General features: G+C 36.9%; 1 protein-coding gene and 2 long non-coding RNA genes across 6 annotated transcripts; all 3 read right to left on the reverse strand.

Moving 5' to 3' along the window:
* Nucleotides 1-10,174: 10,174 nt before the first annotated feature.
* Nucleotides 10,175-11,373, reverse strand: LOC104244131 (uncharacterized). The gene is made up of 3 exons (XM_009799456.2): nt 11,306-11,373; nt 10,925-11,131; nt 10,175-10,631 (listed from the first exon to the last, which is right to left on the reverse strand). Exons 1-3 carry the CDS (start codon nt 11,361-11,363, stop codon nt 10,222-10,224), a joined length of 675 nt encoding a protein of 224 aa, XP_009797758.2. The 5' UTR covers nt 11,364-11,373; the 3' UTR covers nt 10,175-10,221.
* A 3,436-nt stretch (nt 11,374-14,809) lies between these two features.
* Nucleotides 14,810-15,395, reverse strand: LOC138874436 (uncharacterized). The gene is made up of 3 exons (XR_011401416.1): nt 15,310-15,395; nt 15,072-15,179; nt 14,810-14,870 (listed from the first exon to the last, which is right to left on the reverse strand). It is a non-coding gene; the product is annotated as an uncharacterized lncRNA (long non-coding RNA).
* A 16,874-nt stretch (nt 15,396-32,269) lies between these two features.
* Nucleotides 32,270-38,936, reverse strand: LOC104244130 (uncharacterized). Of its 4 annotated transcripts, none has more exons than XR_715406.2 (6): nt 38,859-38,936; nt 37,347-37,715; nt 37,067-37,240; nt 36,625-36,700; nt 36,451-36,543; nt 32,270-32,780 (listed from the first exon to the last, which is right to left on the reverse strand). It is a non-coding gene; the product is annotated as an uncharacterized lncRNA (long non-coding RNA). The 4 variants fall into 4 exon arrangements; XR_715404.2 differs by having other exon boundaries at nt 37,347-37,738; XR_715405.2 differs by having other exon boundaries at nt 37,347-37,727; nt 38,859-38,920.
* Nucleotides 38,937-72,089: the final 33,153 nt, after the last annotated feature.

The following is a 72,089-nucleotide window of genomic DNA, read 5'->3' on the forward strand; positions in this document are numbered from 1 at the left end:
GCTCTTCCTAAATTAACTACTAATTACATGTTGACCTATTCCCGTATCAATATTCCGTGTAATCTTTCTTGGGTTATTTCACTGTCTTAACTCACCACTCACACTAACTCTTTATGTCTCAATAACATCTTGGGTAGGAACCCTTACTTCCTCTCCTTGACGTCGTGTTTGTATAATGTTCTAGAATCGTAGCATATCAGTAGGATTTGAGTAAGTGAAATCTTATACCTTTCTCCTTTTTCTATCACATTCTTTCTTTACCACTTCATAGTTACTAAAACCACTTAATTTTTGACTTAATGCCAGATCACTCCATATTACCCCCTATAGGGAGTACTCAGATTTAGTACGACGCTCTATCTGTAGATGTTTTACCTCTTCATCTTTGGCATCTTTTCACATCATTGATGACCCTTATTCGCCTTGTGGTAATCCTTCTGTACCAAGGATAAAACAATTCCTTACTCACGAGGGTGACATTTAGTGTAACTAGCACATACAGTCCCTTATGCTTAACTTTGCTTACATTGCTTGCTTTGGGGAAGCTCCTTCCTGATTAACCATTCTCTAAATTTTTCATGAATCTTCTTCTGTTGTCTATTCTATTATCGCCGCAATAAAATCTGAAATTCTCATGATGTTGACCATTATCAAATCACGTAGTCCCCAATTCACATTTAATTTATCTTGTTCACCAGCCCATAATGATTTCTATTATTCTGGGGTCTAACTTTTCCTTTCGGTAATTTCATTGGAGTCACGAACTTATTTCTCGATGTGAGGATATGACTTCATGGCATATAGTCTTTTGTTGTCTCAAGGCTTATCACCTCTCGTCCTTTCCTTTACTTGACTATAGACTCTGTAATACTGTCATCTTTTAGACCTACCATTGTCATCCATGTATCACATCTTACTCTTAATGCTTCATTATCTCTCTTCTTATTTCTTGGTAGCATTTCTATCTATCACATTATTCTAAAAACTTCAACAAGATAATGTTTTGCTTTAAGCTCCCTTTTTCTACATTCACTGGCTCTTTGGGTTGCCTAGCATTATCTCTCTACTAGGGACGGGAGTCATACTAAGATAATATTTATCCTTTCTAGGTTTCCAGTGCCTATCTTTGTAGCACTCATATCTAGCTATACTATTTTAGAGTGCACCATCCAGGTGTCTCACAAGGGGATCCATTACCACGTTTGCACTATCCTTCGAAAATGCCAACTAACTCTACCAATCCATCCCTATTTTGGATTACTCTAACCCCAGTCGGATCTTGATAATCCGTCTTTCTCTTAAACTATATCTGTTAGCTCTCATATGGCATAATTGAGATCGGTGTGGCCGATTGTACGTACATCTTTAACTGTTGAAGGTAACTCAAAATACTTATATCTCCCATTCTGAATGGTAAATAATGATAATCTTTAATAACTGGGCACCTCGTACCCTTCTTCACCTTGCTTCTTTTACTTGCTAAAACTTGGGTCTTTCTTCCGATTCTGTTATTCCTTTTTACCATAAGAGTGGATAAGTATTCTTGCCTTAAAAATCTTTATCAAGAACCTTACATATTTTAGTACACGCATGGTTTGCTGAAGATCTCACATTTACTCATCATAAGCATAATGCAAAATCGAGTTTCTCTGACTCAATACTTCTACAGCTATATCTCTTACCGACCATCTTTCTGAATGTAGGCATCATTGTATTACGAATAAGATAGAGTTTAGGAAATTGAGTTCTTACAACTGAGCTCTACCACACGATCTAGAGTAACAAGAAATACTGACAGTCCTAAATGCCTTGTAGCGTCCTACTTATAAGTGTAGTGCATAACACACCCATAAACAAGACTCTACTAGACACGACTTGTAGACTCCCTACGATAGTACTGCTCTCATACCATTTTGTCATGACCCAAACCAATGGGCCGTAACGGGTACTCGGTACCTTACTAAATCTAGTACCTACGAACTGTATCTTTCATATCATGCTATAATAGGTAAATGAGCTCGAGAGGTTGTCGTGAGATAATTAGAATAAACATGAGATAATACTCGACATAGAACGACCCAACCTAATATAGAAACTTACATACGTGACATACTGGCCTATAAGACCAACATGATCATTTGTAAACTCAAAAGATAGGCCAACAATGCCATTCAAGTATCCATATAGATGAAATCTGTCTACAAGCCTCTAAGAGTACATACTTATCATAAAGGTCAAGACAGGGCCCCACCATACCAAACAATACGTGTCTGAATCATACTGACCAAACAAGTAAGTCCGGAGCAAATGGAGTGCAGCAACTCTCCCGCTGAGCTGATAGCCTACTCGGAGGACTCTCGACCTATCTATCGGGACTTGCGATCATGAAACGCAGCATCCCCAAGCAAAACCAACGTCAATATGTATAATGTACCGAGTATGTAAGGCACATATATAAGTACATAAAATACATGGAAGCAATATAGAGCAAATGACTCAACCTGTAAGTCTGGATAACTCTGTAAAATCATAAAATACTTATAGTGTCATGCATATGTGTATGAATGTTATGTCGTGCATAAGTACATGTGTTCATAACATCATCAAGCCTCTGAGGGGATCCCATCATATCATCTCAGCCACTGTGGGCAAAATTATTAACATATACCAGCTGATCAAATGGTGGTATGTATAAAATGTCGTAACCTTTCTCATACCATATACATATAATATACATATATATGTGTATATAGCTCCATCTAGTCATTGGTCAATGTACATGTATATGTGTATGCAATGCATGAGAAGTACGTCAATAAAATCTTTCGGAAAGTCATAAGACTATTGTGTCATTGAATAATATCATGAAGTAAACTTTTTCAACTCACGTATTTTCTGAGACCCATGAACAGACGATAGAATAATATGACATATGGTAAATCAAGAATATAAGTATCTCTAGCGTTTCTATGAATAGAGTCATTAATGGAAATTGTGCATTTGCTCGTTTCGTTTGTATCTTATGGATCATGCCAAAATGAAAGAAGGGATAGCCTTAACATACCTGAACCAATTCTTTTGACAATTCCTCTAACATACGTCAATTGTGACAACACGTAATGGTGGATCAAAGTAGGGAACATTATCAAATAAGAAACCAAAGGAATCTCAATTACATAAGGGCTGGTCCTATTATCAATAAGAGATCATACAAGCAATGTTACTAGTCCTATTCTCTAAACTATCCAAAGGACTCTTACGTGTAATCAAGGAAGCTTATGTCTTTTGACTCATCATCATATTAGTGCCACTTTGGCTTGACTTAATGCCATGTGGAAGCCCCAAAAAATATCCTTATCCATTTAATCCAACTTTATACCACAATTATTCCCATCATTAATCAATAATTACCTGATTATCCACATAATTAAGAATTAACCCAAATTACTTAGAATACTACTCACTTTTAACACACATCATATACCTCAATATCATGGTCATGTGGTACCTAATGTGGAATTAGTCCATAAATACTGGGTATTTATAGTACGGACCGTATTTTATCTCAGAATGCAAAACTTCGATGAAATTCATCTTCATCGATTTGATTACCCTCTCACCTTCACGAATTTACTTATCACTTGCTTGAAATAGAATATACTTATAATCTCAAAATAATCTCATTCCCGAGCTTTCATCAATTCACCTATGACATACTTTCATGTACGAAAACTTCGGGTGTAATAGCGTGGAAGTAATCCAAAGAGTTTAAATGTGATCCAAACACTCTTTTGAAAGAATGAAGATTTAACAACATAGGAGAAATTCTATTTGGTTTGGGTCTCAATTCTTTGTTGTGTTGTTCCCGTGGGTATTTTTAGGCGTTGGATAAATTCTATTAAATATGTTTGCTTGATTATTGATGATTAAACCATGATTGCACTTACAGTTGCCCCAGTGGCCATGAGTACTTATTAAAATCTGGGAATCACCAATTGGCAAAAATGGTTACTGTTATGTGCTTACCCTATAGTTTTCCTTCTAACCCTCATTTTGTGCATTATATTAGAAGAGTTTTTAATCCTACTTATAAAGGATGGCCTCGCGCAACCGTAAAGAGCGATATTTATAAATATAAACATGAATATGAACAATATTTGCGCTATTTATTTACTCATATAGATTGTCGCATTGCTATTACTACTGATATTGGTAGAAGTGGTAATGACTGTGATTATCTAACTGTTACAAGTCATTGGATAGATGAGGAGTGGATAATGCAAAAGCGCATTATTGCTTATAGAATAATTAATTCACGCCACACAGGTAAGTTTATTGCTAACACAGTTGCAGATATTTGTAGATATTTTTGCATTAAAGATAAAATTATGTCGGTTTCAATGGATAATGCTTCTAGTAACACTAATGCTATAGGCTTGCTTACAACTACACTAAATCCTGCATTTAGTAATATTTTTCATGTTAGATGTATTTGTCATATTTACCATTTAATCGTCGGTGCTGGTATGAAAGTTTTAAATGTAGAAATTGAAAAGGTTAAAATGGCTCTTAATTGGCTTTTTTATTCAAACCGTAGAAGTAGACTTAGAGACTATTTTAAAAAATGTGATGAATTTGGCCTTAGAGAAAGAAAGGTTCCTAAACCATGTCCGACTAGATGGAATTACATGTATGAAAGTTTAGTTGTTACATATGAATATAAGAACCCAATAAGTGCAACGTATAATGCTCGTGTAGGTGATGGTGATGATGATGATGATGAGCACCTTACAAATCAAGATTGGAGTAATGTTAAAATGCTTGTAGACTTTTTAGAACAATTTCATATTGCTACAAATGAATTATCTGGCCAATATTATCCTACTATTTCTAACTTAGTTTATATTGCGGCACTTGTAGATTTATTTACTCAATTTTCAGAGGGTGGAGTAATTTATGAAGAAGCTAATAATTTTATGAAAGTTAAGTTTAAAAAATATTTTTTCCCTATCCCCCCCACCCCCCATTTTTGGTGTTGCTGCATTGTTAAATCCTACAATAAAATTAGGAGGTCCTCACTTTTGGTATTCAAAAATTTATAACGCTTTATCACTTTCAGTTGAGGAATTTGCTACACTTGAAGATGCAAAAGCCTCAATTAAAATAAATGCTCAAACTATTTATAATGCTTATCAACTTGCCTTAGATCAAGCTAGACCAAATGTTCCAACTCCTACTTCGTCTAGTTCGCAAGCATCTAAAAGAACTGCGGGCCTAAAAGCCCTTAGTTCTTGGACGGAGTTCAGGGGTTCTCAAGGTGATAATTTTGGTGACAGTTCACAACTAAATGAGCTTCAAGTTTATTTGTCGCAGGGACTTGAATCAGAGAACCCTGATGGCTCCTTCGATGTTTTGGAATGGTGGAAGGACAAACAAAAACACTATTCGGTTCTTTCAAGGATGGCTCGAGATATTTTAGGTGTTCAAGCTTCAACAGTGGCATCAGAGAGCGCATTCAGTCAAGCGAGACTTCAAATCGGTGATCATAGAGCGTCTATGAGGGAGAGCTTGGAAAAATCAGTACTCTTCAGAGATTGGATCCGTTCGGAAAGAAGAAATTTTGGACTTGCAGAATCACAACCGGAGATAGATGAAGCTTATGAAGAAATGCTAGCGGAACTTGCGCAGTATGCTACTTCGCCCGGAAGCGGTGATGAACAAGCTTCTTTTCCACCACCACCAACGGAAATTCCTCTGGACCTTCAAGGATTTATGAGATTTGTGTTTAAATTTGATATAGTATATATATATATATATTATATATCTAATACATATATAGTTTATATGTATTAGATATATAATATACATAAGGCAATATATAATTATATATACACATAATACACCCTTATATATACACCCTCATGAAAAATATATTTGGTAATTTACACTCTATATCTAAAGCATGACCAGAAGCAGATTTACCAAATGAGTGGTCTTTTTAAAATATTTAGTAGGAAGAATACCCTCTTGGATACAACTTACATCTGCTCAACTATCAATCATTGTTACATCAGTTAGAGAGAAAGTATTATCAATCAAGATAGTACATTTAATGTACCACTTATGAGCTGTAACAACCTGCATCATTCCTAAAAACATATCAGAATTTTCATTAATCGAATAAATCTGATCAGAAATTTCTTTTCCCTTTTCATTTGAAGATTCGGAAATTCCGTTAGCCGAAAAATCAGTTAGAGAATTATTTTTCTCAATTTGAGTAATCTGGTGATCACAAATCATTTGATTTTGTTTAAGAGACTTAATATCTCTTTTCAAATTCTCAATTTCAATTTTCAAATCATCAAAAGAAGCATCTCTGCTAGGTGTACTGGACTTATGAAGTCGTTTATTAATTTCAGACAAAGAATAAGGCGCAAAATATTCAAATTCGTTCTTATATTTTTCAAAAGGTTTTGAACTACTAGAACTAGAACTTGCAGCTAAATTAATAATTTTTTCACGAAGTTTTTCATCGGTAACTTCTTTTAAAAGTTCTATTACATTATTAGATGTAATAGTTTTCATATTCAAATCATGAAATTGTGATTGCAATTTATAAAATTCGTTATCATCACAAGTACAAATATCACCTTTGCAAGTTTTGCAAGAAGTATCAAATACCTTTGAAATTGTTAGGGCTAATATGCTGGGCGGTAGTCTGCACGGCCATCCAGATCTAGCTGTTTCAGTACCTTTGAAGGTTGGCGGTAGTCCGCACGACCAGTAAAGATTCAAAATATACGGGAATTTTATTATAGTTTTAATGACTGTATGGAAGGATCTATCCTTTTACCCAAGCAAGGGGCCTGTCTAGGTCCGATACATATTCTTATTGAGCCCATGTGTCTAGCAGTTCTAACTGTGAAAGGGATAGACATTTTGACAACTTCAGCAGGCTTTAATGTCACAGCTGGCTAGACGTATCCACTAAGGAAAAGCCAATAAGAGTAGTACCAGAGTCGACTGTACCACAATCTTGGAACCAAGCCAAGAAAATATATTAAAATTTCTTTATATTTTGAAAGAGTCTGGATTCGTCATGGTTAATATGCAAGAGAAATTAGTTCTTCAACATAGATATGAATCCGTTTAGCCGGACATAGTCACAGCTGGGGAGAGAAACAAAGTAATTAAATACTTATAAAAATTAAAATAAACAAATACCTTTAAGGCCGGGATGCAAGGCCCTGAAGATGGTGAACTGAACTTCGAAACTTTATTTACTTCAACTGATTTACAAAATGAAGAAGCTAAGAAGCTAAAAGTCTTTACAAGAGAGAGAGAGAGAGAGAGAGAGAGTTCTTAGAGAGAGAGGGGGTTTTCCAATCTGCCTCTTCAAATGAAGAGCTCCTCTATTTAAAGAAAGAAAAAAAGAAACATAACGAATCTTTAAATAGTAAATTGGGTCCCACATATGGGTCCCTATACAGTGTTTCTACTGTTGAGAACAGTGTATTTACTGTTGTGTGGGGTCTTTGGCAGTTTTTAGTCAAAGTCCTCTTCTGTCTAAATCATTCAATTGTTGGAGGAAATTTTCCACCTTGTCCATGTTTTTGTCGGATAATATTACTTACAGTTGTATTGGCTGGGAATCTTCTTCTGCGATATCATCGCCACTTATTTCACTGTGCATTGATGTGTCTGACCTTTCAGTCTATGTGCTAAGGTTAACCGCACTATCTACACTTGTCCCCTCTTGCGCAGCTTTCATTTGTAAAAAAATCTAGCTTTATCTCTAGGGTGTTTCAATATGTGTCTAGTCAAACTACCCGTACCGCTACGGTCTCCAGTAAATTTATGAACTAGTTGAGACCCACAAGTGTTACACTTAGCCTTATTTCTTTCTCTTAGTTGAGTAAAAAAATGCCAAACAAAAGATGTTTCGGGCCGTTTAGAAGGTTGTCTATTAAAAGTAGGGGTTACTACAGGAGGGTCAGGCGGGGCATCAGTTGGGTTATTAACAGGACAAGTAGGTGTATCATCTAAATCCGATTGCGTTTCATCTAAATCATCATTTTCCTCATCATTTTAAAGATAGTTTCATTAGGATAAAGAACATTCATAACTTCTTCATTTAATTGTTGACCCGGTGCAACATCATGGCAAAATTGACTATCAAAAAATTGAAAACAAGGGTTATCACTATCAAGAATAATAGGTGGAGGAGGACGGGTAACAGGTCTAGGTCGGGGAGCCGGGGAAAGAGTAGTAGCTTGGCTACTAGATTCACCAATTTTAGATTTTCCCTTACCCTTACCACCAAAAATATTTTTCAAAGAAAATGTCATATTAATTATAATTATACTAAATAAAACTAACAAAACTATAATATTAAAACTTAAGAGTTGGAACGAGTTTACCGAATTGACGAACAACTTCTTGAAAATTGAATATCGTTGAAGACTTGAATACTTCAATTCACCAACTTCACATTTTTTCACAAAATTGCAATAATAAAGTAAGCAATTATAGAAGAAAATTAGAGAGAGATTGATGAATTTGTGAGTAAAAATGAAAGAATGAGGGGGTATTTATAGTTGAGAATTGGGAAAAAGTGTAATTATAAAAAGTTTGGGGTTAAAGCAAAGTTTGGGGGCCAAATGGCTATTTTTTAAAGTGCCCAACGGATAAATTTTGAAGGCCAACGGCTAGATTTTAAAAATCTGACCGTTGGTCTTTTTTAAAAAAAAAAAATTTTTAAAATTAGTCGTTGGAGCCTGTTAGGCCCGTTGGGCCCGATTGAACCGGCCCAGGCCTGCCTGCCGGTCCCGGGCTTAACGGTCCCGGACTCACGGGCTAATTGTGTTGAACCGGCCCACCACGGGCTTTTGCACCACTAGAGCCCAGGCCCGGTTGAACCGGCCCGTTTGGCCCGTTTGGCTCGCTGTCCTGGGCCGGTCTCGAGCCAGGCCAGAATACCGCCTTAATTGGGGATCATCTACTATACACTTGAATGCACTTGAAAAATACTTGATGAAATAAGAAAGTTTTCTTTCCTCTCTATATTTCTTGTCTATTTTATTATTTTATATTATCACTTTGATCTTAATTTTGTAACAAAAACCTCTTTTTTTTTCCCCAAAAAAAATTTATTGTTCTTCCTTTTTTAGATACAAAGTTGTTAAGTAATTTTTTTTATTATCGATACCTTCTAATATTGTTTTCTCGAATAATAATATAGCAACTCATTTAATCTTCTTGAGAATTGTTGATCTTAGGTAAGATTTTGTTACTTTAATTTTTTTTCTTAAAAAGGTAACTGATATAAAAATTATTAACATTACTTATAAGAAATATAAGCATTCTAAAAAGAATCAAGTCTTTTATTTGATTGAATATCTCTATTAGAGTGTTATTTTTTAATTGTACTATTTTCTTTAACACTATTAGTTTCGAAAATAAGTTTAAACCATCAATATTAGATCGACTATTATATTTTAAAGTACATTCAAGATTAAGATAGTATTTTTTTTCAAATTCTCATAATCTATTGATCTCAAATTTTTACCACTAAAACTTTTGAACTGTTAAACTATTAAACTCTTGAAGAAAACAAGTAAGAAAGAAATAAAAGAGTAAGCATACAATCTTATAAGAGAAGGGAATTCTTTTTATATGAAAAAAAAATATTTTTTACTAAAAATACTCAATATTTTTTTATAACCTACAAAATTATTATTGCTAAAAATGAGATCCCCAAATTTTGGAGGCCTAAACCAAGTGCCTTACTTGCTTCACCATGGAGTAGGCACCGATAGTCTCCATGCACTTCATAATAAAAAAGTTTACCCGGGCCGCTAAAGCGCTGGCAGCAATTGAAGTAGTTGTATGTGAGATCAAAGTAACACAAAACATGAACAGTTGCATCATACATGCATTAAACCAAATTTCCATGTCAAAACGGAACTAATAACAATTGTTCAACAAATATAATGTGGATTGGACTTAAAAAGAAAAACAACATTTATGTTCTCATAGCAATGAACACTTAAAACAAAGACATAATGGTGTTCCAAACTCATGATCAAATTTCCATGTCAAAATGGAATTAAACAATTGTTCAACAAATATAATGTACACTGGACTTATAAAGGAAAACAACATAAATATTATCATAGCAACGAACACTTAAAACCAAGACATAACGGTGTTCCAAAATGATCAAAGATGCTTGAAACCGTGATTAAAAAGCAACTCATGATTCTCAATCCCAAAGTCATTATGCTCAATCTGACTGAGTATATAGGCGTTTGGATCGTAAAATCCCTCGACGTGTTGGTCATCAAGAAAGCTAACTTCATGGTGTGAGAATATGTCGAACTTATCAATGTTGACCAAGGTTTGAGCAACATCTTCTTCAACTTTTCTTTCTTCTTTAGAAGCATTGTCTTCTCCAGGAATTTGACTCTTGTTTCCATCTGTAGCTTCATTCACAGTTTTGGCCCCTTCTTTTGCTTTGTCCATTTCCTTTTGAGGAACAACTTCATGCATATCAAAGTTTTCAATGCTTCCACTATTTCCTCCAAGTTCAAATAATGTGTGTGGGCCCCACATAACCTGGTTGTCATTCCCTGCATATTTCATGACCCCATATCAAAAATAAAATATGACCATCAGATGGATTTAAGTTATATACGTGACCGTGTTAAAAAAGGTTACACTAGCGCAATGTCTTTTAAAATTGTGATAACAAATTAGTTACGATACCATTTTTACCATGTTATTAGTTAATGCGTATAATAAAGATTTACCTATAATTATCTTGTAATCACATGATTATCTACTATTTTTTTACAACGAAGGTGCACATTCTTGTGATTTATCTAATGCATTTGTTAAGATCAGTTTTTCTAGGTAAAATTACCTCCATATAGAGAAAACTCAGCGGCAATCTCATCAGCTTTGGCCAGGTTAACGATCATTTCTACTTCACCTTTTTCTTCTACTACATAATTGTTTTGGTCTCCAGCATTCTCATGAATAGCTTTGCTTCCCTCTTCTTCTTCTTTGTCTACTTTCTTGTCATGAGCAGCTTCAATGGGATCAAAATTTGCAGATATTCCAAAATTCCCTTCGATTTGTAAGGAAAACAAAAGAAATGGTCATCAGTTAATGGTTATCATAAAGATTTACCTATAATTATCTTGCTAGCACATGATTGTGTGCTGTTTTGTACGCCGAAGGTTCACATTCTTGTGGTTTATCTAATGCATTTGTTAAGGTCCGTTTTTCTTGGCGAAATTACCTTCATATAGAGAAAACGCAGTGGCCACCGCATCAGTTTTTGCCAGGCTAACGAACATTTCTTCTTCACCTTTTTCTTCATCAGCATTCTCATGAATAGCTTTGCTCACCTCTTCTTCTTTGTCTACTTTCTTGTCATGAGCAGCTTCAATGGGATCACAATTCGCAGAAATTCCAAAATTCCCTAATTATGTTAGGAAAAAAAAAGAAAGGTCATCCCTTGTAGCTAAAGATTTTGATTATGTAAAAAATATATAACAAATACTATAATAGATGCATTCACTAATTAAATAGTTCTTGTGGCTTATAGAATGCAAATAATAGTACTTGATGCATATTAATATATAACATAGTTTCTTTTTCTGGGCAAAATTACCTTCAAATAGAGAAAACTCAGCAGCCACCGCATCAGTTTTAGCCAGGCTAACGATCATTTCTTCTTCACCTTTTTCTTCATCAGCATTCTCATGAATAGCTTTGCTCCCCTCTTCTTCTTTGTCTGCATTCTTGTCATGAGCAGCTTCAATGGGATCAAAATTTGCAGACATTCCAAAATTCCCTTCGATTTGAAAGGAAAAAAAAAGGTTATCCCTTGTAGCTAATGATTTTGATTGTGCAAAAATAACAAAATGCAAATAATAGTACTTGATGCATATTACTATATAACATATTTTCTTTTGCGCTAAAAAATGAAGAATGTGTTTGTGAAGAGCATGCATGGTGAAACTACCTTCAGTATATGGGAATTGAGTGGGCAACTCTTCATTTTTTGCCAAGCCAACAACCACTTCTTCCTCACGTTTCTCTTCAAATGCAGAAACCTCTTTACCTTTTGCATTCCTTTGCACGATCTTAGACCCCTCATTTTCTTTTTCTGCTTTCTTCTGGGGAAAAACTTCATAGCAATCCAAGTTTGCAGCAAAGCTTTCACTCTTCTCTTCTTGACATAATGATGGCATGTTGAGAGCATCAATGGAAACATTAGAGCAAGAAGCCTTGTCGAATTTCTCAAGTTTCGAAAGACTTGAACCTTTACTCACTACAAAAGTAGATGACTCATTAATTAATACAACTATCAAAAGAAAATGATCATTTAATATAGTTAATAATTTTGGTGATGAAAATATAACACAAACTAATGTTCTTGTGTACGTGTTTTATTTAGGGTCTTCTATGCTATTTTTTACTGATCTCCTATGAAAAGTGGGAAGGGGAGCGTTGGAGCAAAGATAAAGTTGTTTTCGTGTGACCTATAGGTTACAGGTTCGAGCCGTGGAATGATCAGCCGCTGATGCTTGCATCAGGGTAGACTGCCTACATCACACCCCTTGGAGTGTGGCCCTTCCCTGAACCCTAAGAGAATGTCGGATACTTCGTGTACCGGGCTGCCCTACGAGAATTGGTGATATAACTAAAATCATATTTGTAAATATGACTATAAAAAACCAAATCTCCCGTGAAGTTTCACGTACTAGACTGAAATAATTTTTGTGGCTTATCAAATGCATCTTTAAAAGTAGCATTCACAAAGAAATTACCTTCAATGTGCAACTCCTTATTTTTTACCAAGCGCAAATCCACTATGTGGATATCTTCTTTCCACCCATCTGCATTCCCTTGCACAATCTTGGCACCATCATTTTCTTTGTCTGCTTCTTTCTGGGGAAAAATTTCATAGCAATCCAAGTTTGCAGCAAAGCTTTCACTCTTCTCTTCTTGAAGTAATGGTGGCATGTTGAGAGCATCAATGGAAACATTAGAGGAAGAAGCCTTGTCGAACTTCTCAAGTTTTGAAGGACTCGGGCATTTACTCACTACAAAAATTGATGACTCGTTAATTAATACAACTAGCAAAAGGTAATGATCAATTAATATAGCTAATAATTTTGGTGATGAAAATATAACACAAACTAGAATTCCTGTGTGCGTGGTTTATTTAAGGTCTTCTGTGCTATTTTTTACTGATCTCTTACGAAAAATGGTGATATAACTAAAATAACATTTGTAAATGACTACAAAACCAAATCTCCCGTTTCACATACTTGACTGAAATATAATTTTTGTGGCTTATCAAATGCATTAGTTTTTAAGAGTAGTATTCACAAAGAAATTACGTTGAGTCTGCAACTCTTTTTCTAATTTGTCCACTTCCTTCTGGGGAACAACTTCAACGCTATCCAACTTCTTAGATCTTCCAATTTCTCCTATTTGAAACAACGATGGCACGGGGATAGGATCCGCGGGGAGGTTGGAGGACGATGGCTTATAAAATCTCTTACGATTCGAAGGATTTTTACTCCTCGACCCTACCAACCAAGCTCATTTAGATAGATTAAGTAGACTAAACAAAGTACGTGTACAAGAAAGACTAAGGAAGCAAAACCGCTTACCCTTTGAATGAACCTTCTTGGATTTATCCGCATTCTTGTGGCGATTACCCGGGTTAGTAAGATTGTTGTATGCTATAACTAAAAAATTGCTACGATTATATGGTTCCTCTGGTGTGGTTTTGCTTTCTATTATAGGTTCTTCAGCACTGCTCTTTTGAATTTTCGCTGCAGATTCGCTGCTATCCGAGTTTGAAGATTCTAACTTTCTTTTGTTGGAGGGTGTTTCCGAAGCCTCTCCGACCTATAGTTTAATTAACATAGTGTTAATTATAAGCATAAAGTAAAGTAAAAATCCAACAATATTTGTAAGAGTTTAATTTATTCACGACGCCGGTGTAAGTATTTCTTGCACCATTAAGCCACCTTAATTACCTGTTATTGCAGTCTTATTTTCAAGGTTCAGAAGGCTTACCTATATATAACCTTAAAGTGACCTTATGAGGTAAAACTTCTTTACAATTAAGGGTCGTTTGGTTAAGAGATAAGTTATCTCATGATTAATTATCCTAGAATTAGTCATTCCGGAATTGTTATTCAACCCTCCTATAGGGATAAAAATAATACTACAATCTTGGGATAACTATTTTCGGGATTAATTATACTGCCATTTGTTTCAACCAAATGTGAGATAAACTCATCTCAAATTTAATCCAGGAATAAATTATTCCTTGTCTCTCGTACCAAACGAGCCTTTACGGATAACTTAAACTCTACTTGTAATAACTCATAATTTAATGTAACAACTTACGACAAACTCGCTTGCTACATTCTCTTCTTTGTGTTGATTATCTGAGTTCATGAGGTTGTTGTATGCAATCGCACCAGGCTTTTCGGTCGCCATCACTTCACTTCCAACAGGCAGTACACTACTACTGCCCTTTTGTTTCTTTGCTGCAGGTTCTTTCCCTGAGCTTGAAGATTGTACTTTTCTTTTCTTGGTGTGTTTCTCAACCTTAGTTTAATCAAAATGCTGTTGTAAGAATTGTGTAACAATATAATAAAGAAATTTCTTTAAAGTTTATGTTTGTCAAAAAATTAATAGCTTACCCTATACTCTTTTACTTCATTGGTTTCTGGATCTACTTCTACCTTCAGTTTCTCGAAACCCTTGAATATGAACCTTCTTACATCCGCCACAGACCGGCATTCAGCATTTCTTTTCTCATGGTAGTAAAACTGCAACACAACAAGGTTTTTCTTAAGATTGCAATTATTAAGTACAATATTATTAGTATAAAATTAGAAGTTTGATTCTTCATTCTTCATTTTCTTGACTTATCTCTGTTTATAATGTCTAGTTTTTAGGATCAAGATTTAACCAGCAAATTAAAATAAAAGTTTAATTAAGTTCTATGCACTAACAATACACGTAGTTACCATATCGCAATGTCCATTTGGACGTTGTCTTGTTTCAGCAGTCCATCCATGCAGTATGTCATTGTATTTGCTATTGAGTCCAAATGGATCGTTTGGTTGTTCTCCCGTCTATAATTCAGAGTACATAACAAAGTATTTAACAACATTAGTTGTCTTATAAATATGACAAAGTTGTAAGAAAAAACCTTGAACTATTGAAATTTACACAGGAAAAATCTTAAAAACCAAATGGACTAACCTTATTCAATTTTACTGTATAAGTGGTAGCTTCGCTTTCTGAAGGTAGAATTACGAAGCTAACAGGAGTGTAGCCTAGGACTTGAGCATTAACCAACCTTCTCTTCCTCGTAGTGAGTTGCTGAGGAGTTACAGGCTCATTCTGCAATAGAAAAATTGTAATTTAAGATATTTGATTGCTACAGACACTAATTATCTGGAAAATGATAGCCCTAATTCTCAGTCCTTTAGTGTAATAGACAAACTAATTAAGAAACTAAGAAAAAGAACTGTGAAAATACATCCGGTAAATGTCTAAGCATACCAAAAATTTGGCTCTCTACTGATTTGTGACAATATGTATGAGAATGCGAAAAATAATATACTAAAATGATAGTAATAAATAAATATATCATCGCACAAAATGTCAATGGAAAAATAAATCTGAGATCATAAAGTAACATCACTAAACAACAAGCAAAGAAAAAAAAATTATTAATAATAATAATAATAATAATAATAATCATCATACCCGAGTCACCATTGTTTGGTCAATCGCTTGAGATATCAGATGGAGAGAATTCTGCTCTTGTGGTTCCTGTGGTGTAGAAGTTGATGCGAGCTGTAAAAACACATCTTTATTACATATTGGAATAAACATAAATTGAAATTATCATGATGTGAACTAAAAATGTTCGATTCATTAAATTTCATAATCAAATTATTATGGGCACAATACATTTTTGACAGCACTTTCAACTCAAGTTTATACTACAATAAAGAATTTATTTATATGTTGTACGCTAAGTACAATTAAAATCTTGGATCTACCTCTAACTTTACCTCGAAGAGAAAAAAAGTTTGAAGAATAAATTTCTACAAAATTTAACAAAGATAAAAAGACCAAAAAAAAAATTTGCACAAAGTGTCCTTAAGTTTTTTATATGAGGGGTAATACATACAAAAGCGAATACGTAAGATGTATCTTAAGAATTAATGAAAGACAAATTTACCTTTAAATGTGGTTAAACTAGATGTGCTTGCACTTATGACCTTTAGGTGGTCAATTAACTTTATTTATAACGGAAACAGTGTAATTATTGTTTTTACTTAAGACCATTTTAAATCAAATAACAAATGTGTAGATTGCATCATTAAGGCATACTAGTCATTTTGATAATCTGTTAGATTCTTGTAATATTGCATTAGTATTTGATAAAACTCCACAAACAAATCTAGCCGTTAATGTTAGGACCACGCTTTAACAAAGACAATGTAAAAGAAGAAAAGAACCCTAACTACAAATAAATCTATTCTTATCTTTCTTTTTAATAACATAGAAAATTGAAATTACTATTGTTTTAGATCTGATATATCATGTGCTTGTTTATCTGATCAAAATAAACACTAATCGGGGAAATTATAATAATGTGATTGCTCGCCATCTTTTTGACAGACAAAAAATATATGCAAAAAAACAAAAGAGAAAATATTTTGGCCAATTCCTTTGCTATTTTTGTTTTTTCTTTTCCAAAAAATCAATTCCTGTTTGGCTTGGGAAAAAACATTCAAAAATACTTCCGAAAAAATAAAAATAAAGACCTTTGGATTTATACAAAATTTTGTTCTCTAAAATCAAACCCAAAATGAGGCATAAAGATTGTGACAGAATTTGTCAAAATTAAATCTATATATGCACCTCTAAAATTGTTTTCTATAAGCTAATATCGCAACATATATAGGTATAAGATAATAAAAGGTAAAGCACAAAGCAAGAGAACGAAAAGGAATAAGTTGTAGTAGTATTACTGTTGTTATCGCAACATCCTCCAGTGGATGACTTGATTCTCCAGATGGTACTAACACCCATTTTGTGATATCATGAGGTTTTTGTTTCTCTTCATCCTGTAAAGGATGCATAAAAAGTTACAAAATAATTATTAAAATTTATATCAAGTTCTTTAGAATTTGGTCTTATTTAAATCTTATAACAGTAATTAATTTACATAATTCATAACAACTCCTGCTATGTTTTTCTCTAAAATGCCAATCGACGTTTGATTTTGCAACCATTTCTTGAAAAGAAAAACCAAGAAAACCGTTTTCATTGTGTAAGAAAACTTTTTCTAAGAAAAATAATTCCCAAAAAAATTGTCCAAACGATCTAAGTAATTTATAGGAAACACTTAAAAAAATCACTTTTGAAAGAATAGTCTTGGTTGAAAGACAACGTACCCCGATTTTAGAAAAATTGATTGGGACATAAGGAATTAAATCACGACAGTTGTTAATTCCTGAAGAAGCCATTTTCTCTATAAGCAAGAAAAAAGGAGAGAATTTACTCAAGGGACTCAAAAATATTGAAAAACAGTGTGGTTTGAGGACTGGTTTATAGGGAGATATATATAGCTAAAATTGAGAAAAGGTGCCTTTTGAAGATTTGGATGCAATTAGTTGACAGATTACTCTTTTAGTAGGAAAATAGATTTTCATTCACCACATTAGGACAATTCTTTATAAAAATTTGGCCAATTTTTGAATAGTTGTTTGTAGTGATATGGTTATCTGTTAGATTCTTTTAATACTTCTGTAGATGTGATCATAATTAATCCATGTAACTATTACCATTATCAACAATGTCAATTTGGTCTAAGAATTAATTATTAAACAAATATGACTTATTTTACCGTTGCAATTAGAATCATGCCTAAATTGCATCGATTCTGATATTTTAGACATTTACATGTTAACAAGTTACTAGTACAAGCACATGTAGAAGAACTTACAATGTGAAGCTTGCGAAAGTAAATCCATAATGATTTTGGTAAGCTTCTTAATAATATAAATTTATTTTTAATCAACCCTGTTATATTTGAATTTAAAAAGTTATATGTACTAATGCTTGAAAATAGAAGAATTCACATACGTAATCTAAATACAGGGGTATAAATGCATTTTAAAACCGACTTGTGAAGGAATTAACTAACTGCCTAACTGTGCACTAACGATCTAATCTGTCTTAGTTATGTTAGTTAGTGCAGTGTAATTAGTTATTAGTTAATTATGTTGGTAGTGGAAGTAGTGGAGGTTAGTTAGACAGCTGGCACTAGCTAGCATTATATATATGTGTGTGTGTGTGTGTGTGTAATTAGCTCATTTGTACTACTGTTCCATTGATAATGAACAGAAAATTCTCTCCAAAACTCTGCATGCGTTCTTTTTCCCTCATTTGTGTTTGCTCTGCTTCAATATCGATCAGAATCTCTGTGAGTTTCTTCATGGTATTAGAGCGAGGTTTCGTCAGCTACATCTAAGGATTTTTCTTCGCGGATTGAAGACGATCGAGAGATTTATTGACAATTCTGTAAGAAAACGATTTCTGATCTGAGTTGTAGCAAGCCCTAGATTTAATTGATAAATTTTGTTTCTGATTTCTGTTTTGATTGGATATTCTTCTCTTCATCTGTAATTGACTGAATTTGTTACTGAATAATCATGACGATTGAGGATGGATCCGATTCAGGAACCTCTGTTCCAGCTCCGGTGGTGATTGATCACAATCATCCCCTGTATCTTCATCCTTCTGATGCCCCTGGGTCCTTATCAGTTGGTATTCAGCTTATAGGAATGGAAAACTACACTTTGTGGGATCGAGCAATGAGAGTTGCGCTTCTAGGAAGAAATAAGCTAGGTTTTATTGATGGCACAATCACTAGGGATACTTTTGGACCATCTTTAGGACATCAGTGGGATAGGTGTAATGCGATAGTAGTCTCATGGCTTACTGGAAACGTGAGCAAAGAATTGCTAAGTAGAATTCTGTTTCGTTCTAATGCACTCCTAGTTTGGAAGGAATTGCAAGAGAGGTTCAATAAAGTGAATGGATCACGTTTGTATTCTCTTCACAAGGAGATCTTTACTTTAACGCAAGGAACATCGTCTGTGTCAGTGTACTATTCAAGGTTGAAGGATTTATGTGATGAATATGACTCAGTGATGCCACCTCCTTCATGTGACTATGAGAAATCAAAAGATTTTGCAGTGCATTTACAGTATCAGCGCCTATTACAGTTTTTAATGGGACTGAATGAAGGTTATAGTCAGGCAAGGAGTCAAATCTTAATGAAATCCAAAGTGATTAATGTGAATCAAGTGTATGCCTTGATTGTTCAAGATGAGAGCCAAAAGCTTGTGGCAAGAAGTAACTATGTCACAACTGAAACACTGGAATCAGCTGCATTATTCACAGCCAGAAATAATGTATCTAAACAGAAGAGAAGTTGGGGTATGGAATGTGACTATTGTAATGGAAAGGGTCACACAAGAGATGGATGTTTCAAGCTGATGCATTGTGGCTACTGCAACAAGAAGGGTCATCTTAAGGAAAACTGCTACAAGCTGATTGGATATCATGCAGGCTTTAAGTCCAAGGCCAGAGCTAATGTGGTGGATGGACATTCTATGCAACCTGAGACTAATGCAACCAATCAAGGAAACATCAATTCTACTAACACTGCTGCTCCAATGATCACACAGGAACAATACAATATGTTGCTCAACATGCTTAGCAAGGCTTCCACATCTAAAACAAGTGCAAACTTAGCGGGTAAGTGTTTTCTTGTTAAAGATAATGCAATATATTGGATAGTGGACACAGGAGCTATGAATCATATGACAGGATATAAAAGTTTGTTGTTGGATGATGGTAAAGTAGGAAGTGCTGGAAATGTGCAAATGCCCACAGGAGAGTCTGCTAAAGTGACCAAGATAGGAAACAGTCCTTTGGAAGGAGGTGATACCCTTAAGGATGTAATTTGTATACTAAGTTTTAAGTTCAATATATTGTCAATGTCTAAATTGACCAAGGAACTGAATTGTTGTGCAATGTTTTTTCCTGAACACTTCATATTTCAGGATCTTTGCCCTGGGAAAGTGAAGGCGACTGGTAGTAGGGAAGATGATTTGTACATTCTAAGGACACACCATAAGAAAGCTAGAATAAATGGAGCAAAGGCTATGACAGTGGAACAGATGGAAGAACCTGAGATTTGGCACAGGAGATTAGGCCATGTGCCCATGGTAGTTATTAGAAAGATTTCTAGTTTTAGAAATAAAGATGTTTTTCATCTACAGCATTGTGATGTGTATCCATTGTCTAGACAAACAAGATTGCTATTCTCTGTTAACCTTTTGATTTGATACACATGGATGTATGGGGCTCTTATAAGGTCCCAACCTATAATGGAATGAATTACTTTTTGACATTGGTAGATGATCATACGAGGTGGACATGGATTTTCTTAATGAGAGTAAAATCTGATGTATCTGAGTTGCTCAAAACATTTATTGTAATGATCCTTAACCAATTTGGAAAGATGATTAAAATCTTCAGGTCAGACAATGGATCTGAGTTTTTTAACATAACTTGTAAGGAATTGTTTACATGCCATTGAATTTTGCATCGGAGTTCCTATCCTTACACTGCTCGGCAGAATGGAGTGGTGGAAAGGAAACATAGGCATATCTTAGAAACAACAAGAGCAATCAGATTCCAGTCTAATTTGCCAATTCGATTCTGGGGCACATGTGTTGAGGCAGCAGCATATATAATAAACAGGGTATCATCTACTATTTTGAAAGGTAGATCACATTTTGAACCATTGTACAGTATGACACCTTCTTTGGCTCACATGAGGGTGATAGACTGGCTTTATTATGCAATTGTTTTGCCTAAACAGGACAAGTTTGGTCCACGAGCAGTGAAATCAGTGTTACTAGGATATGGAGTTCATCATAAAGGATACAAACTATTTGATTTGTCTAATAAAGTGTGTTTTATTAGTAGAGATGTTGTATTTCGTGAGAGCATATTCCCTTTCCAGGATACTCATGAAAAGCAAAACTTTCAAAGTCCTGACATTACAAGCTTGAAAAGGTTTTGTGTGGTGGATGAGTTAGATATTGCAAGTAGAAACATTCTACATAATCATAATGCTGCAGATTCTACTTCACAGCAAATTCAAGGTGCATCAGCAAATATTGATCAAGAGAACCATGATTTTCATTCCCCATATGAAGATGTGACAGACTCAGTTAGACACACAGGAGCAGTAGAAGAACATCAAACAACAGCATTGCCTGAAAGAAGATCAGGGAGAACAACTACGCCACCTATTTGGCTTAAAGACTATGTGAGGACTGATAAACAGTCAGGAGTACATGCTTGTTTATACCCAATCTCAGATGTCATTAGTTATGACTCCTTGTCCTCCAAGTATCAAAGCTTCATCACCAAATTCTCTGCAGAAATTGAGCCCAAGAATTATGCAGAAGCAATCAAGGATGACAGATGGATAGAAGCAATGCAAAATGAGATCAAGGCATTGCAAGACAACAATACATGGACAGTGATGTCTTTGCCACCAGGAAAGAGGGCCATTAGTTGTCTATGGGTATACAAGATTAAATACAAAGCTACAGGTGAAGTGGAAAGGTTTAAGGCAATGTTAGTCGCAAAAAGGGTATAGCCAAAGAGAGGTATTGGATTATCAAGAAACATTCTCACCTGTTGTCAAGATGGTAACAGTGAGGACTGTTGTTTCGCTAGCAGCAATGAATAACTGGGAGATTCATCAAATGGATGTCTACAATGCTTTTTTGCAAGGTGATTTAACTGAAGAAGTTTATATGGAGTTGCCTCAAGGATTTGTTTGTGAAGGACAACATCATGTTTGTCGACTACTCAAATCACTGTATGGGTTCAAGCAAGCTTCTCGACAGTGGAACATCAAGTTAACATCTGCATTGATAGCTTCTGGGTTTTGTCAGAGTCATTTAGACTATTCCTTATTCACCAGAAAGGTTCAAGGGAAAATAGTGGTGGTCTTAGTTGATGTTGATGACCTGTTAATCATAGGAGATGATGCCATCTTAATACAAGAGACTAAAGAGTACTTACAATAAGTCTTTAAAATCAAAGACTTGGGGGAGTTGAAGTTTTTCTTAGGAATTGAATTTGCTAGAAGCAAAGAGGGAATTCTGATGCATCAAAGAAAATATGCATTAGAACTCATATCAGACATGGGACTCTCAGGTGCAAAGCCACTCAAGGCACCTTTGGAGGTGAACAAGAAGCTTACAACATTGGAGTTTGACACTCAGTTTGGGATTGAAGATGACAAAGTTCTTCATGATCCTAGTGCTTATCAAAGGTTGGCTGGGAGACTTCTCTATCTAACCATGACTAGACCAGATATTGTATTTGCAGTGCAGTACTTAAGTCAGTTCATGCATTGTCCTAAAACATCCCATATGGAGGCTACCATCAAGGTGATTAAGTATGTCAAGCAGTCTCCAGGCTTGGGGATATTAATGTATGCAGATGCTTCATCTCAGGTTACAGCCTATTGTGATGCAGATTGGGCATCTTGCTCAAACACTAGGAGATCCATTACTGGGTATTTGATTAAGTTTGGGAGCTCTTTGATCTCATGGAAGTCGAAGAAATAAATTACTATATCCAGAAGCTCAGCTGAGGCAGAGTATCGAAGCTTGGCATCAACATTTACAGAAATAGTATGGGTGACTAGTTTGTTTGAGGAATTAGGAGTGCACGTTCAACAACCAGTTTCTTTGCTATGTGACAGTAAGTCAGCAATTCAAATTGCTGCTAATCCTATGTTTCATGAGCACACAAAACATATTGATATCGACTGTCATTTCATTTGCGAGAAGGTGCAACTTGGGCTCGTTCATCTAATATATCTCCCCTCTTTAGAGCAACATGCAGATATTCTTACTAAGGGCTTGGGTGTCACTCAACATCATTATTTGCTATCCAAGCTAGGCATGAAGAACATCTTCATAGCTCCTAGCTTGAGGGGGTGTGTGTGTGAAGGAATTAACTAACTGCCTAATTGTGCACTAACGATCTAATCTGTCTTAGCTATGTTAGTTATAAATCGATCAACCGAACCAATTATTAGATTTCTCTTGATAAAATCGTATAGATTTATATAAATATATAATCGCAGTGAATAATTAGTAGATTTTAAATTAAATTTATGAAAAAGTATCGAATCGTAGCAAATCAATTTGCATATAGAAAATATATTTTATATATTAAGTTTCAAAAAATTATAAACCATTAAATATTTTCCTTGGGCCTTGGATTATGAAATCAGTAATTACAAGCCAACAAATAATTAAAATTCAAAATTCCAACTTTCAAACCTATTCTGATACTCCTATTGAAACGGAATTAGTTCGGACATATTGAGTAGCAGGACACAAGATATTCTTGCGATTGTGAGTAGAAAACTACAATGAGTTGAATATGTTTCCTCTCATATGATTTAGATTTCTCTTTTTGAATATTTAATCTTCTATAAACTCTATTCTTGAATCACAATTTGATTAATATCTTTTTACTCGTGAGATTTATATTTCTCTTATCTTTGCTTAATTTCTTTTACTCTGTTGTATAATAGTAAAATGGATCTCTATTCTGACCATTTTTCATGTTTTCTTGATTCATCACCTTATAAATAGTAAAATATTTATAGATTTTGCCAAGTCCTATACAAGTATACAGATATGTTATCGCATTCTAACTTTTATTAGCAACATTTACATGATATTTAAAAGAATACAAAAAATTAGTCGAGCCGACCAATACCGAAGAGAAACTGAGTTGAGTGGGACGATTTCGAAAAGTCTAATTTTGATTATACGAAATAAGTAATTGAAAAACTGATATGTTATAAATTTTATAAAACAGCCTGCCGAATCGAATCATTAACACTCCTAGTAATTTATTTATAAGCCAAATAAAATATCATAATTATCGTGTATACTTTCGATTGATTAAACTACGTAATTTTTGCTTACTGAATCAAGTATCCATCACTTGCTGGCTTTTCTGAACAAATCTATCTGCTGAAATCAAATATCTTAGTTGTCCGATATATTTTTAATGAAGTCGCTTTTGCTACTTCTTGACCATGTTACAAGCTAGAAAGTTAAGTCAAGAGAATTTTTAGGATAATATAAAAAGTTCTTTACACTAACAATATATATAATTTAAACTCTATTGAATATAATGTAGTCCAAACTCACGCTAAATTTGTGTATGATGTATATTAGTAATTAATAAATCTTTGATCCTTCATTCGCACCAAAAAAAAATATTAAGTCAATGGAGACGAAATATACTCCCTTTAGGAGGCAAAATAATTTTGATAAAGATCGTTCATGGTCAGGTTGGCCTACTGAAAATTTCAGGTTCTTAATTGGAGTATAAAATTATGTAGCTAATAACGAGGCATATAAAATATAGTACGGAAAATCACAAATTGATATAAATAGAAGATGCATCTAGTTTTCTTGGTAAAATTAAGTACAAAGTCACTCGACTAGTGCTGGTTTATTTATTGTTTGCATATGCAGTCCTCCAAAGGCTGTTTTTCTGTTGATTAAAAGGTTTTTTCCATACAATTCCTTCCTTTAGGGCAAAGATGTGTATTATGTATGGGAGTTTTCATTTCCAAAAGTCCAAGACTATGGTGATCTAAGGACTGTAGTCTGTACACCAGACTTTAATGTAATGGTAAACTTTTGTGAAGCGTGGATATTTTTTTAAAAACAAAAAACAGAATTTCCTCTATTTCATTCTATTTAGAGTGAATGTTTATCTTGTAGAAAGTTTTACTTTGTGGCTAAGTCATTTTTCCCCTATAAATAGAGGGGTCTTACCCCATTATAAATCATCCCAAAATTCAATAAGAATTTCCTCTCTCTTTCTCTGCAATATTGTTCTTCTACTTTTATTGTTTTATCACACGTTATCAGCACGAGACTCTACCGTCTCAAGAAGATTAAGGTACAACTTTTCTCCTCTTTTAGTTATGACTGATATTATGAAAAGAAAGTTTGTTGCCCTTGAAATTTCGGGAAAGAACTATATGACATGGGTGTTGGATGCTGAAATCCATTTAGATGCAATGGGTCTTGGAGACGCCATTAAAGACAAACTAAAGCATCCACCCAAGACTGTGCTAAGGCCTTGATTTTCTTGTGTCATCACCTTGATGAAGGGTTGAAAATAGAATATCTCACAGTCAAAGGTCCACTTGTTTTGTGGAATGACTTAAAGGAAAGATATGACAACTTAAAGTTGGTCACTCTTCCACAAGCACGATATGATTGGGCTCATCTTAGACTCCAAAACTTTAAGTCTGTTTCTGAATATAATTCTGCGATGTTCAGAATTACTTCTAAATTGAAACTCTGTGGAAATACTATCACTGATTATGATATGCTTGAAAAAACGTTTACAACGTTTCATGCTTCCAATATGGTTCTATAACAGCAGTACAGAGAGAAAGGTTTCAAGAAGTACTCTGAGCTGATTTCTCTTCTCCTTGTGGCTGAGCGAAACAATGACTTGCTCATGTGAAATCACAAAAATCGATCCACTGGGTCTACACCATTGCCCTGGAGTGGATGAGGTGTATTCCCATTATGCTAAGCGTGGAAAAGGCCGTGGCACTATTCGTAGTCATGGTCATGGCCGTGGCCGTGGACAAGGAAGAAATTTTCCTGGTGTTAATCACCCCCCAAAGGAAAATAACCACCAAAAGTGGAAAGGGAAAGATGAGAAACCAAAGGCAAATGGTTCAGAAACCGAATGTTATTGTTACGGTGGAAAAGGCCATTAGGCAAATATTTGTCGTGTACCAAGACATTTGGTTGAGCTTTATCAAGCATCTCTAAAGAATAAAGGCCCTGAAGCTAACTTTGTCTATGACAATGAATTTGATATCACCCACTTAGATGTGGCAGACTTTTTTGAGCACCCTGATGGAAAAATAGACCACTTGATCAGTGATAGATCCGTGGTTAAAGAAGATTAAGTAGTTTAATTTTTATTTTTCCTATTCGTAGTAGCTAGTGAATAAATATCATGTAATCATAATTTTTTTTACATGAGTAGTAGTCATTAGTATTATTTATTTTATGAAATAATGTTAGTTTGTTTTGATTAAATATAGTTCTTGACAAGAATGGTGTCCATTTGTTTGAGGATATGGAAAACTACCTTAAAATTTTCACTTGCTAATAGCTTACACATCTGAATCACTTTGTTTGAGTTGTTATTAACCACTATTCACCGAGTATCAAAGTGACTGAAAATACTTTTTGTCTCAGTGTAACTTGCGTAAACCACCAAACAATTTTTAAGTTACAACTTTAGCATAGTTCTCATCGTTTTTCCCAAAATCTAATGCTTTTGTCAAATATATGATAAAGAAGTCCTACCAAAGAAATGGAGCAAAACCAATGTTAGTACGTGCATGATATAGAGTCCAATATAATACTACTAATAGATTTAAGTATTTTTAGTTGTTTGTCCCTATCTATATTTTTATATTATATTTATTATATTAGTTATTGATATACATTCAAATGGAAATACAGAAGAAACGTAGCTTGATGCATATACTTATAATTGTTTCTTTTCTTTTATCTCTGAAAATACTAATATTTATTCATATATCTCTTTTGTATGTCAAACAATGAGAAGAAAATATGGATATCTCACAAAACAAACTTGTATCAAAGTTTAATTGTAAAAATATTTGTTTAATTGATTCATGTACGACATATACAATATTCAAAGAGAAGAAATATTTCTCTCATTTAAATATGTGAAAGGTAGATGTTACTACAATTTTTGGTAGTAGTAAATTAATTGAAGGCTCTGGAAGAGCTACTATAACTCTGCCTAAGGGAACAATACTTATCATAGAGAATGCAATGTTCTCCTCCAAGTCCAAGAGGAACTTGTTGAGTTTTAAAGATATCCGTCGAAATGGATATCATATTGAGACAATAGATGAGAATAATCTTGAATATCTCATCATTACCAAGAATGTCTCTGGCCAAAAGAAGGTTATTGAGAAGTTCCCTTCTTTATCTTATGGCATGTATTGGACAAGAATTAGTGCAATTGAGGCATATTCTACCGTAAACCAAAAAGTTACTGATTCCAATACTTTTGTACTTTGGCATGATCGATTGGGACACCCTGGATCAATTATGATGAGACGAATTATAGAAAACTCAAATGGGCATTCATTAAAGAATTTAAAGATTCTTTTAAATAATGAATTTTCTTGCACTTCTTGTTATCAAGACAAGTTAATTATTAGACTATCACCAACAAAGGTTGGAATTGAGTCCCTTGCGTTTTCGGAACGTATATAAGGGGACATTTGTGGACCTATTCACCCACCTAGTGGGTCGTTTAGATATTTTATGGTCTTAATAGATGCATCTTCTAGATGGTCCTATGTGTGCCTATTGTCATCTCGCAATCTCACGTTTGTAAAATTAATGGCACAAATAATTCGATTACGGGCACAATTTTACGATAATCCAATTAAGTCTATTAGACTTGATAATGCTGCTAAGTTTTCATCCCAAGCATTTAACGATTATTGCTTATCAATTAGGATAAAATTGGAACATCTTGTAGCTCATGTTCACACTCAAAATGGTCTTGCAGAGTCTTTAATTAAACGTCTACAATTGATAGCAAGACCGTTACTCATGAAAACGAGGCTACCCACTTCTGTTTGGGGTCACGCCATTTTGCATGCAGCAATGCTAGTTCGTCTCAAATTGACAAACTATCATAAATATTCCCCGTTGCAACTAGTTTTGGGTCATGAACCTAATATATCCCATTTAAGAATTTTTGGATGCGTAGTATATGTGCCTGTAGCACTGCCATATCGCACCAAAATGGGTCCCCAAAGAAGGTTATGAATATATGTTAGGTTTGAATTGCCCTCCATTATTCGCTATCTTGAAACATTAACGGGGGATTTATTCACTGTTCGATTTGCAGATTGTCGATTCGATGAGACACTTTTCCCAAAATTAAGGGGAGAAGTTGGTGAAATCAAACGGAAATTTTTGTGGAAAAATTCATCATTATCTCATCTTGATCTACGTGCCTCTATTTGTAAAAAAGAGGTGCAAAAGATTATCCATTTGCAAAGAATAGCAAATCAAATGCCAGGCGCATTTACGGATTTGAAAAGGATAACAAAATCACATATCCCTGCAGAGAATGTTCCAATCTGTATTGATGTCCCTATTGGACAATCTTCTAGTGTCATAGCTAATGAGTCAAAAGCACGCCTAAAACGTGGCAGACCATTAGGTTCCAAGGATCGAAATCCTAGAAAAAGGAAAACAAATGATCAAAATGACACTACGAAAGAACCTCATGAAGAAATCCACGATTTAATAAATTCTGAGATTCATGTGGAATCCACTGAGCCCGAGACTCAAGAAAATAAGGAACAATCAATAAATCCAATCGGTATTGAGACAAATTTGAATCAAGTGGATATAGTGGTGGATTATGTCTTTGCATATAATGTTGCATCTAGCATTATGCAAGAAAGTGAGGATCTTGAACTCAATCTGTTGGATAATATCGACAAAGACTTGATTGGCCAAAATGGCAAGAAGCAATCCAATCAGAGTTGAATTCACTTGCAAAACATGAAGTTTTTGGGCCTGTAGTCCAAACACCTAATGGTGTTAAGCCTATTGGCTATAAATGGGTCTTTGTACGCAAGAGAAATGAGAAAAATGAGGTACAAAGATATAAGGCACGCCTTGTTGCACAAGGATTTTCACAAAGGCCTGATGTCGATTATGAAGAGACATATTCACCCATTATGGATGCTATAACTTTCTGTTATCTCATTAGTTTTGTTGTCCATGAAAAGCTTGACATGCATTTAATGGATGTGGTTACCGCCTACCTTTATGGCTCACTTGATAATGAGATATACATAAAAATTCCCGATGGATTTAAAATGCCAAACGCACATAATTCAAAGTCCCGGAAATGTTTTCAATCAAATTGCAAAGATCTTTGTATGGTCTAAAGCAATCAGGACGAATATGGTATAATCGTCTTAGTGAGTATTTATTAAAGGAAGGCTATATAAATGATGTCATTTGCCCATGTGTTTTTATAAAGAAAACAACATCGGAATTTGTTGTACTTGCCGTATATGTTGATGACATAAACCTTATAGGAACTCCTATAGAACTCCGAAAGGCAATTGATTATTTAAAGAAGGAATTCGAGATGAAAGATCTCGGAAAGACAAAATTATGTCTTGGTTTGCAAATTGAACATTTGGCAAACAGAATTTTTGTTCATCAATCTGCCTACATAGAAAAGGTATTGAAACGGTTTTACATGGATGGAGCACATCCATTAAGTACTCCGATGGTTGTTCGATCACTTGATGTGAATAAGGATCCATTCCGGCCTCAAGAAGAGAATGAAGAGCTACTTGGTCATGAAGTACCATATCTTAGTGCAATTGGTGCACTAATGTATCTTGCTAATACTACAAGGCCTGACATAACTTTTTCAGTTAATGTCTTACCAAGATATAGCTCTGCTCCTACAAGGAGACATTGGAATGGAATCAAACACATATTGCGGTATCTAAAAGGGACTACCGATATGGGCTTATTTTATAGCAACAATTCCAGTCCCGATCTGGTTGGTTATGCTGATGTTGGGTATTTATCTGACCCACACAAGGCTCGGTCTCAAACAGGTTATGTATTTACTTGTGGAGGTACTGCCATATCTTGACGATCGACTAAGCAATCAATTGTAGCTACTTCATCTAATCATGCTGAGATAATTGCTATTCATGAAGCAAGTCGAGAGTGTGTGTGGTTGAGGTCTATAATACATCTTATTCGAGACAAATGTGGTTTGAAATGTGACAAACTATCCATGATTTTGTATGAAGACAATGCAGCATGCATAGCTCAATTGAAGGGAGGATTCATAAAAGGAGATAGAACAAAGCACATTTCACCAAAGTTATTTTTCACACATGATCTTCAAAAGAATGGTGATATCAATGTGCAACAGATTCGTTCAAGTGATAATATGGCTGATTTGTTCACAAAATCTCTACCAACGTCAACCTTCAAGAAGCTAGTGTACAAGATCGGGATGCGAAGGCTCAAGGATGTGAATTGATGCTTTCATCAGGGGGAGTTAATGCGCGTTGCACTCTTTTTCCCTTACAAGGTTTTGTCCCACTGGGTTTTCCTTAAAAGGTTTTTAACGAGGCAACCAAAAGGCATATTATTAAACATGTGTACTCTTTTTCCTTTTCTAGAATTTTTTCCCCATTGGGTTTTATTTTAGTTAAGGTTTTAATGAGGCATATTACTTATCGAGTAGACATTCAAGGGGGAGTGTTATGAATAGAATTCTATTTAGAGTGAATGTCTATCTTGTAGAGAGTTTTACTTTGTGGCTAAGTCATTTTTCTTCTATAAATAGAGGGGTCTTACCCCATTGTAAATCATCCCAAAATTTAATAGAAATTTCCTCTCTCTCTTTCTCTACAATATTGTTCTTCTACTTTTATTGTTTTATTACAGTTATTTCATTCATAAACTTCCGTTGGTTTCTGGCTTGAGGCGATTCTTTCATTAGTCTATAGGTCACTAATTCCACCTTTCAGGATGGTTACCTGCATTAATTTTTCAAGTGAATGTTATCTTACATAGAGGCGTATGTAGTGTTTAGGGGTGGTAATTTGAGCCCAAACTCATTTAACTCGCCCAACTCGCTCAGAGATTAATGGGTTGGGTTACAAACATTTTAGCTCATGGGTCAATTTGAGCTGAGCCCAAGTTAACCCATTATATTGTAAAAAATAGCACGGTATAGCCAGTTTTCGGACTGGTCATTCAAAAATAGCCAGCGTTTAAGAAGTCAATGAAAAATAGCCACTATTTTGCTGCAACAGAGACCGGTCCAGCATAATATACTGGAGTTCGATCACCTATATATGAACTCCAGCATATTATGCTGGGCCGGTATACTTTGATGACTCCAGTATAATATACTGGAGACTGGAGCACCGGTGCTCCAAACTCCAGTATATTATACTGGACAATTATACTTGCTGGAACTCCAGTATATTATGTTGGAGTTCTAGTGTACTTATGCTGGAACTCCATCATATTATGCTGGAGTTCCAGCATACTTATCCTGGAACTCCAGTATAATATGATGGAGTTTATGTATACTTATGCTGGAACTCCAGTATAATATACTGGCGTATTTTCCTGGTTTTGAACAGTATTTTCGCTCATATTTATCTTTACATGAAAAATGGCTAAATTTCGATTACTTTTGAAACTGGACTATTTTTGAACGACCAGTTGTAAATCTGGCTATTTTTGAATTTCTCCCATTATATTTTATAGCTCATTCTGACCCATTAAGTGGCCCAAATACAACTCATGAAACTCATCCAAAACAAAAGGTATTTCAACCTAACTTATATAGAAATTTATTTAGTTGCCCCAATTTTTTTTATTTTTTTTTCAATTTTATGTTCTTTTGTTTTTCTGCACCATCCACTCACCCTCTTCCCCCAAAAACCCCCTCCCCTCAATTTTTTTTTAACTTTTTTTTTGTCTTTTCAATTTTCTGTTTTTTTTTTCTGCACCACCCCCTCCCCCCCCCCCCTCTCAAATTACTTTTTTTGAATTTTTGATTTTCTGTTATTTTTTCTGTACCACCCATCCACCCTCCCTCCCCCCAAAAAAAATTTCAACTTACACATTTTAAGGTAAAAGATTTTTTTATGCAAGATGAGCATGGTTCTAAAAAATGAGTCAAGTTGGACGGGTTGGGTTATGACCCATTGTTTAACCCATCTTAGCCCAAGTACACTTTGGGCTGGGTTGGGCAATAACCCATTTATTGACTGAACCCATCTTGACCCGCCCAAATTCAGCCCAACCCGCCCATTTGCCACCCCTAGTAGTGTTATAGTACCGAGTTCATCTGAACCTGGTATTTTCGATACGGAGTATATATTTAGTATAAAAATTCAGTAAAATTGAAACATATAATGGGTATGAACCCATAACTTTAAAAATATAATAAGTTCAATACTAAGAATTCGTAAAGGCTGAACCCATAGAATTAAAATCCTGGATCCGCCACTGATCTTACAATGTCAGTGGATAAAAGCTAAACATTTTGCTAAATTGCCTTATTACTCTCTCAGTCGATAGTGAACTATAACTACTGATATAATATCATGACAAGAAGAAATTCCTAAATGGGGGACTGGCGTCGAGAACAACACATTTCCTTCCCAGAAAGGTAACACTAACTGCTATTGATTCTCTCCTGCAATAAGACATGGCTCAAGCTGTTGAAATGTCGTGGAGAACATTCTGCATCTAAGCAAATGATCAGCATGGACATTTACTCTATGTTGATTGTGACAATCTTCTTTGGTCTTCCACGTGAAGGCTCCGGCTGGTTATTGCTATTTGGTCTCAGACCTCCAAATGGATTTCCAAACCCAGGATTCCAGTTCGTTAACGAATGATTACTTGTTCCTGCAAAATGCACAATGCAAAGTATGCATGAGTATTGGATATAGATTAGGATGAAAGTGGCAACAACCCTGGGGCCGAAAAACCATGTTTTAAAAGGGCACGGATCTTTTTGTAGATTATTTCCTGAGCCAGCTCTTTCCTCAAAACAAAGATCATTATTACATGCTAGTAAGTTTTACTACACAGGCATGTTACGTGTTCGATATTGTCCCCATTTATAGAACTATATGTCCAATATGGTGAGATGAGAAAACAACAAAAGGAGCAAGCAAGTCAAGAGCATCTCAAACCCTTGCATATGTTAGGTCACCTTAGTACGACCATATACGTGTTAAGTGTCTCGCACTAGATGTAAAGAACATCTAAAAGGCTTATAAAGTTATTGTGTCATTCGTTCATACTAGATTAATATTTTGGGTTCGATACTTAAGTTCTTCTGCATTAGTATCAGAGTCAACTTTTGATAAGCCTGTGTCATATTCCTAAATTTGCATTCAAGTCTATGTATGAATCACAAAGATCGAATTACACATGCAGAAGCATGTTGGGATATACAAGTGGCCTATGGTGCAGAAGGTTGTTGAGATATATAAGATCTCACATTCGGTGTAAAAGAGCACCCAAAGACAATTTATATACATCTTGAGTCAATCCACCCATTGTTTTAACCTATTGCTTTACAATTTTATATACAATATTTAAAGTGCATAGTAGATTTTAGATATATACAATCTACGTGTCCTATAAAGCTTGGAATTCCATTTGGACATTGTCAATCCAAGACGATGTAGATCATACAAGATACCATTATCACTTGGCCATGTTTCATAATGTCCATCCTTTTTTCTACAAGTATTTATCTTTATCTTTCAATTAGAAATAGTCATACATGTTAACTAGAAATAACATTATCTCTTAGCAAGAAATATGTTTAATCTAACACTCTTGTCAAAAGTTCTGATTGTTCATTGGAACTATTAACCCGTCTCCCTTATCCCCTCCTTTCTCCAATCTCCCCCCCCCCCCCCTTCTTTCTTCTCCCCTCTCTCATTTCTTACCCTCTTTTGCTTTTCCACTTCTGATACTACATAAACCTAAGCAATTTTGTATAGATGATTTGACTTGTCATAACTAAGAATGAATATGGGCAACAAATGTTTGCTTAATGCTTTCCACTCCATTATGTTGTCAAATCATGAGCAAAGTGTCGAACCTAAGTACTTGGAATCAACAAGAGATTACCAGCAGATATTCCTACAGTATTTTCTGCCAGTTCTAGCACTGAAGGAAGCAACCATGACTGGCTTCTAGAATCTTAGCGAGACACAAATATTCAAAACAAGTCAATTTCCAAAATGGATCTTACTATTGAACTAATTTCTAGTTTAGGACCACAATAAAACCTGCAAAACTTTTTACTAAAAATAAACTGCCACTAAACAAAAGTCGTGCTAAATATAACTTATAAATTATAATCATACCTTGCCAAGGATCTTTTACTCTTAAAAGGGGTTTCGTTTTTTTTTTTTTTTGGTAATTAAATTTTTAATTGATCACCAAGTACGGAATTTACAAAACCAAGCTGAACTAACACAACCAGCCATCCAAAACGACAAGAACTAGTAAAACTAAAGCACTCTGCCTGTACTTGATGGATTGAGAGCTCACCTCCTAGGGAGGATATCTCCCAATCAATAAATTAGTTACACAGAAAGGAAACGCATCTATCAATCAGCACTACAGTAAAACTCCACGATTGCACCAGACTTCTAATCCCTGGGGAAGCTCTAACAGTACATAGATAAGCAATGTTTCTAGTAATACTGACTACTTCTCTACTGATTCCTTCAAATATCCTTTGGTTTCTTTCCATCCAAACAGCATGACTGACTTCTACATAAATCATTCTAAAGACTTGAGCTGATTGCGATCTGCCCTTGGCACTCTTGACAGCCCATTGTATTTGCTGCTAACATGTAGCTGCTGAAAAGGGTTGACTCTTCGTCCAAACCTAAAGCTTTAGTAAATCTATAATTTCCATATAAGTGATCTCTACATTCATGTTGAGTTTGACAGAGAGCACAAGAGATCTACCCGTACATCCCAGCTAGCAAGCCTACCTGCAGTAACTTGCCGTGGAACATTAACCACATTATTTAAAGTGTGTTCCTTTTAAATAACCTAAAGTAACTTAATTTGAGGGATAACATCTTTTGTTCTCACACGAATATCCTTATAACTACTGAAAATTGAGAGAATAAATGAAGTAAAATGTTAGAAGATATTTAGCTTAATATAGCATATAGTATTCTTCCAAATTCTGTCGGATTTAGAAATATTTATGTTTGGTTATTCTTCTTATTTAGTGACTCTCCTTATATCATGTAATCCAAACTTGTCTTACTTCTAGTAGCCTAAACTCCTTTATATGGAACTGCTTAAATATCATCTACAATCAATTCAATACAAGATCTCTCTTCTTTCCACCTATTTCACATAGTATTAGAGCCTTTTGGATCTTGGTAGTGACATAAATAACTTCACCCTACGGTGGATGGTCTTACACCTGTATCGACAAAGTTTTTCATTCTTTTCATAATTTCACTACTCTTATCTCCTATCTGTAACCAGTTCGGGTGCATCATTCTTTCCTACTATCACTTTCAACATTGTTTTGGTACCATGTGTCACGTTTCGATGTTCACATTAGTCCAGGAGTGATATTATTAGTCCACATCTATAATCTTGTCAAGTCGACAGCCATCCCAGTTAACTGACATATCATCATCACAACAAGTCAACATCTCTAGTCAGCATCATATATCAGTGTTACATCTCTACCAAGTCAACGTCATGAATAGCCAGGACTTGGCCAAGGCGCCAAGCTGGCAGTACTTGTTTTTGTTCATAGCTCTAGTTAGGCCGGCAGCAGCATGTCCTCAAATACAGCCATGTTTCACAGCTTCACTTTGGTGTCACAAACTAGTTGTTTTTGTGTCAGGGCATTGCCAAGTTATCATTTCTTGCATATTCAACTTGACTTTTAAGTTATAATTTGCAAACTGAAGTTGCTTCATTACCTTGACTTTGGAAAAGTTGGTTTGAAGTTGAGAATATTTATGTCATAACATATTAGGATACATCCAGATTAATAGTATAGAACATTCTTAATTCTGTCACAATTAATAATCTCCGTACTTAGGTAATTTCCCCTAATAACAATACTTATTTCATGTAGCTTAAACTTATCTAATTCCGAGTAGCATAAAACTCCAAAAGAGGAGCCGTTATTGTCTACAATTAGTTCAATACAAGTTATTTCTACAATGTCGAAATGATTCTTAAAGTATTATTTATTTGCGGAGAAATTGAGCATATATGCAGGAAGAATGACCTATCTTAATCTGTGTCTTTCCTTAAAATGTGTTTGGTCAATTTGAAATAAGTCTGTACTATCACTACCTAATGAATAAAACTTATTTGGCCTATCTGCATGGAGAACATCCTCGTCAAATAAGGTCATTTAGTGTCTAACAGCTATAAGATACACATAGGTAGGGGAAAATCCAACTCTGACAAAAACGTAGGGTACAAACAAATGGAGCCCATCAACATACATACCAATAAACTCTTTAACAAGAATAGAGGAAGGCATATATTTCAGTCTAACCTGCATTTGCATGAAGATCAAACCCATTGTTCCAACCGGGCAGATGCTTATCAGCATTCCCTTTCCAAGTCTGTTCAAATCTAGCTAATTCATCTGGACGATAATAAGTAAAATTACATGACATTTAATCCACTGTTCAGTTAGACCTAAAAACCGAACATCTAGGTATACTACCTTCTTCTATATTATGCAAAGTCTGCACTGAGTTCACCTTGCCCTCAGAATCAAGCTTCCTTGTGAGTGAGTGTCCCTGCAAGTGGCAAGAATGAATAAGACACTTATGGCTTGTATTTTACCAATTATGTTGCTATTGCCAAAAGTTGGAAATCAAATGTTAACAGAGAAAAATAGATTCGGTCAAAACTCAGTGAACATCATTCGACTATGCTATTAAGAGCAAAACAATGTGGTTGCAGTTATCAAGCTCTGAATCTCTTTTCCCACCACAGGGACAAAGTGGTGGGAAGTCCTGTAAATTCCGGAAGTTTAGATGAGACAGAATGACCTTTTAGCGTGTGCACATGAATACTAAACATACAGATAGTTAGATACTGAAGGACAACATACTAAACGAGGAAGAACTATGCCTTTAAGTTAAAACTAAAGGACAACATACTCCATCGCTTCCCGTCCTACGTGTGGTAGTGGCAGTGTAATATGACCCATTTATCCCACCATATGTTACTCTTCAATAGCTAACACTCTTGAGTCTGGGCTTTTGCTCCTTCATTTTTCTTCGCTTTCAACCTATGAGCCACGTCTTTGCTTATGCTTTTGCTCTTGTTATGATCTGCTACATAAGCACAGTGCATTCGCACCAATTAGAATGCTATAAAAATTATCGACAAAAACATACAACTCAGGGACAAAGGAAACAAACTAGAACTAACACTTACCATCAGGTTGGTCATCAGGGTGCTCAACGAGTAGATTTGCGTTACTATAAGCATTAGTTTGAGCTTTTTTTTACTCATTCTGGAACCATTAACACCACAATTTTCCTCTTCTGCTTCTCTCCCTACATCTCCCTCATCATCCGTATCTAGCTCTATAATGACCGGCCCCTTTGATTTATCAGCTGGCTTTGAATCAGCTGGTGGAGTTCTATGAGATAACATGGACGACTCTGACGAGTTGTCAGGGGGAAAAGTCACGGAGGAGTCATCAGATGGATCTTTTCTTCCAAAAATCCGGGACATCATGCCTCGAAGTCTATCAAACGGACTACTGGAGTTGTTAGAATTGTCTCTACCATCTCCTTCTCCCTGCATATTTTTCTAATTTACCTCTGAATTCCAGATTAGAACTTCAGAACATCATCTATAAAATAGAGATACAGTTTTTACAAAGAATAAAACACCAATTTAGTATATTAAAGCATAATGATCATAGATCCTTGTATGTGACAATTTGAGTAAGCAGTAGATAAGAAACAACAGAAGTTAATAATCGATTATGTAACCTGCATAAAAACCTTGTCAATGTTTGAAAAAAATAAGCATACATTTTCTTTACAATCTAAAGTTTAAGGTTGCCATATTGCTAATTGATGATAGATTTTGCAAAAGCAGAAAGTAATAAATGTTTAAGATACTTCATGCATTCGCATGTATCCCCTAGAATTTGATTCTCGGCAAATCTATAGGGATCATCCTCCTCCCCTACATAGACATGTAATTACTTATACAAAATACACACACTAAAAAAATTCAGTTCCTTTCATTCAATAATCACTGCGTAGCTGATGCAGAACGTGCCATTTCGATTATCAGAAAATAACTGAATGAAATAAGAAACGATGAAACGCTACACAAGATTACCGGTTTCTTTTACAACAACAACTACTATGCATCAGGCTCAAACAAGTTGGGGTCGACTCTATGAATCTCCGCTATCCATGTCACTCCACTCATGGTATCTCAATCCAATATTACACAAAGGCAACAACAACAAAAACAACAACACCTCAGTCACAGACAAACTAGAGTCAGCTATATGAATCCTACTGACCATCTTTCTCCATTTAAATTCATCTTGGGCCAACATCATACAAAATAAAAATAAATTAAAAAGTACTAGAGATTCTCTATATTTTCTAACGAATATGGTCATTCGTAGTTTTATCTATATCTTAAAGTCTCTTAATGTCCGCATCTCTGCTATGCTTCTTTCAACAGTCAAGATTTGCTATTCATTCCATTCATTTAATTATCGAATTTGGAAAGAAAATAAACATGACCAACCGCCCGTATCATTATTTCTAACAATTCTACTAGCATTTTTCTAGAATTGGATCATCATTAATGCCAGAGAAGTTGAAGAAATGCATGAAATTCTCGATCACATTCGGAGTATTTACGTATTAATAAACACAAATGAATAAAGATGATGATGACAGATAAATTTACCTTGGATAGAGAGTTGAATTCGGGACGGATTTGAAGAAGTCAGAGGAGATAACAAACTGTTCAGTGAGAAAAAATAATGGCTGGGAAGAGCACTGATTTTTATGTATATATACGGAAGTGGGGAGAGAGTGACGCATGTCAAGAGCCTAGATCCTTCCCTTTTGACTCTATACGTATTGAACTAAGGTCGTACGATAGGAAAGAAGTGAGGATAAAAAATAAAAAATAAAAAATAAAAAAAATAATAAAAGAAAGTTACCGTCAACCCATGTAAGCTAGTAGTATAAAAGTTAGCCAATTCATAAAATATTAGCCAATTAGTTATTTATAATAAAAAATATCAATTTTTTATTTTTATTTGAATGAATATTATTGGAACAGATTTGATACACCTTAAAAAGTTTAAACCTCAATTTTGAGATGAATAGGTAGAGTTTTGAGTGGGTGGTTTGAATTGAAAATTTCAAGTAGAAAATGAATATGGAAAAAGATAATATGTGTATCATACTGTGTATCACATATGTAGGGGTGGCAAACGGGCGGGTCTGATCGGATATGGGACGGGTCAAAAACAGGTAATGAAAAATGAATAAATTATCCCGATCTATATTTAATACGGCTAAAAAATGAGTTAACCGCCGGATAATATAAATATCCATATTATCTATGGTTTCTTGAATATGATAACTTTTGGGAGAATTCCAAGTGTCCCAAACTTGAGGAACCTCCAATTTGAAGCTTTACAAATATAAAAGTTAAACTCATTAGTTATCCATTTTCTAAATGAATAATTTATCCATATTTGATCCGTTTTTAAAAAGTTCATTATTCAACTCATTTTTTAGTGGCTAATATGGGTGGTTAACAGTTTTCTTTTAACCATTTTGCCACCACCATACATATGTATCACATTTGTATCAAATATGTATCACATGTATAACTATGTATGAGATACATGCGTGATACATGTTTGATAGATGTGTCGCAAAAGAATTTTTTGCACTCGATTTTAACTACGGATTTTGATACCAAATCAGTCCAAATCACCCCCAATCCTCCTCAACTTTTGTATATTGACTCATCTATATATTTTGAATGACCTTCAATAATACCCATTGAAAAAGATCCCTTTTTGCTTAGATTTTTTGAAACTTCTATATATATATTTTTTGGAATTTCATCACCTTATTTGCTACCTCATCCATAAAATCTTCTTTCTGTCTTGCATCTAATGTTGCGGATCACACTTAAAAATATAGAAGGAGATCTTTGCGTGTGATTCTTGGAAAGAAAAAATCCTTATTTATTTGGATTTTCTATTTTTGTATGTGCTTGGCTAGTTTTAGTAAGTTTATAATTAATTACTAGAGTTGGTAAGTTAGGACTTATTTGGGACATTTTCGTAAGATTCTAAAAAAAAGGAATGCTCGCAAGGGTTGGCTTAATTAGAGCCTGTTTGGCCAAGCTTCTAGGAGGCCAAAAGTACCTTTTTTATCAGATTTTTTTTTTTAATATTTGACGTGCTTGGCCAAAATAAAAAAGTCCTTTTGAGCAGCAATAGAAGCGTTTTTTTCTACTTTTGAGAAGAATCTACAAATTTTAGCTTCAGTCCCAAGAAGCAGAAGCATAAAATTCATTAATTTAACTTTTTTTGTTTCTACCATTCTTTTTATTTATTTATTTATTTATTTTATTCTCCTTCTCCTATTATTCTTTGAAATAGTCTCTCCAATGTAAATGGATATCTTCCTTTTATACAGGAGTAATGAAGCAGATTTTTAATTTATATTAAATTATTATATTTTAATATATTTAAATTATCATATAAACTATAAGTAATATCTAATACCTAATATTGTTGCTTTGGATAACTACATCTTATATTGATTAAACTTTTAATATATACTTTTACTTTGTATTTTATATTCTAATTAAATAAAAAGAAAAATAATTAATTTTTATAATAAATATTTAAATTTATTTTTGGCATAATGACTTTCTGGCCACTTAAACTTGTGCTGGATTTTAAAGCCGATATACAAACTTACAGTATTCCCATTTGAACACTCAAACTCACATATCCAATAACTAATAAACCTATTTGACCGTTGACCATGCAGATATGGCAGTGACAGAGATGATGTGGACAAAGTGTGTGCAAGTCACGAAAATTACGCACGTGACTACAATAATTTTGTTTTAAAAAAATCTAGAACTAAAAAAAAATACAAATTAAAAAGAAAGAAAATAAATCAGGCCCACTTCCCCATCCCCCAGCAAAATTCCCTTCACCCCCTGTGTTCTTTTCCCCAATTGTCGTCCTCCCCTACTCTCCCTTCTTTTCTTTCTCCCCCCTAATTTACCCCCTTCCTCCTCTTGTCTTGGGAGAAATTTCCTACCAGATGCACATCAAAAATTTTGGGGATAAAATCAAATTCTTTGATTTTACCATTTGCGTATAAAGATTTCAACGTTGTCCATAGTATAAAATTACTCATAGTGATTGTTTTCTGTGAATTTTGTGATTCAGGTGTATTCTAAATCCTAATCTAAGTAATCTAATTCATTTGATCTAAATGAGGCCATTAATTAGTCTTTTACATATATAGGAAATTCTTCAAAATAGATATGTCTTTCAGTTGACCACCAAAAAAAGAAGGAAAAAGAAATTACTTGTATCCTTGGCAAACAACATATCTCGCAGTCACATCACAGTATCATACTCATCACGTAAATATCCATTCATCACTCCCACCAATCGGGACACTATCGGACATACAAATCCAAAAGTACGTGCTCACACAATCAACGCCTCAGTGCTCAAGCTATAGGCAAAACCCGGCCTCAAGTCTTCCAGAATGACCCAACATCAACACACAGAGATCACATCTCGCCCCTTGATCAGGGAATCACAAGCCATCGACGCATATCTGATACCGAGCGCTCATGCACACATATGAACGCGTGGAAGGAATTCAAAGAGTTACATTTCAAGTTGAATCAAGGACGCACGATAAGAGTTCAAGAATGTAAAGTTCTTCCTAAAGGTTCTGCAGCATTTCGAGGATAAGCACAGACGTCTCCATACCGATCCGCGAGACTCTGCTAAACCTGTTCATGACTCGTGAGACCTATGTAACCTAGGCTCTGATACCAACTTGTCACGACCCTAAAACCGACCCGGTCGTGATGGCGCCTATCGTGAAACTAGGCCAGCCGACACAACTCCCGAGTTAACCATTTAATCAATAATAATTCATTTTTAAGCTTTTAATAAATCAAATATCTCAAAATGTAAGTCTAATTGAACAGTGCGGAAATAATATACAAGCCCGACATCAGGGTGTCACAAGTCACGAGCATCTACTAAGGTCTGAATACAAGAAAAAAGTCTGAAAGTGTATTGAATACAGTCTAACAAAAACAAGAGGGAGAAAAGCAGTGCTGCGAACGTCGGGAAACTACCTTGCTAAACTCCGATGACCCTGCCTCCGAGCAATCAACACCCGTTATCGAGTTCAGAAATACCCGAATCTGCACACAAGGTGCACGGAGTAATGTGAGTACTCCAACTCAGTGAGTAATAAAGGTAAATAAAAGCTGAGTAGTATAAACCACGTCAAAACGCTACAACAAATACAAGATATTTCCAACACAATACAGAAATCATTTACTTCGTAAATCATGCTCAGTTTCGGTAAAAACCTTTTAAAGATAATTTTCAATAGTTTCAAACGAGTGATAAGACAGTGAGTAAATATGATAGAAACGTAAACAGCTCTTCGGCAAAACATGTACCATAAACCGCCCCTCGGGCATAATATCAATAGAACCAGCCCCTCGGGCTACTTCACAATCACTCGTAATCAGCCCCTTGAGCATAACATAAATCAAGAACCGCCCCTCGGGCAATAACATGGAATAACATCAGCCCCTTGGGCCATATCACTTAACACACTGGGTACCCGCGCTCACTGGGGGTGTACAGACTCTGGGAGGGCCCCCTTACGGCCCAAGCACAATATTAAGCCATCTCGTGGCATAATCAATAAGCTCTCGGCCTCATATCAAGCCACCTCGTGGCATAACAACTCAGTCCCTCGGCCTTATAATCATAAATCAGTACAACACTGCTGCGGCGTGCAACCCGATCCCATAATAACCTCACAACACAGGCCCTCGGCCCTACTTAGTCAGAAATCTCTAAAAGCCACTCGGGCACATTAAAGTATGATGCTCAACCCAAAATATCATTTAAAGTGTTAAAACAGAGTAAACATGGCTAAGTTATGATAACGGTAGAATATAGCATGACTAAGTACCGATATAAAATCAAAATAGTGATGAAATATCAATAAAAATTCCCTAAGGGTCCAAACAGTTGGCACGGGGCCCAAATATGGCATTCAACCCAATACATGATGATAGCAAACAGTTTTCAGAATCAAATACGCAGTAAAATAGTCATACAGGATGGACTAAGTCAAAATCCTCAATAGTACACGACCCCACACTCGTCATCTAGCGTGTGTGTCACCTCAATATAACAAAACGATGTGAAATTCGGGGTTTCATACCCTCAGGACAATATTTACAATCATTACTCACCTCAATCCGGTCCAGACTCTAGCCCGCGATGCCTTTGCCTATCGACTCGGCCTCCGAATGCTCCAAATGTAGCAAAAGCAGATTCATACCATCGAAATATGCTAAGGGAACAAAGCACACTCGAAAATATCAAATTTACATAAAAAAACCTGAAATTGCTCAAACCCGGCCCCCGGGCCCACGTCTTGGAATCCGATAAAAATCACATCAATAGAATCCTTATCCTCGAGTCTAACAATAACAAATTAATCAAAATCCGACCTCAATTGCTCATTCAAATCCCCAAAAGAATTCTCAAACTTTACTTCCATTTTCCCCCAATTTCCACTCTAGTTCCTCAAATTAAATGATGAAATTCAAGACTAAATCATGTAATTAAACCAAATATGAGTGAAGAATACTTACCCCAATTGCTCAACTGAAAATCTCCTCAAATTTCACCTTCTCCCAAGCTCTCCAATGGCTTTTGGGATATTGAACTTAAACCCTCGTTTTTTTTAAATATAAACAGACTGCCCAGGTTTAACCCTTCGCGAACGCGGTAGCTCCCTCGCGTTCGTGAAGCACAATTTGCCTCAGAACCAGAAATCCTTCTACGCGATCGCGATGACCCACTCGCGAACGCGAACCTTTACTAGCTCAACCACCGCAAACGCGACAGTCCCCTCGCGAATGCGATGAACACATCACACGGGGCTAGTCATGCTCGAGACCTGGCGAGCGAAGTGCAACAACTCAAAACGACCGGTCGGGTCATTACAGTAGGTTACCCACAACACACCTGAAGGGTAACGACTGCGGGTTTCCCTGAGAATTTTCTTTAAAAAAAATTAAGAAAGGAATCAAAATAATATCCATTTGTTTATGCGACTGATTAAGTGGGCGTTTGGACATAAGAATTGTAAACTTTTAAAATAGAGGAAAATTTTTCAAGTAAAAATGGTAATTGAATTTAAAGTTGTTGTCACGACCCTAGTTCATCAATCGTGAACATGTCATGACGACACCTAGTCTCCGTGACCAGTTAAGCCTAACACTTGCGGAAACATAATAATTGCGAAAAAATAGAATACCATATTTAATTATCTAAAAAGGAAATTGTACTGAATGTCGCTCGGCATATACGACTCAATATCTCAAGACTAAAACAATCCCAAAACCCGGAAACTCACGGGAAAACACAGGCTACAGAAATGTATAGTGAGGCTCCAAACTCCAGAATATCTAACAAACGGAAGGAAAGAGAATTAAGTACTAAAGATAGAATAAAGAGGGAGACTCGTCGGTCTGCGGACGCAGCAGATCTACCTCGAAGTCTCCGTAGTCCTCCTTCCTCACTGATATTGCGCCTGAGTAGAGGTACCTGGATCTGCACATGAAAAAAACATGCGTAGAAGAGGCATGAGTACACCACAGCGGTACTCAGTAAGTGCCAAGCCTAACCTCGATTGGGTAGTGACGAGGAAGGTCAGGGCCCTACTGAGGTTATATAAAATATAAAGATGACAGGATAAGATAAGCAGTGCAATTGAGAACCTACAGTAAGAATCTATGCAGGATAATAAGAGTACAATAATGGAAACAATGATGAAAGCAAACCATAAGGAAAGTAACCGGGGATCTCTAAGTATCCCGAGGATCTCTTAGTATCCTCGACATGTACTAGGGATCTCTCGGTATCCCGAGGATCTCTCGGTATCCTCAATATAAGCCAGAGATCTCTTGGTATCCCGAGGATCTCTTGGTATCCTTAATATGTACTAGGGATCTCTTGGTATCCCGAGGATCTCTCGGTATCCACAATATATGTGCGGGGGATCTCCCGAAAATCTAACCCGTAATCCCAAAGTAAATGTGCAGGGGGAATCTCTCGAGAATCTAACCCGTAGTCCCAATTTAAAACACAGAGCAACAACACAAAAATATTAAATTAAATGTTAATTTCGTACCAAGTAAACATTTACTTCTAGCCTAACATGCTTCACGTAATGCAATTCAGGCAATTTAAGCAAATAGGCAATTAAGTCAACTAAACATGCCTTTCTAGACTAGCAACATGCTAAATTCACAAGTAGAATAAAACAAGAAAAGAACTCAATTGAAATACTTAAGGAAAAACCGGATTTTCAACAATTAGCTCAAGTACGCGCTCGTCACCTCAGGTACAGGGCATTTCAATTATCAAATATAGCACATCCTAAGGGGAAAGGTCCCCCACACAAGGTTAGACAAGCCACTTACCTCGAACCGGCTCAAAATCAACTAGAAACCACGCTTTTGCCACGAGTATCCGACTCCAAATGGCCCAAATCTAATCAATTCAATTGCATATCGTAAATATCATCTCAAACAAATGATCCTATGTTTTAATTGAAAGCTAATACGTGAAATTATGGAAAATGACCAAAACGCCCCTCGGTCCCACGTCTCGGAATCAGTAAAAATTTATATTCTCAGAAACCTCGCACTCTCACGAGTCTAACCATACGAAAATTATACAATTCCGACACTATTTGGTCCTTTAAATCATCATTTTACATTTTTGAAAGGTTTCACAATTTTCTTCCCAAATTCCCTCTCAAATCACGAATTAAATGATGAATTCAGTGTTAGATTCATGTATTCTAGCCAAATCTGAGTTAAAATCACTTACCCCGATGAATTTCTTGAAAAACCTTCGAAAAATCGCCAAAATCCAAGCTCTCTAGGTCAAAATATTAAATAAAACCCAAAACCTCGTATTTATAGGTATCCCTCAGGTTTCCAGCTACTGCTGGCCGCACAAAAACTCACGTGGTCCGCGCAAGCCAGTGCGGTCCGCGCAAAGGCAACTTGCGGCCGCACATGCCTCCCTCTGCAGTGACAGGCTTTAGTATTGTGTCCATAACTTTTTCTACAGATATCCAAATTATGATATCTTTACTTTTCTTGAAACTAGACACGAAGGGCTACAACTTTCGTTTTTGAATCACCTCAAAATTCCATGTAGATCAAAAGATATGAGCTTCCGAAGTAGGACCAGCGGGAGGGCCCTTCACCGCGGCCGCGCCCCACTTTGTGCGGTCCGCGCGACGCCTACCGCGGTCGTGCCCATTTTTGTGTGGTTCGCACAGCACTCAACGCGGGCACACTAATTTTTGTGTGGACCGCGTGAGTGAGTTCTGGGGCCTGCAACCCCTGTAGACCTGCTATAGCTATGATTTTTGCACTAAAACATCCCGGAACCTACCCGGAACTTCCGGAACTTCAAACCAATTATACCAACACATCCCATGACATCGCTCAAACTTGATCAATACTTCGGAATGCTCATAACAACATCAAATCACCAATTTCACATAGGATTCAAGCATAAGAACTGCAAGAACTCTTAAATTATGTTTTCGATCAAAAACTGTATCAAATCTCGTCCGAATGACCTGAAATTTTGCACACACATCCCAAATGACATGACAGAACTACTGAAACTTCCGGAATTTCATTCCGACCCTCGGATCAAAATCTCACTATCGGACCGGAAACTTCAAAAATTCAAACTTCGGCATTTCAAGCCTAAATTAGCTATGGACCTCTAAAACACATTCCGAACACGCTCCCAACCCCAAATTCACCTAACGGAGCTAACAGAACCGTCAGATTTCCATTCCGAGGCTGTCTCCCCACTGTTCCGACTTCGGTCAACTTTCTAACACTTAAGCTCTCATTTAGGGACTAAGTGTCCCAAAACTCCTCAAAACTCAAAACCGAGCATCCCGACAAATCACATTAGCAGAAATAAACTTGGGGAAAACAGTTAATAGGGGATCGGGGCATTAATTCTTAAGACGACCGGCCGGGTCGTCACAGTTGTGTTTGGACATGAATATGGGTTTAGGTTGTTTTTGAAGTTTTGTGAGTGATTTGAGTGAAAATTTTGAAACACAACCTTTTGAAGTTTTTCAAATTTTCAAAAATTCCCAAAATGTATCTTCAATTGAAAATTAGAAATTTTATGAACAAACGCTGATTTCGGAAAAAGTGAATTTTTTTTTGAAAAAATGAAAAAAATTTCTTATGTCCAAATGGGCTCTAATTGTGAGTAATCATAAGCGTATTCAGGATTATAGAAAAATGTACGAAAAGGTAGATTTAAGATTTACATTTGACGGGTTCAACCTTAACGTTCTTACCATAAACTCATCATACTTTTGAATTAAAGGTTCAAACTTTTTTTTTCTCTTGCAATTTTAGTGGTTTAGAATCAGTTGAACTCATTGATTATATGCTACATTGCTAATTTTAATATAAAAATTAGGTTTATCTATATAAAATTTAACAATGACGACAGAAGGAGAATATAGATCCAATGTGTGAGACTTGGAGTTTTGAAGAATAAAGCACATAAAGAAAGAAACAAAAAGGAAAAGTACTTAATTAAAATGCAAGAGACAACACAAAACATGCACATACCCTGTGGATAGCTCCAATTCTAGAAAGAAAAAAAAAAGGAAAAAACAAAAAGACAGATGTGATATTTTAATCGTGGGCATCAATTACATGGCGCGACTTAGGATTACTGAGGACATGACCCTTGACAGGGAATTATGGAGGTCGAGCATTAAGGTTGTAGGTTAGGGAAAAGTTGTAAATATTTCTACAGCACAATAGAGTGAGACTACCTAGTTAGGAGTTAGACTAAGAATGTCATTGGTCGTCTATTGATGCAGGGCTTTACCTGCTAGTTTTACTATACCAGCCATCTATTTCGTATTTCGTATTTCGTATTTTGTATTTCATATCTCTTATATTGCTGTTATTTTATTATGCATTTTTATGGTACTAATATATCGGCTCCTATTACCTTTTTGAGCTGATGGTCTCCTGGAAATAGTCTCTCTACCCTTCGGGATAGGGGTAAGGTCTGCGTACATATTACCCTCCCCAAACCCCACTTGTGGAATTATACTGGGTCGTTGTTGTTGTTGCATCAATTACAGAGAAACGTGAGATTTGGCTGTTCCACGTGCAAGACATGGGATTAGAAATCCGACTTCACTTATAAAGATGCACCAAATCATTGCAACCTAAGATTCTTTGAGTTTTGATGTAGTGGGGTACACATGACTCTTGGTAAGTAGTGTCACATTTTAATAAATAAAATACATTTAAATCATATCATTAAAAACTATTCAAGTACATTATTGAACTTTCCTTGAGAAGTTACTTTTTGAAATGAATTCATGATTATCTTCATCAAAATTCACAATGACATTTTATTAGCTCGTTTTTAATTAGCAGCATGGTCTAATCAGAGACGAATTCAGGATTTAAACTTTATAGGTTCAACCTTTAGATTTTTAATATTTTACTCATTATTCTTTTAAAGTTATGAGTTCATATATAATATTTGCTGCAAGATTAGTCGATTTTTACATATAAATTCATGACCTGAATCGAAAGTTATGGGTTCAATTGAACCCGATTCCGCCCCTGGGTCTAATGGTTTTGATGTCCCTTGCTCCATAGTAAAAATAGCACGGGCTAGCCAGTTGCCGGACTGGTCATTCAAAAATAGCCAGCGTTTGCAAAGTCATTGAAAAATAGCCACTATTTTTCTGCAACACGAAAAGTTCCATCATAATATACTGGAGATCGGTGCACTTGTATATGAACTTCCAGCATATTATGCTGGAACTCCAACACGCGAAAAGTTCCAGTATATTATGCTGGATCGGTATATTATACTGGAATTCCAGTATATTATATTAGAGTATTTTTCCGGATTTTGAACAGTATTTTCATTTTGATTTATCTTTATACTTATGCTAGAACTCTAGTATATTATACTGGAATTCCAGTATATTATACTAGAGTATTTTTCCGGATTTTGAATAGTGTTTTCATTTAGATTTATTTTTACTTGAAAAGTGACTACATTTCGATTATTTTTGAAACTATGTCTATTTCTGAATAACCACTTATAAATCTGGTTATTTTTGAATTTCTCCCTGCTCCATATGAGGTCTCCGGTTAAATCTTTATAGACAACATCATTATTTAAACACATGAAAGAAATAAAGGCACAAAAAAAAAAAAATAGCAAGTCGTGTGTTTGGGCAGAATCAAACACTCGACATTAATATGGAAAAATAGACATGGAATCGTTTGGACCATGAAGCAATTAAGTCGTACCAAGCCAATATGTTATATAAATACTTTAACTATATTTCTGATAACAGTTTCCGGTGCTTCTATTTTAATAGTATATTATGGATTTATTATGTCTAATTTACAAACGATTTTATTATTATTTTTAATTTTTAATGGATTTTCTCCTATGATTTCTAATCCATCTAAAATTCTAACTATCCTATTTGAATTTTTTTTAAAACTTTTCTACTCCTCTCTTAAAATTGTAAAATTCTTTATCTATTTCTATTGAAGTGTAGTACATATCTATTTCTTCTTCTTGAATTTCTCTTCCTATTTCTTCTAATCAACATGTTATCTTCGCAGCTTCCACAATTATTTTTGCAATTTTTACAATATATTTCTTGTATACGTCCACTATACTTTCTCTGATGTTTTAACATGTCTTCTTATAGTAGGATATTTTTCTGTTTGTACTGGAGTATGAGTAAGGTTCTTAAAAAATATTATTTCATCTCACGTTATGAGACAACTACCATAGTTATTAAGCAAAGAGCTGAGTCCTAAATAAAGTTTGTACATATATTTAAGTACTAGTGAGGGTGTGCCGGGGCTATGCCCGGGCCCAACAGTTATTTAGTATTGTTATCAATATAAATTTTAGATGTCACTCACATCTGCATTTAAATTTGCCGTAAAATTTTACAATATTTTTAGGTAACATAATTGATATGTACCAGATTATAAATGAGTTGACTTTAATGGAAGAAGTAATTTTTCTACCAGAGTTATTGAGTTATAGAATCCTGCAGTAGTCTTAAGAGTACATAAGAAGTTACATCTAATAAATTGCAAAAAATAAGATGTTTCATATTTGTAAATCACATGTATTTTATTTTCTTCAGCAGGTTTGCCAATAGAAGCACTACTTTAATGCAAGTGACGGAAGAAAAAAATGCAAGCAGTTAGGTAAATATATATGTAGTAAAGCTATCAATACTAAATAGAAAAGGACGCAATTAAATAAGAGATCCAAGAATGTTAAAATTTCCTCATAGTTATACCAAGCATACTATTTTTCACGCTTCAAAAGTACAGGCAAATAACCAAACAAAGCATAACCTAATCCTTTTGATAACTAATGTTACAATGAAGCTTTTCCCCGACCATGTCACTTTTTGTACTCTTAAAGTGACACAGATCAGCAGATGCAATGAAGGCCTTCTCCCTTCAACATTAAATCAAATGCCTTGTTGATTTCCGCAAATGAGAGTTTATGAGTGATGAATTTCTCCAAGTCAAGTTCCTTGTTCATATACTTCTCAACAACGTACAGAACTTGTAGTTTTCAGAGAATCTTCCCTTGAGAGCCCTTTCATTCAACAAGTTCATAAGGTGTGTCTTTGAAGACAACTTCTTTATGGGGTACTCCAACAAGAACAGCCACTCCCCAACCCTGAATATTATTTAAGTTTCGTTAGCATGTACTTCCAGTAAAACTAATGTAGTAATAAGAATATAAACAAAGGAAATTAATATTTTCGTTAGCATCTCAGCAATTACCTAAACAAACAAGAGTAAAAGAAAAAGATGATCAACTTCAACTCACGGCTGTTTTTTTTTTTTGGGTATACTGACCTATTAGCAAACTAAGAAAATATGAGTACCTCCTGAACTGGTTTATTATGATCCTTTGGATTCAAAAACTGTCGCACCAAATTTCTTAGCTGTAGAATATAGGCAAAATGGATGAATGAGTTGAGAGAAGCTATAAGGAAGGAATTAAATAAGATAAAGAATTAACAATGTTGAAGATTTCACGACCCCAAATGCTCCGGTCATGATGGTGCCTATCACAGTACTAGGCGAACGTCGTGCAACTACCTTGCGATTCTCCGGATAAGACTCTGAGAGTGCTGGAAGCTCTCACTTTGATGCTCGAGCACCTGGATCTGCACACAAGGTGCAGGGAGTAACGTGAGTACGCCAACTCAATAAGTAACTAAAGTCAATAAAGTCTGAGTGCAGTGACGAGCATTTAAAATCATATAAGAAATCTCAACAGAAATATCAAGTCAAAATCTGCAATTCAATAGCCAGTATCTCGTAAAACTCTAGTTTCAATTCAAAATCCTTTGAAAACATTTATTCAGCATTTTTCAATAGAGGCTCAGTATAAAAGAAGAATGAAAGCAGCAAAATGTCATAAGCAAGCCCCTCGGGCAAGGTATCACTCATAAGTATAGCCTCTCGGGCAGCCTCCCAGTCACTCGTGACTCAGCTCTCGTCAATCAGTACTCACACTCAGCACTTCGGTTCAATAGATATCTTATAATATAATAATAATAATAATAATAACCGCTGCGACGTGCAGCCCGATCTGTAATTTATAGTCGACTACCCTCACTGGGGGTGTACAGACTCCGAAGGGGCTCACAGCCCGATCCAATATATATCGCTGCGGTGTGCAGCCCGATCCATATAAATATCGCTGCGGCGTGCAACCCGATCCATAATTTATATATAATATCACTGCGGCGTGCAGCCCGATCCATAATATATATATATATATATATATATATATATATATATATATATATATATATATATATATATATAATTCTCACCATTAGGTCCTCAACCTCTCTCAGTCATTAACCTCACGATTACTCGGGCATATCAGTGAAAATCAGGGAAAACATAGCCCAAACAGTTTTCCATATATTAAAAATAGAGTAATGAAACCGAATCAACAACAAACAGGTAATATAATGACCGAAGATATGCTTTCAAATCAAAACAGTATATATATATCTATATATATAATTCTCACCATTAGGTCCTCAACCTCTCTCAGTCATTAACCTCATGGCTACTCGGGCATATCAGTGAAAATCAGGGAAAACTTCGCCAAAACAGTTTTCCATATATTAAAAATAGAGTAATGAAACTGAATCAACAACAAATAGGTAATATAATGACCAAGGATATGCTTTCAAATCAAAACAGTATGAGGAAAAGTAGTAAAATACCCCTAAGGGTCTAAACAGTTCGACACAAAGGCCCCAAACATGGCATTCAACCCAAATTAACAAACTAATTTGTAAAACACATGGACATCATATACAATTTATCAAAATATGCAACTATACAATCACCACGGGACGGACCATGTCACAATCCCGGCGGGTGCACGCCCACACGCCCATCACCTAGCATGTACGTCACCTTATTTATCAAAATAGTACAAAATTCCGGGGTTTCATACCCTCAGGTCGAGATTTACAATGGTTACTTACCTCAAACCAGATGAAATACTACTCCGCGACACCCTTGCCTCTCGACTTGGCCTCAACTCGCGTCGAATCTATCCAAAGTCAGAACTATAACATAAATATATGCTAAGGGAACGAAACCCATGCGAAAATAATCAAATTAGATAAAAAATCCAGAATTGGTCAAACCTGACCCCCGGGTCCACGTATCGAAATTCGATAAAAATCACATCAATAAAATTCTTATCCTCCCACGAGTTCATACATACCAAATACATCAACATCCGGCCACAAACGACCCCTCAAATTCTCAAATCAAAGTCTCTAATTTCAAACCCTAAACTCCCAATTGTAACCACTATCTTCCATATATTCCATGTCTAATCAGTAAAATATCACCATAGAATAAGTTTTAGTTCCAAGAATCTTACCTCCACTATCACGACCCGTATTTTCCACCCACGGGAGTCGTGATGGCGCCTACTAGAGAAAGCTAGACAAGCCAACTATTCCGATTACTTTACCCTTTTCATTTTTAATCTCTTAGCAATTTCAAGTTAATATAATATAAACAGCGGAATTAATAATGCGAAAGAACAAAATTTAACAATTAAACTAGTACCAATACGAATCCATAAACATAAACCACCCAGAACTGGTGTCACAATCTCACGGATTATCTAAGAATACTATAAATAGGGTCCGAACAAAATAAATACATGTCTGTCTCTGAAATAGTAAAGAACAGAAGAAAACCAGATAGGAAGGGGACGCCAAGGCCTGCGGACACCTGCAGGACTACCTCGGGTCTCCTGATGGACCGAAGGCAGCAACCCCTAGATAAGGTCCGTATGCTCCAGTACCGGGATCTGCACAAAAGAGCGCAGAGTGTAGTATCAGCACAACCGACCCCATGCGCTAGTAAGTGTTGAGCCTAACCTCGGCGAAGTAGTGACGAGGCTAGGACACAACAATTAACATAACCTGCAGTTAAATAGTACCTAACAGAATAACAGTAATAGAAGCAATTCAAAAGTAACGAGAGGAGGGTAACATGCGATGGGGGAATTACCGACATAATGAATCACAGTAATAGTGGTGTAAGAATATTAAGTTACTTGAACCGAAACAAAGAGAAATCATGACAGACATGCAATAAGTGCACGACATTACCCTTCATGCTTTTACTCTCAATCCTCACCAATGCAATCAAGTAATGAAAATGTGCACGGCATCACCCTTCGTGCTTTATATCTCTTCCTCACCATATAAATGATAGAAATGTGCACGACATTACCCTTCGTGCTTTATCTCTCTTCCTCACCATATGCATCAATATCAATGAAAATGTACATGGCATCACCCTTCGTGCTTTATCACTCTTTCATCACCATATGCATAAATATGAATGTGTACGGCATCACCCTTCGTAATTTATCTCTCTTTCCTCACCCAAACAATAGCAACAACAACATCCCGGCAAGGGAATCAACAACAAGAATAAACACATCCCGGCAAGGGAATCAACAGTAAGAATTAAATACGTCCCGACAAGGGAATTAACTATAACCAAACTTGTACCAACAATTAACTTTACAATTGAACCTCAACTGGAGCCAATGCTCAACAATAAACAAATACCACGAAGATAATCATATGTCTAGCTCAACACGAAGAATCAACAATGTAGGCATTTGTAGAACTTATTAAGAAACACAACGATCACAATTAAGACTCACGGGCATGCTTGACACCAACGTATAGGTACTCGTCACCACACCTATACGTCGTACACTACACTAGCACATAGAAAATAAGGCACAATACCTATTCCCTCAAGCTAATGTTAGAATAAAGACTTACCTCGAACTTCCACGTCCAACTCAAACCTCCAACACCGCTTTTCCTTTAGAATTTGCCTCCATTTTGCTTGTATCTAGCCCAAATTAATTTAACAACATCAATAAATGCTAAAGAATTCATACCCAATGCTTAATTATAGGTTTTCTATAATTTTCCCCAAAAAGTCAAAAATTGACCCTGGGCCCGCTTGGTCAAAACTCAAGGTTCGGACCAAAACCCGATCACCCATTCACCCACGAGCCCGAATATGCTATTAGTTTTGAAATCCGACCCCAAAACGAGCTCTAAATTATAATTATTCAAAAATCCCTAATTCTACCCAAAACCCCTAATTCTACCATGGAAGAACAATATTTAGGTCTAGAAATCTAATGGGTGTTGATGGAAAATGAAGGAGATGGGTTTAGGAATACATACCTATGATTTGGTGTTGATTTTACTCTTCAAAAATCGCCTAGGTTCTGATTTTGGGGAAGGAGATGTGAAAATATGGCTTATTCCCGTTTCTGCTACTGTTTTAAGTGCTGGGCGATAGTGTTCATCGCGTGCGCGTGAGCACTGTCGCATTCGCGAAGAGTTGCCGGTGGTGGACTTACGCAATCACGGGAAACGCTTCGCATTCGCAAATGCTTAACCCAGCCTGGCCTTCGCGTTCGCAATTGAGGGGTTACGTTCGCGTAGTTCTCCCTAGGTTCCGTGACCAGCCCACCCTAAAGCTACGCGCTCGTGGTTAACCGGTCGCGTTCGTGTAGAGCAAACCCCCCAATGCTCCGCGTTCGCAACCTGGGCCTCGCGTTCGCATAGGGAAAATTCCACCCCCAGCCCAGTTCCCCTTCGCGATTATGAGAGTTACTACGCGATCGCGATGCACAAAATGTCTGTGCACCAGAAGCAGCAAAACCTGCAACTTTCCTAAGCGTAAAAACATCCCGTGGCCTATCCAAAACTCACCCGAGCCCTCGGGGCTTCAAACCAAACATGCACACAACCCTAAAAATATCATTCGGACTTACTCGTGCGATCAAATCGCCAAAATAATGCCTCCAACTACGAGTTTAGCATCAAACACAAAGAAAAATCTCCATAACTCTTAAGTTCAAATTTTAACAACCGAGGGTCCGATTCACGTCATATCAAGTTTGTCTCTTACCAAATTTTACAGGATCAACTCAAATACAATATAAGACCTGTACCGGGATCCGAAACCAAAATACAGTCCCGATACCATAAAATTCAAAAACATTGAAATTTCTAAAACTCTTAAAATTTCAGTTAAACAGTTTTCTTCAAAAATTCATTTCTCGGGCTTGGGACCTCGAAATTCAATTCTGGGCATACGATCAAGTCCCGTATTTTTCTACGAACCTTTTAGGACCGTCAAATCATGGGTTTGGGTCCGTTTACCCAAAATATTGACCGAAGTCAACTTAAATTTAATTTTAAAGGTAAAATTAGTATTTTTATTAAATTTTCACATAAAAGCGTTCCGGATATACCCCCAGACCGCGCACGCAAATCAAAGTGAGATAAAAGGAGTTTTTAAGGCCTCAGAATATAGAATTGACTCATAAATCAAGTGATGACCTTTTGGGTCATCACGTCCTCCACCTCTAAATCAACTGTTCGTCCTCGAACGGACATAGAAAGGAAGTACCTGAGTCGGGGAAAAGATGGGGATATCGGCTCCGCATATCAGACTCGGACTCCCAGATATCAGCCTCGGTGGGCTGACCTCTCCACTTAATACGAACTGAAGGGAACTTCTTCTATCTCAACTGACGAACCTGCCGGTCTAGAATAGCTACCGGCTGCTCGTCATATGTCAAGTCCTTGTCCAACTGGACAATGATGAAGTCTAACATGTGGGAGGGATTGCCGTGATACTTCCGAAGCATGGACACATGAAACACTGGATGCACAACTGATAAACTCGGCGACAATGCAAGTCTGTAAGCCACCTCTCCCACTCGATCAAAAAACTCAAAAGGACCAATGAACCTAGGGCTTAGCTTGCCCTTTTTCCCAAATCTCATCACGCCCTTCATGGGTGACACCCGGAGCAACACTCGCTCTCCGACCATGAATGCCACATCACGAACCTTGTAGTCGGCATAACTTTTTCTGCCTGGACTGAGTAGTAAGAAGCCTATCCTGAATGATCTTTACCTTATCCAAGGCATCCTAAACTAAATCTGTACCCAACAACCAAGCCTCTCCCGGCTCAAACCACCCAATCGGTGACCGACACCGCCTACCATATAATGCCTCATAGGGAGCCATCTGAATGCTCTACTAGTAGCTGTTGTTGTAGGCAAACTCTGCTAATGGCAAGAACTGATCTCAAGAACCTCTAAAGTCAATGATACATGCTCGGAGCATATCCTCCAAAATCTGAATAGTATGCTCAGACTACCCATCCGTCTGAGGATGAAATGCTGTGCTCAACTTGACCCGCGTGCCCAACTCATGCTGTACTATCCTCTAGAAATGCGAGGTAAACTGCATACCCTGATCAGAAATGATAGACACGGGCACGCCATGAAGACGAACAATCTCCCAGATATAAATCTCAGCCAACCACTATGAGGAATAGGAAACTGCCACAGGAATGAAATGGGCTGGCTTGGTTAGCCTATCAACAATAACCATACTTTATCGAACTTCCTCTGAGTCCATAGGAGTCCAACAACGAAGTCCATAGTGATCCGCTCCCACTTCCACTCAGGAATCTCAATCATCTGAAACAAACCACCAGGTCTCTGATGCTCGTACTTTACCTACTGACAATTCAAACACCGAGCTACATAGGCAACAATGTCCTTCTTCATCCTTCTCCACCAATAATGCTACCGCAAATCCTGATACATCTTAGCGGCGCCCGGATGAATAGAATACTGGGAACTATGGGCCTTCTCTAGAATTAACTCACAAAGTCCATCCACATTAGGCACACAAATACGACCCTGCATCCTCAGAACTCATCATCTCCAACTGTAACCTGCTTGGCACCTCCGTGTCGCACTGTGTCTTTAAGGAAAAGCAAATGAGGGTCATCATATTGCCGATCTCGGATACACTCAAATAATGAAGAACGAGTGACTGTGCAAGCTAGAACAGGGCTGGGCTCAGAAACATCCAACCTCATGAGCTGATTGGCTAAAGCCTGAGCATCCAAAGTAAGGGGCCTCTCACCGACCGGAATATACGAAAGACTGCCCATACTGGCTGACTTTCCTACTCAAAGCATCGGTCACTACATTGGCCTTCCCAAGATGATACAAGATGGTGATATGATAGTCTTTCAATAGCTCCAACCACCTCCTCTGCCTCAAATTTAGATCCTTCTACTTGAACAAGATTGCAAACTCTTGTGATCCGTGAACACTTCACATGACATGTCGTACAAATAATGCCTCCAAATCTTTAGCGCGTGAACAATGGTTGCCAACTCCAAATCATAAACTGGATAATTCTTCTCGTGGATCTTCAACTGTCGCGAAGCATATGCAATAACCTTGCCATTCTGCATCAACACCGCGCCAAGTCTAATACGTGATGCATCACAATACACTGTATATGGCCCTAAACCTATGGGCAAAACCAACACCGGCGCCGTAGTCAAAGCTATCTTGAGCTTCTGAAAGCTCGACTCACACTCGTTCGACCACCTGAACTGGCCACTCTTCTTGGTTAACCTAGTCATCGTGGCTACAATAGATGGAAACCCTTCCACAAACCGACGGTAATAGCCCGCCAACCCAAGAAACTCCGAATCTTTGTAGTTGATGTGGGTCTAGGCCAGTCCTTGACTGCTGCAATCTTCTTAGGATCCACCTGAATACCCTCTGCTGATACAACATGACCCAAGAATGCCACCGAACTCAACTAAAACTCACACTTTGAAAACTTAGCATACAACTGACTATCCCTCACAACCTAAAGAATGACTCGAAGATGCTGCTCTTGCTCCTCCTGGCTGCAGGAATAAATCAAAATATCGACCCATCCTTCTTCTTAACAAATAACATAGGCGCACCCTAAGGCAAGACACTTGGTCTAATAAAGCCTTTATCTAGCAAGTCCTGCAATTGTTCTTTCAATTCTTTCAACTCTAGCGGGGCCATACGATATGGAAGAATAGAAATGGGCTGATTGCCTGGAGCCAAATCAATGCAAAAGTCAATATCCTTGTACGGGTGGCATCCCCGGCAGGTCTGAAGGAAATACCTCTAGAAACTCATGAACAATGGGCACAAAATCCATAGAAGGAACCTCAGTACTAGAATCACGAACATACACCAAATAGGCCAAACATCCCTTATCAACCATGCGCCGAGCCTTCATATATGAGATAACCCTGCTGGTAGAATTACTAGGAGTCCCTCTCCACTCCAAACGAGGTAACCCCGACAATGCTAAGGTCACGGTCTTGTTATGACAATCCAATATAGCATAATAAGGGGAAAACCAATCCATCCCCAGAATGACATCGAAATCCACCATGTCGACAAGTAGGAGATCTATATGGGTCTCAAGACCCCCAATAACGACCACGCAAACACGATAAACATGATCTACCACAATAGAATCACCCACCAGTGTAGACACATATACAGGAGCACTCAAAAAATCACGAGGCACAACTAGATAAGGGGCAAAATAAGATGATACAAAATAATATGTGGAACCTGGATCAACTAGAACAGAGGCATCTCTACTGCACACTGAAACCATACTTGTGATAACTGCATCGGAGGCATCAGCCTCAAGTCTGCCTGGCATAGAATAACATTGGGGTTGGGCCCCACCACTCTGAACTACATCCCTAGGATGGCCTCCTGCTGGCTGGCCTCCACCTCTAGCAGCCTGGCCTCCACCTCTAGCACCTCTACCCTTACCTCTAGCTGCCTGAGCGGGCGGTGGAACACTGGGTGCTGGAACCATAACACGTGAACCCTGGTGCTGAGAACTACTTGAGGATCAAGGGCAAAGCCTAGCAATGTGCCTCGTATCACCACAAGTATAGCAAGACTTGGGCTGCTGAGACTGCTGACCCTAAAACTAACCCTGACGGCCTGGATAACCACTTTGAAAACTCTGGAGCAGAGGTGCACTAATAGGAGCTGGTGGTGCACTGTAGGGCAACTGATCAGAATACTGTATATGAGAACCATAACCACCTGAAGCACCGTGAGAAACCTGAAGTGCTGACTGAAAGGGCCTAGAAGGATGGCCTCTACCAAAAGAATCACTGCCTCCAGACGAGGCACCACTGAATCTGCCAGAATGACAAGGCCTCTTATCAGACCCCTGACCGCTCCCCTGAGTTAAAACCATCTCAACCCGCCTAGCCACATTGGCTGCATCCTGGAAATAAATCTCGCTACCTGTCTCCTTAGCCATCTGCAGTCTAATAGGATGAGCGAGTCCCTCAATAAACCTCTTCACTCTCTCTTTCTCGATGGGGAGTATCAGAAGAGCATGACGATCCAAATCAATAAACCTCATCTCGTACTGGGTGACAGTCATAGAACCCTGTTGGAGACGCTCAAATTGCCTGCGATACTCCTCTCTCTGAGTGACGGGAAGAAACTTCTCGAGAAATAGCTGCGAGAATTGGTCCCAAGTGAGAGCTGGTGATCCAACTTGTCTGGCCAAACAATAATCCCTCCACTATTTCTTGGCGGAACCTAACAGACGGAAAGCAGTAAAGTTGACCTCATTGGTCTCCACTATCTCCATGTTCCGAAGAACCTCATGACAGCTGTCTAAATAATCTTGGATCCTCTAAAAATGTACCACCATAAGTAGTAGTGAACAACTTGGTGAACCTGTCCAACCTCCACAAAGCATCAACAGACATAGCTGCTCTATCAGCGGTCTGAGCTACTACACCTGGCTGAATTGCTCCAACTAATTGAGCTGCTGGAGTCTGAAACTGGGGAGCCATCTGCTCCGGAGTGTGGGTAGTAGGAGTTGTGCTCCTCCCCCAGCCTAAGAGATGCCTGGTGCTACAGGAAGTAAGCCTTCCTGAGTGACACTCTCCATAAGACCCACTAGGTGGACTAGAGCATCCTAGAGTACTGGGGTAGCAATGAACCCCTCTGGAACCTGAGCTGGGCCCACCAGCACTGTCTAGGAGGAACCTCATCATCAAACTCAACCTGAGTCTCTGCCACTGGTGCTACTACTTTAGGCTAAGCTATGCCCCGACCTCGGCCCCTAGCACGGCCTCGACCTCATCCTCTGCCCCTCGTAGGAGCTGCCGCAGGGGGCTCGGGCTGCTGATCAGCAGATGAAGAAGCACGCGTTCTCGCCATCTGTGAAAGAACAGAGTAGAAGTTCAATTAGCATTGACAAACCAAATTGCACGACAAAGAAGAATAGAAGTGAAACTGTTCCTAACTCTGTAGCCTTTGGGGGATAAGCACAGACGTCTCCGTACCGATCCCTCAGACTCTACCAAGCTTGTCCGTGAATTGTGAGATCTAAGAAACCTAGAGCTCTGATACCAACTTGTCACGACCCGAATTTCCCACCCTCAAAAGTCGTGATGGCGCCTACTAGTGAAAGGTAGGCAAGCCAACTATTCCGAATACTTTACCCTTTTCATTTTTAATCTCTTAGCAATTTCAAGTTAACATAATATAAACAGCGGAATTAATAATATGGAAGAATGAAATTTAACAATTAAACTAGTACCAATACGAATCCATAAACATAAACCACCCAGAACTGGTGTCACAATCTCACAAACTATCTAAGAAAACTACAAATAGGGTCCGAACAAAATAAATACATATTTGTCTCTGAAATAGTAAAGAATAAAAGAAAACTTGATAGGAAGGGGACGCCAAGGCCTGCAGACGCCTGCAGGACTACCTCGGGTCTCCTGATAGACCGAAGGCAGCAACCCCGAGTTAAGGTCCGTATGCTTCAGTACCGGGATCTGCACAAAAGAGCGCAGAGTGTAGTATCAGCACAACCGACCCCATGCGCTTGTAAGTGTCGAGCCTAACCTCGACGAAGTAGTGACGAGGCTAGGACACAACAATTAACATAACATATAGTTAAAAAGTACCTAGCAGAATAACAGTAATAGAAGCAATTCAAAAGTAACGGGGGAAGGGTAACATGCTATGGGGGAATTACCAACATAATGAATCACGGTAATAGTGGCATAGGACAATTAAGGTACTTGAACCGAAACAACAAAAAATCATGACAAACAAGCAATAAGTGCACAACATCACCCTTCGTGCTTTTACTCTCAATTCTCACCAATGCAATCAAGTAATGAAAATGTGCACGACATCACCCTTCATGATTTATCTCTCTTCCGCACCATATAAATGATAGAAATGTGCACGACATCACCCTTCATGCTTTATCTCTCTTCCTCACCATATGCATTAATATCAATGAAAATGTACACGGCATCACCCTTCATGCTTTATCACTCTTTCCGTACCATATGCATAAATATGTGTGTGCACGACATCACCCTTCATGCTTTATCTCTCTTTCCTCACCCAAACAACAGCAACAACAACATCCCAGCAAGATATCAACAATAGGAATAAACACATCCCGGCAAGGGAATCAATAATAAGAATTTAATACATCCCGGCAAGGGAATCAGCTTTAACCAAACTTGTACCAACAATTAACTTCACAATTGAACCTCAACTGGAGCCAATGCTCAACAATAAACAAATACCAAGAAGATAATCATAAGTCTTGCTCAACACGGAGAATCAACAATGTAGGCATTTGTAGAACTTATTAAGAAACACAACGATCACAATTTAAGACTCATGGGCATGCTTGACACCAACGTATAAGTACTCGTCACCACACCTATACGTCGTACACTACACTAGCACATAGCAAATAAGGCCCAATACCTATTCCCTCAAGCTAAGGTTAGACCAAACACTTACCTCGAACTTCTACGGCCAACTCAAACCTCAAACACCGCTTTTCCTTTAGAATTCGCCTCCAATTTACTTGTATCTAGCCCAAATTAATTTAACAACGTCAGTAAATGCTAAAGAATTCTTACCCAATGCTTAATTATAGGTTTTCTATCATTTCCCCAAAAAGTCAAAAATTGACCCCGAGCCCGCTTGGTAAAAACTCGAGCTTCGGAACAAAAGCTGATCACCCATTCACCCACGAGCCCGAATATGCAATTAGTTCCCTTTTGCGATCGCGAGGGTTACTACGCGATCGCGATGCACAAAATGTCTGTGCATCAGAAGCAGCAAAACCTGCAACTTTCTTAAGTGTAAAAACATCCCGTGGCCTATCAAAAACTCACCCGAGCCCTCGGGGCTCCAAACCAAACATGCACACAACCCTTTAAACATCATACAGACTTACTCGTGCGATCAAATCACAAAAATAATGCCTCGAACTACGAGTTTAGCATAAAAAATCGAAGAAAAATCTCCATAACTCTTAAGTTTAATTTTTAACAACCGAGGGTCCAATTCATGTCATATCAAGTCCGTTTCTAACCAAATTTTACAGGCTCAACTCAAATACCATATAAGACCTGTACCGGACTTCAGAACCAAAATACAGGCCCGATTCCATCAAATTCAAACACATTTAAATTTTAAAAAACTCTTAAAATTTTAGTTAAACAATGTTTTTCAAAAATTTATTTCTCGGGCTTGGGACCTCGGAATTCAATTCCGGGCATATGCCCAAGTCCCATATTTTTCAACGGACCCTCCAGGACTGTCAAATCATAGGTCAGGGTTCGTTTACCCAAAATGTTGACCGAAGTCAACTTAAATTCAATTTTAAAGGAAAAATTAGCATTTTTATTAAATTTTCACATAAAAGCATTCCGGATATACGCCCGGACCGTGAACGCAAATCGAGGTAAGATAAAGAATGTTTTAAGGCCTCGAAACACAGAAACATCCACGAAGTTTCCTTGAACTCCCTCTTCAAAATCTTCCAAAAAGCTTCAGTCCCGGATAAAAATGGTGAAAAACAACTCAAAATTCGTGAAAGGGAACTTATATAATTTTTGGCCCAGTCCACACCTGCAGCTCTTTTACTGCTCTTGCGGTTACGCTTCAACAGTCTAACCAGCCGCATCTGTGGTTTCCACTTAATGCACTGGGACCGCACCTGCACCTCAATATCCACACCTGCGCTCTCGCAGGTGTGCTCAACCTTCTGCACCTGCGACTTCTGGACTTGTTGCTCATGGCCGCATCTGCGGCTTCCCTAACGCTTTTGAGATCTCTCACCTGCGGTCCCCAATCCGCATGTGCGGTTATGACAGGAATTCAGCAGCTTCAACTGCATATTCTAACTTCCAACTTCCCGTTAACCATCCAAAATCACCCCGAGGCCCCCAGGACCTCAACCAAAAGTACGAACAAGTCGTATACCACTATTCAAACTTATACCAAATCTTTAGAACACTTAAAACAACATCGAATCATCAAAACACCCTCGGATTCAAGCCTAAGGTTTTCCAAAACATCCAAATTCCGCTTTCGATCAAAGAGATATCAAACCTTGTCCGAATGACCTGAAATTTTGCACACACGACACAAATGATGCAACAAACTTACTACTACTTCCGGAATTCCATTCCGAACCCGATATCAAAATTTCCACTACCAACCGGAAAACACCAAAATTTTAATTTTGCCAATTCAAGCCTAAATCTACCACAGACCTCCAAAATACATTCCGATCATGCTCCTAAGTCCCAAATCACCTAACGAAGCTATCCGAACCATCAGAATTCACACCCGAGACCTTTTTCACATAAGTCAACATCTAGTTGACTTTTCCAACTCAAGCTTACTCAAAAGAGACTAAGTGTCTCATAACACTCCAAAACTACTCCAACCCCGAACCAACTGAGAAAATACGATGGAATGAAGTTGAACAACACATAAAATAGCAGAAATAGGGAAAATAGAGCGATAACTCATGAAACAACTGGCCGGGTCGTTACATCCTCCCTCTCTTAAACAAATGCTTGTCCTCGAATGAGTCAAGAAACATACCTCAAGCCTCAAATAGGTGAGAATATCTGCTCTGCATCTCCTGCTCAGTCTCCCAGGTAGCCTCCTCCAAGGGCCGACCTCTCCACTGTACTTTTGCTGAAGCTATATCCTTTGATCTCAACTTTCGAACCTGACGCTCCAAAATAGCCACCGACTCCACATCATAAGTCAAATCTCCCTCTAAATAGACCGTGCTGAAGTCCAAAACATGAGACGGATCGCCAATATACTTCCGGAGCATAGAAACATGAAATACCAGATGCACACTCGATAAGCTGGGTGGCAAAACAAGCTCATAAGCCACCTCCCCTATCCTCCAAAGCACCTCAAAAGGCCCAATAAACTGGGGGCTCAATTTACCCTTATTCCCGAATCTCATAACACCCTTCATGGGCGAAACCTTCAGTAGAACCTTTTCCCCAACCATGTAAGACACATCACGGATCTTCCCATCAACATAACTCTTCTGTCTCGACTACGCTATACGAAGCCACTCCTGAATCACCTTCACCTTGTCCAAAGCATCCTGCACCAAGTCTGTACCCAAAAGCCTAGCCTCACCCGGCTTAAACCAACCAACTGGAGATCTACACCGTATCCCATATAAAGCCTCATATGGAGCCATCTAAATACTTGACTGATAACTGTTGTTATAAGCAAACTTCGCGAGCGGTAGGAACTAACTAAGTTCGTATGTTGATATGTGACTTGTTGCTATGTATGGTTGAGGCCTCGAGGGACTCAGAATGATTTTGGATGGTTAAGGGAGAGTTTGGAATTGAAAATATGTAGCTGAAGCTGCTGCTGCTTGTGTTTCCGCACCTACAGATAGGGAACCGTAGGTGCGAGGTCGTAGGAGCGGCTAAACAGCCACAAAAATGGCCACAAGGGACTTGAGCAGGAGCGCAAGTGTGAAGTGTTTCCCGCACATGCCATAGGCGCAGATGTGGGCAGGCAAGTGTAGGTGCAAGGTTGTTTCCGCACTTGTGATGATTGCAGATCCGGTCGTGATCCACAGATGCGGTCCTAGGGATTTAAGTGACTTTCCGCAAATGCAGAGGTTTTTGCGTAGAAGCGGCACCGCAGGTGCGCATTTTGGGCCACAGGTGCAAAAAGCATGGGCAGAAGGTATAAATACAAGACTTCGCGAATTTTGTTCATTTCCACCATTTTCAAGTTGGGTTTTGGAGATTTTGGAGTGATTTTGAAGGGAGATTCAAGGGTTTTCAGTGAGGTAAGTTGCTCGAGCTCTAATACTCCTATCTATAGTGTTTTCCCATTGATTTATCAATTAACTAGTGGTAATTAGGTGTGAAATTGAGGGGTTAGGGCTTGGGATTTTGGAGAGTTTGATTTGAGGATTTTAGGGACCAAATGGAGTCAGATTTTGATAAATTATATGTATGGACTTGTAAGTGAATAGAATTTCTAGTTGTGACTTTTGTTAGTTTCCGAGGGCCCGGGGGTCGGGTTTGAATGAATTTCGGGATTTGTGTTTAACTTGATTGTTTTTCTTGTGGAATTCATTCCATTAGCGTATATTGATGGTATTGTACTGGTTGTGAATAGATTCAGAGCATTTAGAGGTCGAGTTAAGGGGCAAGAGCATCGTGGAGTAGAGATGTGATCGGTTTGAGGTAAGTAATGATTGTAATCTAGTCCTGAGGGTATGAAACCCCAAATTTTTGTGCCATGTGACTATTTTGAGGTGATGCACATGCTAGGTGACGGACGTGTGGGCATACACCATTAAGGATTGTGACTTGGTCTGTTTCGTATCAGCTGTAAAGTTGAATATTTTGTTGAAACTATATAATTCTTATGTGTTCTAGAAAGAATTTCTGTAAATCAGGCTGGTAGCCTGTTTTAGCATTATGCCAGTGTTGTTTGGACTCTTAGAGGTTTTTTCTTGCTATCCCTTCATTGTTTTCAATTGGAAATCTATACTCAGTTATGTTTATACTTATTTACTGCATAACTTTATCTCTATTACTCTGTTTTTGATGCATCATATAAATGTTGTTTGGGCTGAATATTTTATTTTCTGAGAGCCCGAGAGGCTGGAGAGGTTTATGACTGAGTGCGGCCAAGGGTCGGATTTATGAGGATATTAATGGGATTGGGCAGCACGTCACAACATGTTCGATATAGGCCGAAGGCCTCATTAATTTATGCCATGATTGACTTGATATAGTGCTTGGGCTGAAAGAGTCCCTCCGGAGTCTGTACACACCCCCATTGAGCGTATGTTCCTACTGAGTGTGAGTGCCGAGTGACTGGGAGGCATGAGTGATGGTGAGGTTTGCCCGAAGGGCTATATATGAGTGATGGTCAGGTTTGCCTGAGGGGCTGTATATGAGTGATGTTTACCCGAGGGACTGTTTATAATTTCATCATTTTACTCACTTATGCATTGAACCTTTGTTCGAAAACTATTGAAAGACATTTTGAAATGATTTTTATTGGAACTGGATTTAAACTAGCTGATTTGATTCAAACTATAGTTTTAAAAGCGTGCCGCATTTTACTAAGTTTCTGTGATATGAACTTTACTTGCATTATTGCTCGTCGCTACTTCTCATTCTTTGTTTACTATTGTCACTTATTGAGTTGACATTCTCACGTTACTCACTGCACTTTGTGTGCAGATCCAGGAATTTCTGGATACGGTAGTGGGTGTTGATTATTCATTTGCAGATCCGCCAGAGTTAGCATGGTAGCTGTGTTACATCTCACATTTTCGTACGTTAAAAGTTTCGTCTTTAGTTAATCGACGTAGTCTCGGGGATGAGATTATATTGAGGTTAACGTATTTACGCTATTTATAATAAGCGATAAATAAGTTTCATGAAGGATAAAGGGTACACGAATTAAAGAAAACGGGTTTCGTTGAAAGTGACCAATTTGGGATAAAATACGGGTCGAATGATGCTACCCGATATTTATAGACTAGTACCATACAAGGTACCATATGGCTGTGATAATATGATATATGGAGTATATTAAAAATAAGTAAAAATTTTATGTAATTTGAGATAATTTTTAATTATGCGGGTAATTGGTTAATTATCGGGTAACGGGACATTACCTAGTTAATTATTAAAAATATGAGATAAGATTAAACCCCCCCAAGAAAGGTAACGTGGCAGAAGGCCACAAATTAAGGAATGACTCTTAAGTCATTCCATGTATAAGTGTCTAACTTAGGACAATTAGTATATCCAAGTAACCATTAATATCGCATCTTGTCCATTCCATTTGGACAAAAAGAAGAGCCAAAAACGTTAAACATTCTTAAGCAAGAGACATGTTCCATTCTTCCTAATTCATCAAAATACTTCAAAGAAACAGAAGCTTCATTTCGTTCAAAATACTTCAAGGAACAGAAGCATAATTCCATCAAAATTTTGCGGTTACAAAAGAGTACGGTACAATCTTTGCCAAGAACATTATACGGAGTTTTCCCTACTGCAGGTATGTTAAGGCCATCCCTTCTTTCTTTGTGGCATGATCCAAGTTATACAGAAGAAACGAACAAATGCACAATTTTCATAAACGACTCTATTCATAGAAATACTAGGGTTCTCTTTGTTCTTGATTCCCCATGTGACATATTGTTATATCTTCTGTTCATGGGTCTCAAAGTAATACGCAGTTGAAAAAGTTTATTCGGAAGGAATATTGAGATTATTACATATTTTTCATGCATTTCATTCATTTATATATGTACATTGACCCATGACCAGATACCGTTATATACACGTATATATATATATATATATATATATATATATATGGGAAAAAGGTTACGACGTTATATACGCACCACCACCTGATCAGTTGGTATATATTGATGATGTTGCCCACAGTGGCCGAGATGATATGATGGGATGCTTTCAGTGGCTTGATGTTATTATGTACACCCATACCTATGCATGACACGACATTTATATGCACGTGCATGACATTATAAATGTTTCAGAATTTACAAAGTTATTCAGATTTATAGATGAATTTCTTTATTCCATGTTTCATCTATGTCTTTTGAGCTTAGGTTGTGATATGGAAGAAATAACTTGGGAGGTCGAGGAAGACATGAAGTCTAGATATCCCTACTTATTTCCTCATCTAGAGAAGGATCCGACTGAAACGTCATAACCATAAAGTACCTGTATAAATTCATATGTTGGTTATTATCGTTGTTCGTGTGAGGCCATTGTCGTTATTAATCATTGTGGTCCTGTGTGGCATTGGATTATTAAGCTTTGTTGCGACCAAAACACTCACGCAAGTGTACGCGATCTTCAAGTAATATAGTAATAAGTAGAGTATCGTTCCCATGAGGACTTGTTATTAACTTAACAACTGATGCAAACTCAAACAATTATCGATCCAAGCTAATTCATCACAAAATACATAAATAACCAATTTACAATTTAACTAGTAGACAAACAACAATACAACGCAAAGTTACTACGCCACTTATGAATTTTTCTTTTAATAATTAATAAAGGAGATATCCCGGGGTTATGGGCTTGCTAGAGATCATACTACGTTTTTAGCTTAAAAATGATTTATTGAATTATCTAGGTTATTGATTATAGGGTTAATAATACCCATAAGAATATGTCGATTTCTTATGTGCCTATTCAAGTTAAATTAATACCTATATTTCTATGGTATTAATATTAAAACAAATGCATTTACAAATCCTATTTATAAACCAAACAAGACAATTAAGTATAGTTCTATCTTAATCGCGAATCTTTCACCCGATGCCCAGGATACAGATCTTGCTCTATTTGATTCTATATGCAATCCAGAATTTCCTTTTTCAAGTTTAACTCAAGATTCGTAAATAGTATTTCACTGTTAGCTACGCAGTAAAATAATTAACAGCAGAATCAAATAAACAACCCTTAACGATAAATTCAAGATCATCAATCTAAGCTTCAAACAACATAATCATCTAACACCCATAACCCCAGAATATTTGAATTTTTAGCCACTCATAATTATACAAACATCAACAATAAAAATCTTAAACATAATATGAGTAAATACTAGGAGAAGGTTTAGAAAAACTCTTTTAATCCTTGCTCCAAGTTGATGTTCCTCCTTGATTCTCTTCTTCAAGATGAATCTCCTTCCTCTTTTTCTTCTCCAAAAACAGGTCTCCCCCAATAATGGCACTGCTTTTGCCTTTTTAATTGTGTAGGAAGGGGTTTTGACAAGTATGCCCTTTTTAGTCCGAAATAGAATAATTTTGTGATTTTTACACACCCGCGGCACGCCCCGCGGCTCCCTGTGCGATGCGTAAATGGATTGGACAGAGGCAAAATGCATTTTAATAGAGCAAAACAATGCAGCGAAAATATTTGCACTGCCACGGCGCCCCCCGTGGTGGGGCAGTGCAATATTTTGCGCTGCTTCATCTTTTCATTTGTTTTGCTATCCGGGCTTGCTTTGCGACCCCCGAACACGATCCCGACTTGACTTATTTAGCTTTTACTCAGACTTCAAAGCCCCAAATCAATCAAATTCATCCCAAAGTTAGTTCTTAAGTCGGATTAGCTTCCTGCAAGGCATACAACATTAATTTAGTACAATTCATTATCATTTAACCTCAAACCTTTGTAAAATGCAATAATTTAAGTGTTGTTACAACGACTAAAACACGAGTTTTTAGCCTATGATCAACACCTCACACTTAGACCATTGCTCGTCCTCGAGCAATTAACATACATTTCACATAAGGACGACCTTTTTTTTATCAAACAATTTCTCTAACAATACATGCCAACACTTAAGTACCAATTCATAATAGTTCAATCCTCAATACATGACTCACAAGTGCCACGCATTTTCATAACTTGCCCACTTACTCTAACACAATGGTGAAAACGTTTCCTTGCTTTCACAAATCATGTGCCCTCCCACAACTAATATAGACTAGTTCCTCTCAACATAGTATTCACAGATATTTAGGAACTCAAAATAGGAAGAATTAACTCACTCTCAGAATTGAAATTCATGTGCAACAGATGACATACCATATGCTTGCCCCTAGTATAATACTCTACTAATTGAGCTTATTCAATCAAGGATCAAATAGGACTTTAATTGGTTGTAATGCAGGCTGAGGAAGGGTGTGATAAATATAGAATGTAGTAGCTACATCTCTTTGATCACTTCATCTATACACCATTTCATTTCACAATTTCAGCATTACTCTTATGTTAAACCATCTCCAACCTTTTTGAGATTTTTTATACTAACAACAAGTCCCTTTTTCTTTAAGCACCATAAGTTAGGGAATGTTACTACTGAAAATTCACCCCTATATATATACATATATACACATATATGAATTATTCTTCACTATTTTTTTTAAAATTAAACTCCTTCAATAAACCAACAAATCTCTTCTCAACTTTAACAATATTAAAACAAGACTAAGTGCTTATAAGAGATAGAGGTTCAAACAACTGATATATTTACATAAATAGGTAAGGTTTATGATGCGGATGCCAAAGAAATAGGATTAACAGCTCAAAAGGTTTGACTAAGATATATACAATAGGTAGAGCTAATTATCAAACTGGTTCAACAAAGAAAATGCCTATATCATCTCCTAAACTGAATAATGCTACTATTTTGCTTTGCAAAACACTTGAGGGCAAGTTCTAGATATCAACTGTTACGCACAGAATATTTCAACAACCTCACTCACAAATTGGCACACAACTCATTCAAGCTTGGATCTTTCTTGACTCTCTAGTCAAAGCAGTTAAGCATAGTTATAATATACAATTTAAAGCACTTACTTTAGAATCAAGAACTGAGATTTGAACCTCACAAATAAGGTACATATAACTTCTAATGCATGTGCATTTGAGGAGATCAACTCTGTAAGTTAGGAACTTTTTATTCAATTGAAAAAAAAAATTAAACTATACCCGGTTCAAATATACCCTTGGAAAAGAACCGTGGTGTAAAGAAAAACCAAGGGGAAAGTTTTAATTTACCAAAACTAGCATACACTAAACTGAAAATAAAACAAAATTGCAAACTCAATAATTTCGAATTTTTCTGAAGTATTTTTTTTTCAACAAGAAGATCTAGGAGGGATCTATACTGAAATTAGGATTACTTACTATCTATCAACACTATATTCTAACAAAACAAACTAAAAGCAATTTTAACAAACTAAACAAAATCAAACTAAATAACTAAACTCAATCAAACAAATACGAAAAATATAAAAGTAAGTACATTACAATATGGGCCAACCACCCCACACTTAAAAA

Source organism: Nicotiana sylvestris, chromosome 8 (genome assembly GCF_000393655.2).
Source record: "Nicotiana sylvestris chromosome 8, ASM39365v2, whole genome shotgun sequence".
Classification (NCBI taxonomy): Eukaryota; Viridiplantae; Streptophyta; class Magnoliopsida; order Solanales; family Solanaceae; genus Nicotiana; species Nicotiana sylvestris.

Bases quoted from the DNA above. Each gene is read 5' to 3' on its own strand.
- LOC104244131 (XM_009799456.2), bottom strand. From the start codon at position 11,363: ATGTTCGTTAGCCTGGCAAAAACTGATGCGGTGGCCACTGCGTTTTCT. The intron at 11,132-11,305 runs GTAATTTCGCCA...TACAAATCGAAG, and splicing joins TGCGTTTTCTCTATATGAAG to GGAATTTTGGAATATCTGCA. The intron at 10,632-10,924 runs GTAATTTTACCT...TGAAATATGCAG, and splicing joins TGAGTTTTCTCTATATGGAG to GGAATGACAACCAGGTTATG.